At 36.9% G+C, this 60,948-nt stretch overlaps 2 protein-coding genes across 2 annotated transcripts; both read left to right on the top strand.

Moving 5' to 3' along the window:
• The first annotated feature begins 2,304 nt into the window (after window positions 1-2,304).
• Window positions 2,305-19,317, top strand: LOC139740195 (mitochondrial pyruvate carrier 1-like). The gene is made up of 6 exons (XM_071650780.1): window positions 2,305-2,482; window positions 4,173-4,176; window positions 15,202-15,217; window positions 16,679-16,759; window positions 18,684-18,819; window positions 19,296-19,317. Exons 1-6 carry the CDS (start codon window positions 2,313-2,315, stop codon window positions 19,315-19,317), a joined length of 429 nt encoding a protein of 142 aa, XP_071506881.1. The 5' UTR covers window positions 2,305-2,312.
• A 7,664-nt stretch (window positions 19,318-26,981) lies between these two features.
• Window positions 26,982-47,832, top strand: LOC139740194 (NADPH oxidase 2-like). The gene is made up of 14 exons (XM_071650779.1): window positions 26,982-27,038; window positions 36,140-36,235; window positions 36,662-36,781; window positions 37,554-37,808; window positions 39,419-39,537; window positions 40,288-40,368; window positions 41,344-41,467; window positions 42,575-42,667; window positions 43,364-43,498; window positions 44,517-44,635; window positions 45,126-45,245; window positions 45,777-45,969; window positions 46,362-46,486; window positions 47,412-47,832. The coding sequence occupies exons 1-14, from the start codon at window positions 26,991-26,993 to the stop codon at window positions 47,536-47,538; spliced, it is 1,755 nt and encodes a 584-aa protein (XP_071506880.1). The 5' UTR covers window positions 26,982-26,990; the 3' UTR covers window positions 47,539-47,832.
• The last annotated feature ends 13,116 nt before the right edge of the window (window positions 47,833-60,948 follow it).

The following is a 60,948-nucleotide window of genomic DNA, read 5'->3' as shown; positions in this document are numbered from 1 at the left end:
AATTTACATTCCTAGCTGAAGTTATGGCTGGAAAATTGACAGGTGACATTGAGCACTCTTTCCTTAAATTTGCAAAAACAATTAGTGGGGTGGGTAGACAAACAAGAAAAAAATCATGCCTCCAATGCCTTTCAGGATGGAGATATAAAAATAAAGAGTTTGATAGCAAAATGATTAAACTCCATTCTTGTCAAATTGAGATACAATTGTAGTGTATTTGCAATTAAACATACTAAAAAAGCAAAGAAAATAATGGGAAAATGCAGGATTTTTTGATCATAACTTCTATATATACACTCAACCTTGCATACCTTGAATCTGCTGGGACTTAAAGAAAATGGTTTGACTTATACAAACTTGGAGGTATGCGTACACAAGTTTTAAGAAGAGGAAATACGTAAGGAAAAAATGGGATGTTATTTTGCCTTGGAGTGAAGCGATATTTGGCTAATTTGACTTTGAGGTATCGGAGGTTCACTGCACTTTGATTCAACAAAGATTTATCATTGGAATGGTCTTATTTTGCTCTATCTTATGATGGACTTACTTTGAAATTTTCAGGTCTGGCACTTAAACATTTTTGTGATCAAATTCATCAAAATATTGTGCAATCTGTATATAATTTGGATGTATTTGATGACTGATTCAGTGTTCATGCTGATCATGGCATGATTGATATAGGAAAGAACCTAGATGAGTATCTAAATTTATCATAGAACTTTGCCACATTGTTCTATGTGATATAAGGTTGTTTTACATCAAATAATTCTGATTCTTTTGTTTGTGCTAAATTATAGTATCAGAGTTTTCCAAGCATACATACAAAGTTCTGAAATAAGTAGGCCTACAGTATTATTGAAAACAGTATTTATACATGCAACATCAAAGAACATGATATTCAACACACTGAATGTGTGCAACCGTCATGTCATCAAAAAGATGAGATCAGAACCAAAAATTTATTACAACTAAAAAAGGAATTAATCTCTGATTATATCCTCTGTGAAACTATGTCTGATGATAGAAGTGCTTTGATCTTAGATTTTTGTTGAATTGTGTATTGTTTTGATTCGGAAAAGCTGCATGTACAGTGAAAGTGAAAAAGAACAAAATTTGTAAAAGCCAAATACTAATAATTATGCCCAAAGCATCATGTGGACCTTGTTTTGTTGCTGGTATATATATGAATGAAAGCTTGATTAAATCTTTATTTGATTTATCATGGACATGCTGTATATGTTTGACTTGTTTTTAGTATATACACACATGATAAAAGCACATGAGAATGTGTATTTCCATAACATGTTTGGAGTCAAGAGTAAAATGTTATTTACAAAAGATTAGTGGAATAGTCTTTTGTGGTGAATACATGTACTGTATCGATTTATTTTCTGCAGTATCTGCCCATTGGATTTGGAATCATATGGGTTTATACAGGTGACTCCTGTTATAAATAAAGTGATTGAGACCAGCAGTTTTCTTTCATGATATCAAAATTCAATTAAATCTGAACAGTTTAGTACATAAAGATAATAGATGATAATTTCGGGACCTGAATTTTTGCTTCATTGTATTGAGAATTTAGTTACAACTGTGCATTTGTTTTGTTTGTTTTTTTGTTTGTTTTTGACGGGAGTGCACTGTATGGGTACTGATGATAGAGAGTGGAGATACAATGTATAACGCAGACATAGGAATCAAACAAGTACATGAAGTGTCGCGCCAAGCCACATGAGTAAGTTATATATATACAATATATTTACAGTATTATGTGTTTGTGTATATATTATGTGCGACCTAATAATGATATATTATTGCGACATAACACCAATGTAGCAGTATTCATGATGAAACAAATTTTGATTCATATAATTATATATATATATATATACTGTATATATATAGGTACACAACATTATGTTTTCATATGTGAAAATCACAGAGTTGTGTACAAAAGTGCAATAATTTATCTCACGCTTTTTCCTCAAACACCCGATATAAAGGATGACATAGTTACATAATTGTGAATGTATGATGTAATTGTATAAAAAGTAACAAATTACCCTTACGTTCATACACACCGATTATTTAGTGCTTTGAGTAAATAACCATGATTTAAAAAAAAAAAAAAAAAAAAAAAAAAAAAAAAAAAAAAAAAAAAAAAAAAAAAAACCAAGAAGAAAGAAATCGTATGAATGCATAATCACCTTCGTGGGTACCAGCGGTACCAGCAGCAGACATACATGTATGGATTGTAGACGTTGATGGCGCTGAACTGCTTGGTTCTCACCGCTGGAAGTCCGCGACCGACCATGGCATCCCACGTACTTCGTCGTTCTTTTAACAGTTTTGCCAATAGAAATGTAAGGGATAATTTGCAACGTAATCTTCAGATGAGGATACGGCGTCAAGCAGCAACAGAAAGCAAAGCAGCTGTTGAGGAAAAGAAAATTGAGTTGACATGGGGACAGTATTTTATGAGGTATGAATTTCATACGTTATTATTAGGTGTGGTCCGATACCTTCACTTTTGTGTCGGGTAGAAGTAAGTGACAGATAACAGATGGTGCACATGCACATGCACGAAAGTAGGGCCTAAGTAATAGAAAATAGAGCCCCTACTGCCCTAGATGTGTTATTGTAGAACCTACTGTTAATTCATAAGTTTTTTGATTGTTTGTTTGTTTTTGTTTTTGTTTTTTTTTTTGTCCTCTAAGATCAGTCTAATTCATATTCTCTACAAAATAAAGATGTCAAGCCAAGGGCGAGGCCCTTCCAAATAAATTTGTTAGATAATATTTAATAAAAGTTTAATCAATTTACTAAATTAATGCTATAATAGAATAGATTCTAGTTCTAGTCGATAATATAATAGATGTCTATTATACAGTCTAGACCTTTACGCTCTAGTAGTCTAGATCTAGTCTGTCTAATTATTATGTATGTTGTCGGATGTCCCCATACATTTTGGCACTGATGGCTAGCTAGACTATTATAGTAAAGATTTAATAGTATTCAGTAGTAAAATTTAGTAAAAATGACTGATATATTGACACTTGGATTACGTAAAGTGTTCTTCTTTTACTTCTGCCAACACGGCACACAAATGTTCCTCTTTCGTGGTAATATAATGCCATTCCCAACGCCTCATTGATCCTCACACCTCATAATTGATCTACACTTTGTACAATTTATTGCCAATATTGGTCTAGATTCTACCCAGGGTCTAGATCTAGTACTATACCCCTTAACACAATGTCATATCACTGGTATGTTGAAGCATTGTAACAAATAAAATCTGATTTTAAGTTTCAACTTTCACAGACCCACTTTACCCAATATTGCTTCACCAGTGACCTTGTCAGATTTTGGTTAGTAAACTCCAATGTCCAGACACCAAAGGATTTAACTCAGTAGGGTTTTAATGATTCAGAATTAATTTACCCCATATTTGAAGTGGATGCAGTAATTTTATATTAAATAGTTTATTCAACAGTGCAGTGGAGTTTGAAGAAAATTGCACAATCTGTCCAAAAGTAATGAATTGATAAAGTTTTGGTAAAATCAATATGCTGTCATTCACAACCACAACAATTTGTAACATCACAGGTGGAGCAACGGTATGTAAAAGTAAACTCAACTAGGGTCTAAATAAAATTTCAACATAATTATCTTCATTTTCATCATAAATGTATATGAGCACTTTATTTACAATACCTCTGTCATGTCAGAAGTCAGGGGGAATAATTTTATTACCCTTACTACATACATTGTAGGTTCTCCTGGTTTAGCCCACGACACATCCTTCACTTCTGAAGATGGTGTAGGCATGTTAGTAACAAGTGGAAGGAATAAATACTTTTCATACAAAAAAATTGTTTAATTCTGTATGTACTTATGTATTTCTTTATGTTGTTTACCAATTTCAGTTTTCTCCTAAGAAAAATTTTCTTCAGACCATCCAATTTCCAGTGATCTACTTTTCTGATTTTTCTGTTTCTTGATTAAATCTACATTATATCAGAATAGACTTTCCCCATTAATTAAATCACTGACAAAAAGCAATAGTATTGATTTCTCAATGAATGCAAAATAAGGTTTCTAATAATACAATCATTTCCTGTTTTTCTTTTCCTTCTCCCTACTCATTGTGGATGACTCAACTTTTTCAGCACGGTGAGTGTCAACATTTCATGGTTTCACACTGCTGTAAAAGTGGATATTTTCGCGAGAGCAATTTTTCGCGCTCGTCCGAGTAAAATTGATTTTGCATGTGGTGATAAGCACAATCAGGGTGTGCAATTATGGTTTTCTCACTTTAAACTGTTGTAACTTTTAAAATAATGCACCAACTGACTTCAAAATTCACATGCAGCATGTTTAGACATCAGTTATCACATGTGATTTTTCTCTCATTTACTGTTAATTACTGAAGGTTAATTTCCAAAAAGTCTCAAAAAGCCCATGTAATGCAAAAAAAAACCCAACTGTTTTATGACTTACATAAAATCAAGATTTGAGGTCTGAATTTTAAGACTTCCCCTATGTGTTTGGTATCAAATTAATGGATTTTTTTCCTAGCATTCCTTAAATGCAATCAGAAACAGTTGGCCTTTTTGCTGGAGAAAGTTCTGAGATCTAAAGTATTTTCATGGTAGGAGTGTAATGCTGGCTGATTTACATGACCTTCTGACCTTTTAACCCATGCTTTGCAGCTGTACATGGAGAAACAACTTTCTACTTTTTCTAAAAGTACTGAAGACATACTACAATTTCGTGTGCTGTTTGCCAATAAAAGTTCAGCCGGTTTTGAATTTTGAGCCATCTTCAAATGCTGAGAAAAATAGTGTGCAGCCATTTTTTAGTATTTTCAGTGAGGTACATCATATCCTTATTTGACAACATGAAAGAATCTGTTCCTTTTATTCAATGTCCTTTGCATTTTAGTCATGGATTATTCATATGTAGTAGTCTATTGTGTGAAAATTTTAGCAAGTTTGAACAATGAGAACTTATATTTTTATATGTACAGATGTACTTATAAATTGCTGAAGAAAAAAAAAAAGACTGATCCGGGCCCACTCTCTACTGCGTCAAGGTCATATGATGAGTGTGTAGTGTTCTTATTTCAATGCTTATCATCACTCTCTAAATGTGTCATTTGTAAAAACACATTATTTGGGCTAAATATCCAATTTTTCTATTGTCACAGCTTGGATATCAACTCAAGTCAACATAAATCTCATATAATTACTCCATCTATGTTTACACATATGAGAATGGATCCAAACATTATGCGCATCTCTAAGGTCAATCTTTGAATATGAATTTTTGATGAAAAATATCATATCTTCCCACATACCAGCTCTAATTTTGTGAAACTTTGTAATAATGGCTGACGTATGTCTGTTATCTACTCTGAAAGTTTCACCTCTGAACTCTTTGCCAAAAGCGAAATATTATCAAGTATATGAAAGTGGTTGTAAATGAATTCAAAGTTATGCCTACAAAATCGAGCGTTCATTTTGATTACTTTGACAAAGAAGATGGCATTAGTTTGTATTTTATGATATGTCATGGTTATGTACTAGTGATGAATGAAAGAGGTAGTTATCAGGAGTATATAAAAGGAATTTCATAGGAAAAAAAAATCTCCTTTTTTCAATGAATTTTTGCAATATATATATATCAGTGATTCTAATGTAATTTGACACCCCTAATTAAAATGCAAATTTATGCACATATAAATTCACAATTTTCACTCTTTTTGTACATGAAATTAGAATTTGTATACTCGGGTATAAAAAGCAGCAAAAAAAGCATTTTCACCAAGATTTTTCATTTTTCCCATGTTAAACGCATTTGCATACCCTGATTGTGCTATTGACCATGTCTTTAATTCCGTGGGATCAGTACATTAATTATTGGAACATGTGGCATGCAAAAATATTTGCTGGGTTTTATTTTCGCATTAGCTTCTGGTTGCACAAAATGCATGAAAATTTCCACACCACAAAAATTTCTACTTTTATAGTATTATTGTGCAGATACAGCTGTAGATACAGAGTATGATTGGATGATGCCACAATATAGCCCATTCCACATGGTGCATGATATTTGTTGAGTAAACCCATTTCAAGGAAAAATATACCACCAAGGTTAGATTTTAAACATTTTCCACATCTATTACCATTCAGTATTTTTCTTGGCTGTCCTGCGGATGTCGTCTTTCATCTGATTCTGACACTTTTCACATGCTGAAATCACTTCTAAAGAGAGAGCTAAGAAAGTAAACAGTGTAAACTCTTTCAAGATATTTCCCTTAGGGTCTGTATTCATATGTGGACAGTTCTAGTGCAATATCCTAACTACAGTGTAAGTCATGGATGATCTTTCCTAGGTCTGTCCTACCATGTCCTCACAATGTGAGATTGAACACAAAAAGTGAATGGTCATGAGTGATGGTACAACATTTTGCATGAGGCGAATAATGAGGTGCTCTATTTAAGTCAGCATTACCTCGTGGAATAGAATGCTGCTTCTTTAGCATAAAACTAAATCTTGTTCCTTTGCACTTTAAAGGGTGTGTACAGTTCTGGTCGAGGTGAGGATTTAGCTTTTAAAATTTTGCGAGATATTCAGAAACCACTCTATGAGATGTCAAAGAGCATGCAATTCTAAGGGGTATCAAAAGTTTATTTGATGAAAATCGGTTTGGAAATGGCTGAGATATCCAAAAACAAGGTGAAATAAAGAGATCCTAATAAAGTTGTGGCCTGTAGTCTTTTATTAATATTATCTCTTTCTTGTATATCTCGGCCATTTGAAAACCAATTTTCATCAAATAAACGTTAAATCCTTCTTAAGATTACATGCTCTTTCATAATTATTTCATAAGAGGTTTCTCATTATCTCAATTAGGAATGTGAAAAACATGAATCCCCGCCTCAACCAGTACTGTATAGCCCCTTTAAGTGTTTTACAAACCTGATTTATTTGGCAAATTTTTAATATGTTTTGCATGCAATGTGCCTTGTTGTGGTATCAAGTACACTCTGTCTTGCAAGGTAAATTGATGACATGCATGTACATTAAAACAAGATGAAACATTTGGTGAGATGGCTTTTTTTATTTTAATTGCTGAGAGAAGCAAATTTTGCAAGATCTATTTGTGTGCACTCTATATGCTGACAACGTTGGAATGATTTTTCTTAAATAATTTTATGAAGAAATTACCAGTAGGAGGGGATATCAAGAAAGGTTTCAGTATTACTGCCCTAATTGGTCCATATTGCTCACAATGAACTGTTGCAATGCAAGAACTGCTTAAGTTTGAAATAGTCAGTGGATTACACGGAATTTTGGTATTGGGGGTGTATGGCTATTCATTCTACAGTGTAGGTTTAGATAGCCAGGGTAGCTTTGGGTGATGCTGCCCTCTATGTTTCAAACTTTAAAAGCTGCTTTGATATCACATCCCTTGTGGCTGTTATAGTCTGTAAATAATTTTTCATACACACACAAGTTCAAAATAGAAAAAAAAAGATGCTGTGTATTTTATTAATGTCTAAGTAGACCTACTTATTTCACTCTAAATTCTGACATGGGAAGGGGGTGGGGGAGGGAGGGGTTCCTGCTCAATGAGATTATGGTTTTACACTGAAAATTTCCATGCAATAGCAATTTTCTTAACCTTTCTGTGCTAGTGAGTTTAATATGCACAAATTTCACACAAACCTATGGACAGGGAATCAATATGGCACACAGGGCATCACCCAATGCTGAAACAAATGTAGTCGCCCAAAACTGAAAAGAAAGCTTGTGCAGCCTCCACATAAGATTAAAGATGCAGGGATTTTAATACCTTCATCAACTACACCACATTAGTTCTTAACAGCCTTGTATGATTTATTTTTTATATTTTTTTCCCCTCCAGATTTACTCGTGTCTATGGTAAAAAAGAAAGAAAGAAAAAATATGTGATTGTGCTCAGGCTGGTCCAAGCTTTTTTTGTTCTTTTTTTGTTGTTGTTGTGATACACGTACCGAGCATGCTATGCTTTCTACCAGATCCCAGTCAAATTTAATGGGGGTATATTATCCCAAAATCTAGAGGCCTAAATTGTTTTTAATAGTTTAATTATTTTTTGACAGTTCCTTCCGTGTTCAGTCATTCATAGGCAAAAAATGTGAAGTCTAGAGTGAAATTTAGAAGGTCCACACACATGTGTGCCTAACCAGCCATTTATTTTAACCCGTTGAGGACGGTTTGATTTTGCTGCAACACGCATTTCCCATAGACGCCTGCCCGAGTATACTCGGGACTCGTCCACAACGGGTTAATAGACCCTGTACAATAGAACGTATAAATCATTCTAAGGGTGGGAAAAGACACCTCTAAAGATTGGTTTGGGTATGCTGCCCTAATTGATCCATCATAGACAGTGTCAGAGGTCACTTTTAGCAGATGAACAATTGCAATAATGCTAATGTATCTAGTAATTTGTACATGGATACTGTACTGTTTGTAGAGGTGTGTGTTTGGTCACTTTAGGTCGAATATAGTTTTGTTTGGTATACTGCCCTCATGTGTTGTAACTTTTTGATGGGCTACAGACAGAGTCACATTCTTTGTTTGTACTGTACTATCCACTTGTCTTGCAAGATTTCAGTACAATTTTCCATGTAGGTGTACCATGGGAAGTCTGTCTACATGTAGCTTGCCATTGTTTTTGGTATTAGGGTCTTCATTGTTCTGTCTTTCCAGACTAGTAATGCTCAGATGTTTCATCACTCCATTAATAAACTGAATTTCATATTTTGTAGCTGGTTTCTCATTATCTGACGAAAAAAAAAAAGAGTTAAAATCTGAAGCATCCTCTCATCAAAATGATACATTCTCTTTAGTATTTCATGGTGAAAGAATTCAGATTCAATATTAAAGAGTATGAATGTATTGTGTGGCAGCAAACATTTCAAGTTTTGGTTAAACTTGTAGATAAATGAATAGATCAAGATTGTGGTATTATGGATCACTGAATGAATAGTTAGGATTTGGCTTCATGTGAGGTGAAAAAAGAAGAAGAAAGAATTATCCCACTCACCACTGGCTGTTAACATGTACGAATTTCACCCTTAAAGAGGAAATCCACCCCAAAAATGAATAAACTTCAAAAGAAAGAGAAAAATGTTTCATACTGAACAATACAAAAATGGCAAAAATTGGATAAGAAATAAGGAAGATATGACATTTCAAAATTTCACACTTTCACATGGGGGGGGGGGGCACATAAGCCCCCTTACATTTATAAAGGCACCCCTCCCACCTTTACAGAATTCCTGGATCCGCCACTGACCATCATGACTTGCATGTGTATGCAAGGTACATGTGAGTTTAAAAACATTATGTCGATAGTTAGTTTTCATAAGTTCCCTGTGAGTATCACAAATTATATTGACACCTCTCAATTTACTCTTTCTATTTTTGTTGTCATATCCTGTTTCCTTGTCTCAGTGCTGAATGTGATTATATGTGGTATAAAATCCAACCAACTTTCGTAATATTCATTTGAAACATGATGACACGGCAATCGTCATGAAAGCTATAAAAGTGCATAAATTTGTTGATATTTTCATTTTCATTGTAGAACTTATGAAAACTAACTGCCACGCACTGCATTCATACTCTTTAATATTGCTCCCTTAGGGTGGAAAGGAATATATTGATAATGACTAAATGAGGTAAATGTGTTTACAAATGTAGATTGGAGGCCATTATAAGCCATAGTTTGGTTGTGATTAATTTGATGAAGAAGTGGTAATGAGTTATTAAAGCTGATATTTGTGACAGTCTAACATTAACCAACCTATTACTTTGTGCTTCTGATTTCCTTGAAAACATCAATTTCATTACATGTCTTTTTCAAAGTCATAAAAGCAAATTAGTTTTGTGCAATGTTTCTAATATCACGTGTATCCATCTCTAATATTGTTAAAAGAACAGGAACAGCGCAGTGTTTTCAAAAGTGTGGGGGCCCACTTCCGGGTTTCATGAGCTAACAAAGTGATGACACCTTATGTATTCCTTTGTATGGTGCACAAAAAGTGTGGGGGCCCGAGCCCCCACGCCCCCCATGGCTGCGCCGGCCCTGAAGAATACAATTATCGTGTACTTACGAAGTGAAGTATGCATGTACATGTCCTCAAATTTGCACCAGAAAAACAACTCTATTTGGAAAGATTGATATGTATTTGTTATTGTAATTTAACACTAAAAAGCACCTGGAGGGAAACCTAAACAGAAATTTTCAATGAAACATTCAAGGAGAATCTGCTTCAGCCATGATGTGAAAGTTGCGCTTGGAACTTGCAGTATGATACTTAAAAGAATAAAATAAGGCTGTCGTGCCAGTTGATGTGAGTGGATGAAGTCACGCTAATCATGTGCGCATCCTTCAGATTATTGTGACAGCATTTGTGTGTGTAATTGATACACTTTGTGCATTATTGGTACTATGCATTTGCAGAACTTTGTCCAAGAAGTTGAATCCACCGATTGCCATCCTGTGTTAGTGTGTAGACCAGCCACATGCTCTGTGCACAGGGCGTGTTCCAACTACATGTATTCTTGCATGAACATACAAACAATGTAGGCTGTACTATTCAGCATAATCAGTGTCCAAGGGTAGCATTCTTTTCTCTATACGTTCTTTCCTTCCCTTTTTTTTCTTAAATTGTTTTTGAACATGATGTTACTCTTATAGATTGCGGTCACCACGTATATGAAACATCTCTAGTCCTACAGCCATGCATGGCTGGTGAAGCTCAAACATAGCGGCTGTATATTTGTTCAGTCCTATGCATGACTGACCCATCATGCATGTTAATACACTTGCATTTAGTAGCAAAACTTGTAATTAAAGTCTTATGTGATGTGACACCAATAGTTATTCAGGTTAAACGGAGTTCATATCTTTTGGAGGACTAATTGTAACATTTCCTCATAGATATTGCTCATTCTGTGTTCAGCTGTAAAATCATGTTTTACCACATTTCTCATGCCAGGTGTGAACCTTCGTAGAGTTGTTGATATTCAATCAAATTGATGAAACAAGACTCCACTTTTGTCTTTTGACAGTAAAGTTTGCATTGATTTCTCTTTTAATTAGTAACCGATAATATCACAAACAGTTTAATAGCCAAGTAGATCCTGAAGAGAGTTTGCATATTATACAGAAGTTTGTTTAGTGTGGATGTGGCAATAGGGACATCCTACTGGTATGGCATCATAGAACACCTTATGATGTAAAAGATCTGTTTCATTTGAGACAGAAAGTTACAATTTGTGTTCGTGGTTAGATATGACACTGACAGATGTGTCATACAAAGCAGTGTGTTTTCATTTGTGTTGCTTTACACAAACTTCACTTTATTTGTTTCAAACTCTACCTGATATCATGACAGCATAAATATTTGTAAAATGAAATTTGCCAATATCACCAGTAAATCTTGAGTTGTATTCATGAATGACCATGATATTTTGACAGTGACCATTGGAATGTTTTAGAGTAAATCCAGACTATACTTGCATCTCATGATGACGTAACACTGTCTTTCAGATTAAGGTCATTAGTGCCAACTTACCTATTGTAAAGGCAGAACCAATGTGACCTCAATACTTCATCCCAACTCCACAACTTGCAGTGATTGTTCTGGCAAAGTTTGTCTCTGGACAAAAGAAATCTTAAGTAGGTCTTTAACACCCCCCCCCCCCCCCCCCCACCCAGCAGCCATCCCCTTTGTGTAGAATCAGTGAACAATCCCTGAGGAACAGCCTCCTTGAGGCCCAAATCAAGTTCTGCACTTCCTTGTAAGAATACAATGAGTAACCACGTAATCCAGAAGCCTTTCAGTCAGACATGACAGGCTTTACAAAGCTCCCCTTTCATTTCCTGGTCCCATGTCACTGTGACTGGATGAGCTGACGTCACCAAGGGGCATTTATGCAACCAATGTGTTACTGTGCCCTTGCATTTCTTTTGAATCCTGAAATCCAGTCGAACTGAACTTTTAGCATGAATTTCCTCCTTGATTTTGTAGTGGTGCCACTTTGTAAATGTTTTGGAAGTCATTTTTTTTGGAACATCAAGATAGATTTTTTACATTGGAGGATCAGTCTTTTTTTTTTGTAGAATCTTAACACTTTAAACTACAAGTACAGCTACCATGGCAACAGCTAAGTAGCAAAACCAGTCAACATTACGTACTTTGTCTGTTGCTATGGTAACTGTAAAGACTATTGCTCTCACTGTTGTCTCTGAGTTGGCCTTGGAGACCAATCCTCGCTCTGCCATCCTGTCATTGTTTTCTTCTTTTTTTTTTCTTTTAGCTTTGCACCTCATAGTAAGGGGAAGCGAGTGATGAACTGCATAAACCCCAACTATCAATATAACCACATGCTGCCAAGCCTTTCAGATTTTTCAGGAGGCTCCCTGAAATATATTCCATATCCTAACAAGAGAATATAAAACACTTTGATTCTGGAAGTATTTTCTCCTGTTAACCCGTTGAGGACAAGTCCCGAGTACACCCGGACAAGTGTCCATGGGAAATAAGCATGTTGTAGCAAAGTCGGTCCATCCTCAATGGGTTAAGATGTCACCTTGACTGCTCTCTGCGACTCCCTGATATTAAACTTTGAAATATATGCACTCCTGATGTAATGATTTGATGCTAGTCTTTCTCTCTAAGATCATGTAGTAATGAAAATTGTGCCTTTGATTTTGTAAGGAAAATGTGTGCCTTTTTTTCTTACATGTACTGCAAAAAAAAAAAAAAAAAACCCACACAAAACAGTATAAATAGTGGTTAGTTAAAATGAATCAAAGTAAAGAGAGTATTAGCTCAATTTTGTGCTTGCAGTGGTATCCCATACACACTGCCTGGTGTTTATAAGAGCTTGTTTTTAATACCAGTTAAATTTTTAATGTGATTTTCTCATTTGTAGATAGCATGGGCATGATTTTGAGGTTCAAAGGCAACGTGTGAATGCCCTAGTTGGGCATACCATAGTCTGACTGTATGCTTGTTATCTTTGGTTATTTTAGTTTTCTATATAGATCAAAAGATATTGCTGTCATGACAGGGGATGTACTGTTTTCTAAGTGTTTGATGTTCAGTTGTTTTTTAATTACAAATCACAAAGAGCAAATTCTTACTGAGCATGCAAAGAAGTCACGGTATGTTAGAAGACTGACAATAATTCTCCCCAAGAGAGATTAGTTCGAAGAGACAGACTCATTGCATTGTCTCCTAAGCTTTCTGTCTGTAGAGATCCCTGACTTGCCACAGAAATGCAGCTGTTGAATTGTGAAAAGTGGCTTTTGTCTACAACAGGGGACTGGGATGGAAGTACTCAGAGAGTGGTTGGGGTGATTAAAGTGGTCTGGAGCCAAGACTATCCACAAGCAAGTCTTGTTTCATAATAATAAAGGGAATTGTGACTGAAGAAGTGTTGTGGAATGAGGAAGTAAATGACTGGCACTTTACTGAGGTAAGGAGCAAAGAGAGTACCAGGCCTTGTGTTGGAAGTCACACAGCTTGAATCTCTAAAGGCAAAGGCCTTCCTGAGTGGGTGGTTGGGAACGAGCCAAGGCTCATTTCATTTGAAAGTTAAAAATCTGTTCACTTTTATAGGATACTTATCATGACAAATTCCACACAATAGGCCTATTTTAAGTCATATAACACCAACCTGCAGAGGACTGGCTGATTTTGCTACAACACACATTTCCCATATACACTTGCCCGAGTATACTTGGGACTCATCCTTAATGGGTTAATTAAGAATACATGCTGAGCATTTACTTCATGAAAACTTAAGTAAATTCAGGATTAACACCAATATATTGGTTGAAATTTGTAATCTAATTGATGATATCAGAAAATTGTAGCCTGTCTGCCACATTTCCTATACCATGCACAATGTGACATATTTCAGTTACATCTTTCAGCTTCAGACAGTGCTGTGTTGACATGGACTAATATTTTCATAAAAGTTCAACTTGAAGTGGGATGAGTGCATTGCAAACACCCTGGATGTTTGCTGCTTAGTTCAGGGGCAGAGCTCCTTTACATATTTGTACAGTTTGGTGGAGGGGTGGGGACTTTCCCGTCTAAATATTGCAATATTATCAAACTGACAAAAACTTGTGAAGGTTAAATAAGAGAAGGATGGGAGTGGAGGGACCAAAGTCTGCAAAATATTGCACAGATTTTGCTCAGTGAGGATTTAGATCTAAAAACCTCAATACACACATTTTTGGAAATATTAACCAATATGTTGCTTTCGATGCCCCTCTTTAAATAATAATTCGCAAACATATCAGTGGCAGAAGTCTATGGTTTACTCCTCAACAGATTGTTTGGAGTCACCGAGTATTTTATATTCTCTTGGCAGGATATGTTTGTATGTTATAATATGGGCTTTAGAATCTCTGCAATCTGATTGGTCAATTGTCATGCATTGATTTTTACTGATCCATGAGCCATGCATCGGGTAAAATCCCAACGCATGGCTCAAGTCTTTTATAGTGTTGTAGGTGCACCGGATGCATGATGGGGAAAACGGTTGTATTTCATAAATTTGCGAGCCCATTTTATAATACAAATGATGCACTGGCCAATTTCATGGATCAGTGAGAATTGGATGCTCTTGTTTCACTTTGGAACAGTCTAAAACAGTTCCAAAGTTAAACTTGTGCATCCAATTCTCACTGATCCACTCTGTCCTGTGCATCATTTGTATGTTGATATATTATCAGAGAGCCTCCTCCTCAAGAATCAGGAGGACTTGGCATCATGGTTGCTGTTTTTAACTCTTTATAATGTGCCGTGGTGAAAACCACCTAGTCTTGCTTTGGGAAAAACATTTTATTTTTAAATCTGTGTAACTGTTATTGATTTTTGTTACCTTGGGTATACATAATGAACAATGCTGTAGAGAAAAGTAAAGGGAAAGTGTAGTCTTTTTACAGTGTGAATTGAATATATTATATGAAATCATCACATTAGCATTCATTGCAACTTTGACTTTACAGAATGATAGACAGATACATGTCAAGAATTCAAAAAAAAAAAGAAGAGAAAAAAGTCAGTTTACAAGGTTTTTAATGCCTCTTTCTGTTCTTTCCCATGTATACAGCATTTCTGGGGCCCAGGTAAGTTCTTGAGAGTTCCTTTTACAACTTGTACTTGAAATTAAAAAAAACAAACAAATAGAATAATGGGGATACGTTTTGTAGCTTCCACTTTCATCCTTTGTGGATATGTTCCCCTACACACACTTCAAAGTGAGTTCTTTTCAGCCATGTCAGTTGATATGTACACTTTACTGTATGTATGCCCTATCATATCAAGCATTTACCAGTTTTTCATGTTTTGACTTTGACTTAAAAAAGAAAAGTTCTTTGCCTGATAATTTTTCATTCTGCCATTTTGCTAAGATATTCGTATAAGATTATAAAGGAAACAGATATGATTGAGAACATCTACCTTGATTTATTGTGGCAGAAAATATTTGTCCTGAAGTGCCATTAGTGTAACCCATTTCCTCATTCAAGGCGTTCTGTTGCAATATGGCTGAAAATAAAACAGGAATTTTAAATGGAAAAAAAAGAATGTCATCTGTCATTTCTAACCGTAGCAAGAATATTAGTACAAATCATGACTATGAACAGTGTGAGAACACTAAGTGGAGCCGTGAGCAAACATTGAGGGTATTTCCCTGAGACACCCCCTACAAGGTGGCAGACCCAAGCTACAAGTGTAATGTCTTGTGTATGGCAGCTGACATAGTCAAAAGCAAAGTTAACTTCAATTTTCTTTTACAACTTTTTGTCTCGCACAACGATGTAGCTTACAGGCAGTGGTGCTTACTCTCTGCGCACTTTGTAATCATACAATACATTTCATGTTGTGAAACGCTTGATAATTCATACAAATTCATGTTAACTGACACAATAAAAAAGTTCAAGTTAACTAATTCAATAGAGTAAACGAAACCGGCGTACAGATAATGTCATCACCCAACAACTGTGCCATTAGTATGTACCTGTAGTGGACTCCCGTTATAACGAAGTCCTTGGGACCGGCAGTTTTCTTTCGTTATATATAACCGAACAAATAAACAAGAGAAGTAAATAGAGTGGATGACATTGCAGCCCAAATTTTTACTTCGTTATAACCGGAATTTCGTTACAACCGTGTTCGTTATAATGGGAGTGCACTGTACTAAGAGCTGCCCAATGCAGACATACTAACTCTCTATCCTGTACACTGTCTTTGCTGCAAAATTATTCCAAGCCTAGAATAATGTTTTGTGAAAAACACATTTATTTTTACTCTCCATGAATTCATGGTGCAACAAGAAGGTTTATAGAAAAAAAAATGTATAGAAACAAAAGGGTACCTTTTGATGACACCATATCATTCATCTTGGACTGTACCCATATCACTGTTGTTATGGAAGAAATAACACACTAAATTCCATAACTTTTTCATAATTATGTTGAAAGAATGTTTAATGGTCATTTTTTATGTGTTTGTACAATCTATTCAATGTGAAGATTGAGTGGAGTTTCTTGATTTTGACAATCATTTTTTTTTTGTGATAATTTTAGTTGCAAACTGGGGAATTCCACTGGCTGCTCTGTCCGACATGAAAAGAGATCCAGAGATCATTAGTCCTCGAATGACTGCCGGTGAGTTAAATGGCTACCCCCCCCCCCCCCCCCCCCCGCCCTGGGTCATCCCACGAGACCGACACCCACGCGTCATACAGCCCACGAGTTCGACATTGAAAACAGGTCCATGAGTCATACAGCTCACGAGTCGTACAGCCCATGAGTTCGACACTAAGCAAATAGAGCCCATGAGTTCGACACTAGGTAAAAACAGCCCACGTGTTTGACAGATACAACACAGGGCTTAATGTGTCAGTCTCATGGGCCTTAATATTAGCTTGGTGTCAATCTAATAGGCTGTAAGGCTGTATGACTCGTGAGCTGTATGACTCATGGGCGGCATGACTTGTGGATGTCAGTCTCGTGACATGCACCCCCCCCCCCCCCAAAAAAAAAAAAAAAACTCTCTGTCTCGGAGGCGTGGCAAAGGTGATCTAGTTATGAATGGTTCCGTAGGTAGAGTGTGTTATTCTCCTGTAAAGAATTATTTCTAACAGGTTTTGCCTTTAAGAGATACTTCCTTCATTTTGTTTGTGTCATAGATGGCTGAGCAATATACTGTTTATTCAAGGGATGTTAAAACTGTGATTTTGAATATTTAGGCAGGGGCTGCCGTGGGCTTTTATTCTTTCCCAAGGAGCTTGATGCCATGCTTGGCTCAGCTGGAATATTTCCGTCATCAAAAATATACATTTCTTTGTCTTCCCGCAGTGTAGCAAATCGTGTCTCCCTGACTTCCGTACAAGACCAAAAAAAGCATGTAAGCAAAAAAAAAAAAAAAAAAAAAAAAAACTTGCCGTCTCAGGCACATTGAAGTCTGATAAAGTAGCATTACATGAAACAAAAAAACCAGCATTAGTGCTTTAAAACAGTTCTAAAATGTGAGTTCCGGATAGAAACAACCACTGTAAGAATTTGATTCTGTATAAACACTGATAAGTATTCTTAAATACGCAAAATGTGAACAATGGTTATAATTAAAGAATGCTTCCAGAGTAAACAGTCTACAGTTATGGCTTATTGAGAAAAATACTGATATCTCCCTATATTTTAGGCTTTATCAGGAAAATTGTGTATGGTAGGATGTTTTGTGATACAACAGATCTACACATATGCATCAACAGTGATATCTTGAATGTTTTTAAAATCATTTCTCCCAAAGGTAAACTGAACCTTTAACTTTACTCACACAGAGCTTTGCAAAGTTCATACTTGACTGACTCAAACTTTGCTAGATATTTATTGTTCAATGATTTATCAAACATAAAGAAGGAAACCAATGATGCTGTGTGCATACAATGATCTACAAAAGGGATGGAACAGAATTGACTTTGTAAAATTTTACATCTTGCTACAACAAGCAGTTTGATTTTATGTACAAGTATACAGGTTGGTACCTGGCATGGAAAGAATCCTAACTTTTAGGTAGCATTTGTGCATGATCATGCATGTCTTTTGAGCAAACATGCATGAATGCCATAGTCACATCAAGTAAATTGTGGTATGGGAAGGTTTCTGAAATGGAGATCAGACAAAGGGAGCAAATGATTTATCGAGAATTTTTGGCAATACACTGTACTTTCATTGTTGTGATTTATGCACAGTGTTGTTTGTGTTTTTAACCATTGGAATGAATTTCTAGGTCAGTCTCAGCTGAGATGTTTTTCAGTGAATCTTTTCACAATTACTGTGAGACTGAAGTATGAATTCCAAAGCTTGATTCATTGCCCTTACCTTATCTTCTTCAATTTGGAGGTAAATGCTTCTATTATGCCTCTAGATGTCTTTGTGTTTGCCAACAATGCTGTCTGCTATTACTTTATCTTGCCTAAAGTTGAGATTTATGCAAGTGTAATTTCTTCGGGATTAAAAGAAAAAGAAAGAGATTTTGCCTTGTGTTGTTAATCCTTCATCACTTTTTGTTTCTCTGTGTTTTGTTCAGCACTCTGTGTGTACTCTGCTCTCTTCATGCGTTTTGCCTACATGGTTCAACCAAGGAACTGGCTGCTGTTTGCCTGTCACTTCACCAACGAGGGCGCTCAGATTACACAGCTCTGTCGTTACATCAAACACTCCAGGTAGTAATGACAGTAGAGTTGCCATAGATCCATTGCTTTCCATTTCCTGTACAGGATGATACATACCATACAGTCATCCTTGCCTAAGTCGACTCTATGTGGACTGAAGAAATAGCTTCGACTTAAAGAAAATTTGACTTATGAGGGATTAAAATCAATAGAATATAATTATAGAGAAGAGGACTTAAATAGTCCTTCGACTTAGGCTATTATTCAACTCATGCAAGGTTGACTTGGGCAAGACAATTTTTTTCAGTCACATGCATCCTTAATCTCTGAGAAGCCGATATAGAATTGATGTGCCCAATAATTCAGCAATGTTTTGAGTTGTTAGAAATGTCTGTTGGTGTTAATTTTTTATTGTTGCAACAGTTTTAAAATTGAAGATAATTATCGACTTATTGTTTTGAATAGGTAAAGAAGTTTTAATACATTAATTTATTTTATATATGTGTCTTTCATTATCTCCTTTTCAGAAGCAAGAAAGAAAGCAAATGAAGGTTGAAATTCTTTGGAACTCTGGCATCAACGGGATATTTTAAGCACAAATAAGGGTTTCTATATAATCATGAACCTGGCAGCTGTCCATGGAAATATATATATTTTGAGTATTATGGCAATTCATTGTATGGGATAGCATGGAGTATGCATGGTAAAGTATTATGGAGGAATGAATGTCATGGCATGTAAGAGTCAGTGCTGACGTTTTGTCTAACTTGAGTCATAATCTACGGTGCTTCAGGAGAATATTGCTCATGGTACTCACCGCTGACCAAGATAGATTGGCCATCGCAACTGTGTAGAAATATTTTTGTGGTTGACAAGGTTAATGAAATTTGTAATTAATTGATGAATGCAATAATGAGAAATTGTTGAGGATCTTCATCTTGCATTTGCATTATACACACTGAACTTTAGTATCGAATCTGCTAATAAAAATTGAAGTGCTACCGCAACTGTACTTGAACTCGTACCTCCTACATGTTCTTTCTCATTATAAATGTGAAAGTAAACTTCAATAAACGTGTTGGATATCAAAGCTGTATGTGATAATATTGGAGGGTGTATTTTGTACTGATAGTAAAGGTGGTTTGTATTTTCCCTGATGTATTCGGTAAAATGAAGAATGTGCCATGTCGATCAAATACAACTCACATCATATCTTGATGTTAGATGCTGTCATCATTTAAAAACGATTGTGATATAAAAGGATTCTTTGTGATGAAGAATATCAACAAGGCTTCCAGAATGATGAAACAATCACACTGATTTCCCATGAATCATGAATGGGGATGGTAATTTTATCTGGTAAATTAGACCGCACTTCGCTGAAGCAAGCATATATTCAGATGTATAATGGAGTGTTTTGCTCAGCAAACATCTATTTATGTGACAATGTGTGCCATTTTTTCAACATGGTACATGTATATACTTTGCATTATTATGGCTGATAGACTAAAAAAAGAATCATCGTTTGCTTTGTATTCTACTTTTTGTTTGTATGACTTGTCTCTAAACATATAAATCCTGTGATTTGCTTGTTTTGTTTTGGTTTGTTTCCTTTTCCTTTTGGCCGAATCAAAACTAATTGTGTCTGTGAGTAGCCATGTAAGACAGAAGCAATTGAAATATTTGTGTTTGATTGACAGAATTTATGTCTCTCTCACCAAAATATTATTAGGTATAATGAAAGCATATTGTTCAGCACTATCTCTGAAGAAATACTGTGTAATTCACATACTAGTATCTTCAGAAGGCAATTCCACTATGATATAAGCTATGACTTCCTAAGGGGTTATGCAGGGGAATCTTGTTATAATATGGATCTAAAAACCATGACAATTATCTTGTTATATCAGGGTCCTCACTATATCAGGGTACAAGAAAAAAAAAGAGTTGGAATCGATCTCCAAAATCACTAAACCTCCTTGTAACAAGGTTCCACTAAACTCCCCCCCCCCCCCCCACCTCTTATCATTAGTGTGAGAAAGTATGGTATATCTTACATTGAATTAAATTGCTCAAGGCTTATGCAGTAGAAATGATTATATAGAGTATGATAGCTCTTAATAATATTATGTAAATTTGTTTTTGTGTTTCGATACATATCTGTTTAACTTTGTCCAGATCGTACTTGGCTAAACTTATTATTACGGCTACAGAGCTGACAAGTCTCTTCGATTCTGTAATAGGTTCCCTGACAATTAACCCATTAAAGACTAGTCCAAGTATTCTTGGGCAGGTGTCTATGAGAAATGTGTGTTATAGCAAAATCAGCCCATCCTCAATGGGTTAAGATATAAATACCTGAATAAAAGAAAGTCCATTAGAGAGAATTCCTTACAAAGTAACCCAATCTTAATATTTCAAATTTGCTGTTATTGGAGGCTATTGTATAAAATTGAAATATAAAACACTCATTTCAATCATTATCTATATTTGCATTACTATGAAAGGGGTCTCCAAAGATTTTATTTTCAGGTGTATTCATGTATCTCCTCATCTCCTAGTATCCTGATTAGAGAATATTAGTCTCCTTGATTTAGATTTTTTTTTTCTACTAAAGATACAGGTGTTTCCATAGTTTCACCCCATTAATTGTGATGTTTGAATATTGATAGTCCTGCAACTATGCTGTATAGTGAGGAATCCGTATACAATGTCAGAGGTGCACGAGTTTGTCCTTGAATATTTTATTGCATTCATTTTCTGGATTATCTAAAAAGAGGAAAGGTGGGAATTGTCATGACTGCACAATGCATTGCTTTCTACTGTTTGCTTTATGACAAGTGTATAACACATTACAGAGCTTTCACCTCTGTTAACCACTTCAGTATATTCTCCATCCATTCACGGTGTGACTCATGCTGTGAAAAATGTTGAGGGTAAATCAAAATTTTGATAGATAAGTGAAATACACTTTATGAACCTTTCACTACTCCCTTTTCTTGATGTTTCATGATTTTTCTTGGTCCTGAAGATAGAATCAAATGGTAGAAAGTGACTGAGAAACGAATTCAAAAGGCTGAGTAAGAGATGTGTATTCAAAGAAAGAGAGACTGAGGTATATGCACACAAGTATACTGACAAGTTGATTTTGTAATTTTTATGTGTGTGTGTGTGTGTGTGTGTGTGTGTGTGTGTGTGTGTGTGTGTAGTGTGCATATGGTAGAGTTATGCATGCATATTGCTACTAAAAAGGTAAAGTTAATGGCAGAAACTCCTAAATAGAACAAATATACAGAGAAAGAGAGGGAGATATAGAGTGATGGGAAAGTTCTTTGTATCTCTAATGATAGCATCCAAATTACAAATTATTTGTACAAACTTCTGTTCTGCTTCTTCTGTCTGATGTCACTTGCCATAAAGCCATAATTGCATTACATATTTCTCATCTATTCAATGATGATGATAATAATAATAAATAATAATAACAACAATGATAAAATTTTATTATTATTATTAGTAGTAGTAGTAGTAGTACTATTATTATCATTATTCTTGTTGTTATTGATATTATTGTTATTATTATTATTATTATTATTATCATTATTATTATCATTATCATTTATCTATTTATTTGTTTATTCATTCATTCTTTGATAAGTTTGCCAGTTATCAAAAGGAATAGAAAATCCTACATGTATTGCAGGTTGACCAGTCAAGTTGGATTCCCATAACCAGTAGTCTATTCATTGTGGCTTCTGCACGTGTCTTCTAATGGGAAAACTTTGCTCCCTGTCTAGTTTCGAAGAGACCTTTATTGTTTTGTTTGCATGATTTTTTTTTAAAGTAAGTTACTTGAAACACGGCACAGAACTCATTAGAGCCTTAGCCTTTTGTCAAGGTCCTCTCGCTGCATGATGGCTATAATGGGCTCTCGACATCATACAGTGAGAGGGCCTTGACAAAAGGCTACTCAGTATTATAGCATGTATTATACAACACCTCAGAATGATGTCGAATTGTGATTGGCCAAGAACATGTCACATGACATTCAATAGAAAATACCTATCAAACTCATTGAGAGTGACAGCCATACAATAGGCCCCTGGCATGGGCCTATAGCACGACTCGAAGGTACTATAGCACGGCTTCGCAGGGGGCTACTATTGCATGGCCGCTCACAGAGTTCTGTGTATATGTGGCTCACACCCGTTGCAAAGCGCAAGCAATTAAACTTGTACATTGTACGTGCTGGCCGGCTGCGCTGCGCTGCCGGTAAGTCTCACAGACCACCGTTAACGTGTACGCGCAGCTACTTAACTACCTAGCTAGTTGCATGTATTGCGGCCTTTATACATACTGCTGTGTTTTTACTTTTGACTCTGATCTGCTACGTACGTGGACCACAGTGATCCCAAAATCAAGACTTCATTTCAAGTTGAGAAACCGTAATTTGATTATTTTTCTGTGTTTTTATACAAAATCATTTTCGGAAATAGACAAAGTCTAGACCTACTACTAGATCTATCGACATCTCAGATCGGCCTAACAGTTTCAGGCCTAACTCGATCTAACGTTAAAGTAGAATGGGTATCAGACCCTGCGGAGTTTGTGATTCCTGTGACTGTGTGGTCGAATCATGACGACTGTTTGAAAGCAGTACACAGGGTGGTTTACAATTCTCTGCCTAATTGTTACATTTATTTTTGGGCCTTCCTGAGTTGGCGGTCACTAATTTAGTACTGTGATTGTGGACAAGGTGTTGTATAAAACGAATAATTTATGATTTTGTTCGTGCATTGGGGCACGTAATACCGCACTCGGCGCGAGATTCGCCACTGGTCTATTCAACGCGGCGCTACGCGCCTTGTTGAATAGACCAGTGGCTTATCTCGCGCCTCGTGCGATATTCGTGCCCTATGCACTCACAACTCATAAATTATTCGTATACTAGTACTTGCCTGCATACTGATTTTCATTTCATTCAAAATCTCTCATTTCTGTGTTCTGCTCTAACACACCAATGCATATGTAAACAATGACAAAGCAATATTTAATGTCCTAGACATTTTTTTTTTTGATTGATTTTTCCCTTCTTGATTACTTTTTCCGCAGGACCAATGTTTGTGAGAGGGTGTCGTGGGGTAGGGTAGATGTTTTACAATGTATTGTATTACTATGCGAGAGATAATGATAAGTATAAAGTTATCAGCCACATGAGCAAATGTGTTTTGTTGATTACTGGAAGGACTACGTGACTTCCCACATTTACAGGACCGCATCCGGAGCCTAAAACAGGAGCCGGATGCATATCAGGGTGTAATGTGTACCCTCTTTTGCCTTGTAATGTCCGTTGACAGGGTTATAAACGTTGTACTAGTATTTGAGCGATACTTGGACAGTTGTATGTCACGTACTTAATAGCGAGCAACACCAAGTACCCTTGACAGAGAGGCGTCTAACCCGTTACCAGTTGTCGGTAGCTATTACACTGTGATCTGCATTCTTTTTATCATACCCTCATAACGTTCAAAATTCAATCCATTCTGACAACACTAAGGAAAGTATAGAAACAGTGATATACGTACCTCAATCTGACGATTGTTTTACCTGATTTAGAGGAAAGTTCATTGCGGGAAAGAAATGTCTCTTCCTTAATTGGCACAGCTGTTCTCCGATTTCACTATGCACTTGGTGTAGAAAGCTCTGAACGCGTAAACGAGAAAAGATGACCGAAATTGGCAGGCTCTTAGATCAAAGAAAAAAAAAGTATATATATATATATATATATATATATATATCCTCAAAACAAAACAACAACAAAACAAAGTAAAGAAAACTGTCTAGCACAGGTAACGATTATAAACAAACCATAATAAAAGAAATCAAACTATAATAATGAACTGAAAGAGAAAAAAAAAATGTAGGCCCTACTAGAAATCATTTGATATGATGTCTCAGTTTTGACATAGTACGATTCTCCGTGGTGTAACAAACCAAGGCTCTGTTTTATCAAAAGATATAATCGGTTTTAAATTTCCTAAACACACAGCCTGCCATAGACATGATTGAAATCAACTATATACTAATAGTCAATTATGACTCTTCATAAAACAAGGCCGAAATATCGTAGCAAGAAAAAATAAAAGGGGACTGTAGGAGCCTTAATTCCCTAAATCGTTTTCAGTCATGTAGTAGGCCTATTTGATGTCCAGATTACTGATGACATTCATTTCGGCTCAGTATTCCCCTCACCCTTTTCTTCTTCTTCTTCTTCTTCTTCTTCTTCTTCTTCTTCTTCTTCTTCTTCTTCTTCTGTCCTTTCAGCTTGGTCCCCATTCACAAGTTTAGCATGTCATGCTTTGGTTCCTTTTCCTTTCCTTATTACCTGTGGGATCTGAGTGATATAAGCCTTTATTGGTTGACAGGGATTTCCGGACAGAAAGGGTATTTTCTTTTTGAAGCGCAACAGTGAATCTTTTATCGAAGCCTAGAAAAAAAAACCTAGGGAAGTTAAAGGGTATTTTTCTCTCTGTTTTTTCAAGCTCAACAGTGAAACTTTTAATAGAATCGGATAAAATACGGAAGTTATGAAACCATGAAGTTTCCGTGAAATTTGTTGCCAAATGGTTTTCCAGCAGAATATATGAATATGCAAATGAGTTAGCTAATGACGTCATCACCTCACAACAATCGTGTGGGGAAAAAACTGACGCCAATTCCATTTTTTTTTTTTTTTGCTATATGAATTGGTTAATTGCGAGTCATTTCTGGCTGAATAACTTCAAAGTAGTGATCAGTCAGAAATATTGAAATCTAAGACTTGGGTATTATTGTGTTTGAACAGCAACAACAACAAATACATGTATATCATGATGATCAATGTCAAATATTCTGTGTACAAACTAAAGAACCGGTTGTGAGGTGATGACTTCCTCAAATCTCCGCATCCACTCAACCTTTATACATATTGACTATTGTGATGATGATGATGATGATGATGATTATCACCATAATAATAATAATAATAATAATAATAATAATAATAATAATAATAATAATCATATTAATAATAATAACAACAATTATTATTATTATTATTATTATTATTATTATTATTATTATTATTATTATTATTATTATCATCATCATCATCATCATCATTATCATCAGCGTTGTCATTGTTATAAGAATGTAGAGGCAGTGTTAGAGATTTACAACAGTATAATAGTACATAAAGTCGTAGGCGTGGTATGACTCGCTTCATTGTCTACCTTCGTTTTTAAGCTGGCTTTTTACGCTACTGTCACATTTAAATTTCTCACTGTTTCTATTCATATCGTGCATAGAAGTCAATAATGTTTTTTACGTTTCGGACATTAAATTTACTCTTCGTAACTTATGTCCTTCATCTGCAGCTAAAGTAAAAACTCAGGGTCTTTCTCCTTTCCCTGAGCAGGAGCGACGGCTCTTTGAATAAAGAAATCATTAGTGTAACTCATTTCCAGCCATCCGCACTGTGTCACGACCTAGTATAGTGAAACTCATAGTATCATTGAGGTACATTGTACTTATTCTACTGTGATGGTTGTGTACTGCTGTAATGTGCTAGTAATTGTTCGTGGACTCTTCCATTATCTATATCGGGCTTATGCTTTGGATAACACTGATGAGCAATTGGGTATGACGTAATGTGACTGTTTCCCTTCGTCCGTGTTGTTGTTCCATTAACATTAATCACGTCATCCGACCATAAGAGGTCTCAGTCGAGGACAATCGCCTCCATTATTTTTTGTTGTCTTTGTTATATCATCATAATCGCAAAAAGTGTCGCCGACCAGGCTTAAATGGACTCATCCGTTTTGATCATCCCTCAGAACAACAACAAAAGTATTCTCGTGCACATTATGCACTAAAGCACTCGCGTACGTAGATTTACCGGCACTGCCTGACCGTATGCGTGTCCGTGTCGCACAGGGTGGAACGTACCCCTTTTGTCGGTAAGCTCGGCTGAGGGATTGTAATGCGGAAATAACAACCAGAGAGCCGGGCCTGGACCCTCAAACATTGTTTGACTGAGTGAGAGATTGTAAAGAAAGTACATTGGACTCTGTAAAGCGGGGTGAGTACTGTCTTCAAGTTGTTAGACAGTCGGACATTCTAAGCTGTGGATGTATCACATCTAACTTTTCCCCGCCTCGTCAGGATCCCGAGAGAGTATCAGCATGGGGGATAAATTCTTTGTCAACGAGGGTCTCAAATACCTCTTTCTGGTAAGTACACTGAACGTGTTAGTATATGCCTAACATACCTCCTTCTTTTGCGTGATTTCATTTTGGTATACGAGAGACTTTCTCGGGCATTACGGCTTTAAACGGATTTATTCAACTGTGTTTAGTATTCCCCTCAAGTAGAGCGTAGTTAAACTGTTATGTAATACGGTGTTGCATCTCGAAAATAATGAAATATAGTGAAATAGACGAGATGCTATCATTGTTTTTCAAACATCATTTTTTACTTGGCCCTCGAGCTAATTAGCCACAAACCCTTTCTTACATTCATACAATCTAACACAACCTTACGAGGAGTTTGCTTCAAAAAGGCGCCGTATCCATTGAAATGATTGATTTAGCGTCTTTTGGAAGCAAGCTCTTCATATACACGCATGATTGTACGTGTAGGACGTAGGCTATCTACTTCGGCTCAATGGAATATCAGACCCAATGATGGTAGCATGCACTCACCTCCAAAATAATGGACTCGAGGTCAAGAGATAGAAAGAAAAAACCGCTTTGATGGTCAATCTTTGCATTCAGAGAATAGACGATTGATGAACCGTACGTTCTACTTTACACATTGTAAAGTAGAGCAATACCAAGCATTTAGTAGTGCTTACTCGTTGTCATAGTGTCAGGTAGTAAAGTGTAAGAAAATGAATAGGAGCCCCCCCCCCCCCCCCCTTAAGGGGGATCTCTTGACAGTGTTCACTTTCACCACGCTTTGAAAATTTAAGTAATAATCACAAATCACTTTAACAGGAATGATGATGCATAATTATTCAGTATATCATTAATTTTATATAAGTCCCTTTTAAATAATAGTGCAGCGACAATAACTGAAGGTACAATTTACTATATTTGCAGATGAAACAAAACCCCCAGTTTTGTTGCTTCTAAATAATTCTAAAATGTGAATTGGGGATAAAGACAACCAGTGTAAAAAATTGAATCGGTATAATCAATGTTAAGTACTGTTAAATATACAAAATGTGAACAATAGTTATGACAAAAGATGTTTCTAGACAAAACCGCCTACAGTTATGGTTTAGTGGGAAAATAGTGATATCTCCTTATATTTTAAGCTTTATAACGATTTTTGTTTTAGATGGTAGGATGATTTTGTGATACAGCTGACCTACACAATTATGCATCAAACAAATCTCGAGCATTTTTAAACAACTGCTCCCACTGGTAAAAAGTACCTTTATAAGTTTGTCACGCCTGGTCATAATGCTGGTTGTGACAACAGACGCTGGACAGTAAGCCATTTTCGAATGCGTCGCACTCAGTACGTGTTTGTTGGATGTACAAGGGCTAGAAATTCCCCGTAAAAACTTCTTTTAGATCATTAATAATTCATGAATCATCCAAAGTAGACAAGACATGAATATGTGAATGCACTTCCTCTTGCTTTCAATTGTGCGCAAAGAAGGGTGAAGTATGAAATAATGGGCAATAACAACAGCACGTAGAACAGGAAGAAGACATAGGCAGATATTCAGACCATTCAACCTCAAATCCAGTCGACACTTTATTTAACTTATTACGTGATAAAATTCTGGTCTCGATGCGACCTGCATAGAAATGCAGATAGTGTAACTGCTTTGGTCCCATGGCAAACGGTTTGAAATGGAGCAGAATTCTTTTCGGGGAACCTAGCAGCCTATGACAATATTATGACATATTATATTCGCGGAATTTACATTACTTTTATAGATGATGTTCTGGCACATTCATAGATGAGGATAATTTTAAAACGATTGTTAGTGTGTAACTTCTTTAGACAGCGTGTTCGGAAAGTTTTATCAACGGAATGTAGGATATTCTCAAAGAAAGGCTGGATGATACACTAGTATACACCAAAATAATCCCTATCAATTAACCTTGCACTGTTATGGGCTTCCTTTCCTTGTCTCTTCCTGTTTATCCTTCTTTCTCGTTTGTCACAATCCGTCAATCTGTCTATCCATTTCATGTCTGCGTGCAAGAGTGATATACTGTTTGTAATAATTATATGTCTATGCGCGTTACTGATATTCATACATTATACGTGCATGTATCTATATATCTATATCTATCTATCTGTCTGTCTATCTATCTATCAATCTATCTATCTATCTATCTATCTGTCTATCTACCTTTTGAATTGTCTATATCTCTGCCTGTCTGTATGTGTGTCTGTGTTGTTTGTCTGTCTCCCCTCCTCTTCCAGCAACTATTTCGCACTCGGTTGCTTTTATAAACGATACAGCCAAACACAGGTTCAATAAAATTTACACTTTATCCAATCAAAATCATTGCGCTGTGTGTCTCTCATGTTCATTCAGTAGAAAAACAGCTTTGTGTGTTATTATCATTCTGCCACGCAAAGTAATTTTGCAGAAAAGAAAGAAAAGAAATTCTGAAGCTAGGGTTGAACGATAGTAATTTGACCTCTCTGTTACACAGCGTACATTCTTTCGGTCAGGTAAACCATGGACCTACAACGAAACCATGGGTAAACAGCAACGTGGCGCACAAAGGAAACGACACAATTCAATGTATATTCATCTAGGCCTATCTATCTATCTAGTTGTCTGTCTGTCTGTCTATTTATTTATCTATCTATCTATCTATCTGTCTGTCTGTCTGTCTATCTACGTGTATATACTTATGTGACATCCTGATAATTAAGTATGTTTACATATCTGCCCGTGTGTGGACCTGTCTTTTCCCTATCTATCGTTCCATCTATCATTTTATGTATATACCACACGGATAAAGGGATTATGATGATCATATCTATAGCTATATCGGCATTGATCGAATGGAAAATTCTGCTATTACTTAACTCAGGTATCTCTATACAATGTAGGTTACCAAGTTTATCAAGACTTGGTTGGTGTATAACCTGACGTCCTATCGTAGGACCTAGATTATGACGGTCAAGATGGCTCTCCAATGCACCACACGACCCATGGAGTGCACTATAAGTTGGACCCGATCTCTGAGACTGAATTTCATTTGTTTCGGGGCATAGTTGCTTTGCCAAGAAGACTCAAATGGTGTAGTGTATATTGCCATAGCCCATGGGTGTTTAAAGTGTCGAACGCGCTCTCTTCCGATCACCCTCTCTGCTCTGATGGAGAACTATTGGTGTTGTTCGGTGTATATCCAGTGAGAGATACTTGTCGTTAATGGCTTTCATACCGGAAGCCTTTCTTCGCCCCATACAGGGCATGGTATATAAAGGTGTGAATATAATGCACTGTATTCACTGCTCTCTCACTCTTCGTATAGCGCTCATCAAGCCAGGAAGTTTTTGTGTGTGCAATTGTCATGTGAAGGAATGTAAGAAAAAATCACGTTAACAATCTGATGCTTTGACCTGGAAAATACTCATCAATGGCACGTACCCTCGCAATTAAAATTATGTATGTATGTATATATATATATATATATATATATATATATATATCCGGAAAATGGAGCAGAAAGTCTGTAGGTCCATTTGTACACAAGAATGGGTAGGCATAATGATCTAACTGCTGTATCACCATTTTACACAAACTTTGACCCACTAAGACACACACACTCCCACATAAAATTAATGAATCTGTTCTCTTGATTCTAAAAGTTCGTCTTTCATAACACTAAAGAATTCATCGAAAAACAATGAGCTATACTTTTTTTTCCAGGCATGCGGTTTGTAGAGCTTTCGTAACAAACATCATGGAGCTAGTATTCGCCATGTCGGTATGGTTCGATGGAGCTCTTTCAGGAAAATTAGTGTACTGCATCAACGAACTTGAATGAATTTCAAAGCTACACAAAATTATCTTGAGTAGATCAAGCCTCTGTTGTAGGTTCAACACTCTGTGCAAATTTGATTTGTCTGCGAAAATTTGTCAAAACTAAAACACATCAATATTTTGATCATGGATAGTAAATCTTTGTTTACATATCACTGTGATTGCATAATAGAGTTTCCTATTTTAGTTGACATTATTTTAGTTGCGTATGAATTGGGAGTGTCCCTTGGTTACAAAAGAGAGCTATTATAGCGTTGAGGATCTCTCATTTAAACGTGTAAAATTTATAATCATTTTAACTAGAGATGTTGAGGTGTTCTAGTGTAGTGAGTAGAGGAATGCCAGCGATCCGCCTGTTGTGAAACCATGCTCCGTCTAAACATTGGAGAGGAAGCAATGGTGATTATTTTGAAACAGGAGAGCGAGGAATCAGGGATAAGCATCATCAATCATCCAGTCTCAGAACTATTGAGTTTGACGAGTTGGTGGTATGCTGTCTAAATGTATTTACAGTGTACGATGAAACATGGATTGTTTATCTTAGTTGGTGATGTATGTACAATTCCAATATTCATCTCATGGATCAAAGAAATTGTGTACAATTAGCATCGATTTACATTGAATATCATCGAGAATCATTATAAAAATGGTCACAGCTAAGTCTTAGTCTAATATGCTCTCACATTGCGATAAAAATCCAATACAAAAATAGACCATAGTTGATGATCTAAAAAATAGATTAACCGACTTACTTGCTTACAGTTTTAAACGTTTTGTTTTGTCTTGTTTTTTTTTTTGTTTTGTTTTTTTTTTTGCTCAGCACGTTGTATAGGTTTTCCAAACTATTCATGAACGAATCTCATAATTGATATGCTCCGTTTCGGTCTCTTGCGTTTTCTCTTATCCTCAATCAATCTAAAATAAGAAACTATACAACTAATACTTTATTTTCTTATTTTACGAAGTAGGTTGTCAACATGGTTATATCCATTATACAATATCACACAGAAGTTAATATTTTGTCTTGTGTTATCAAGAGGAGTCTATGAAATGACAACACCTGGCGCTCTTGTGTATGGACACTGAACAAAAACTGAGATAAAGACCTACTTTAATATCATACTTAAATACATCATATAAGCCATGAATTATCAACAAGTGTTTTTTATGTCCGAAAAAAGAATTGTTAACCATCATTTGAATTAATACCTTCCAACCCCCCCCCCCCAAAAAAAAAGTGAAAAAAAAAAAACACTATAACGACACAAACAGAAAGTGTACAAACTGTGATCCATGTATTTCCTGCTTAGTTATTTCCTTCTTAATAACAGGCACTAATGTAACATCCATCCATTACTGGCTGTAACGGGAAATAACATGCTTCATTAGCGGAGTTTGTGGTAAGCTCCCGGAAACTCATTCTTTCGCTTACGTGCCATTGATTTTGACATGGGGATTATCCGATTTATATAAGGATGATTGTGTTAATGGGGATGAAATACCTGGAACATGAATTGGAACCGAACTTGACCGCGTAGGAAGGTGATAGGGGTGATCAAAACGTAGCAGCCTACCACAATAGAGATATCAACAGACAGGAATGACTCAGCAACACAACAGACCGATGCAAAGTCTGGATTGCTTTACTGCTGTGTTGGGCAACAGGAACTAATTATTTCCTCTTTACCGTAGCGCTCCATCACCCCTCCCCTTATATAGTCTTTATACCCCAACCATAAACATGCAAACAGAATAGAAAGGGAGCAAGCCAATTAACCTACGTGATTGCTGACAAATAAGCAATAAGAAACAACCAACAGAAGAACGACTTTTACAAGTCAACAAAAAGACACAAGGGTTTATGAAGCAGCATCAAATCCGCAAGTCATCCTTGCATTTTGTACAAATGGTATGTGGAGACCGGCTCTGATTATAACGTTAGATGTGACATTAAACATAATGCTGTAGTGGCAAATGGCAATGGTAATGTATACTGATATCGTTTCAGCCTTATCTTTGATATCATTTTGTCTATAATCTGTAGGGGGACTACATTTAACAAGCAGTGCTTCTAAGTAGTCCCCTCCACATTTGTATATGGTGTTATTCTATCTCAGAATATCACTATATTTTGTATATACAATACATGTAACATACTCTGTATAGTTTTGATATAATGTCCACTATGTGTTATACCCTGTATATTCTATCATATAATGTCCACATGTGGAATATGAATAAATTTCATTTCATTTCATTTCATTTCAAATGATTTCTGTTTCATTTTCAAGCGACTTGTGAAGTCCCTATTAATAGTTTTTGATGGATGGATTCTGTCTAATGTGACGGATGTAATGTCATAAACAGGAAAGACTACCAGGTGCTTGATTTGCCAAATCATCGTGACCCCACGGTGACCTCGACAGCAATGACTTCCGTCTTTGCGTCCCTATCCTGGTGATGCGGAAGTGGCTCGGAAAGTTTGTCTTTTTAATAATCAGTCATTTGTCATAGTAACTTATCATCAGCCCATCGAGATATTATTTCATCTTTCCCTTTCCGGGCTGCTGTGGCTTTACCAAGAATTGTTTTGCAAATATTTTTATGTCCAATGATTGGTTCTATATTTTGCGGACTGGTCTTCATTCTGAAGTATTTGTGACTAATGAAGGCCAAAAATGTCAGTTTGATTGTCTGACATCGAATTGGAGGCCTGACATCAAAGGACAATGATTGACATCATTCCTGTGTGTCCTATTTCTTGCCTGATCCTCACCTTTGAAGGAGGAAAGTGACATGGGAAAATGAATGTTATGTTAATATCAGGTTTTGCTTCTCAGGGAAGAGGGACTAAACTGAAATGAAGAGAGAAGGAGATGATTATTGAAGGAGTAGAAAAAGAAAACTGAAGAAGGGAAACGATAAAGTGCGTAGACTATAAAGTAAGGATACATGATAAAGAAAGATAAGAGATGCTAAAGAAGGAAAAATCTACGATGGTGTATTGAAGTTCCAAAAACGTTTTTACTCAAAGATTAGCTTTTGATGTGAAGAATTACTGTAAAAAGATCTTTTCTCGCCCTTGAAGAAACACTTTCAGTAAATTGATTTTGAATTTATCGTGGACTATCACACAGAAGATCCTAAATAAAATTACTGCCATCCTTTGACAGGGTCTTTTTTCCTACACCTACAGTATTCCTCCTAACCTAAATATCAAAACAAAGGTATGATTATATCTGACAACTTTCCAGTGATTGCGGTGTATAAAGTCCTCCTTAAAACCAATGTTTAGACGGATGATTTACACTGAGGAGGCTACGATCAGGAGTGGACATATCACATATAATATTGTAGTATGAAATCCGTGTTACCATTTTTGAAAGTGTGCTACCAGGAAAATTTGCCCGATTTGGAGTGTATTGTGACAAGACTGGGATACAAATTTAAAGTTCCTGAAACGCAGAGAATAGCGCCTTCTACTATAGTGATTAGAGGACTTTCAGTAGAAAGCAAGGAATCTCTGGTCATTGACGTTGTGTGTGAGTTTCTCGAACATGCACTACGAAAATATTATTGAAACGTGACCTGCACTGTTTAGAAATCGCGACGACAGTAGCCTATAATAGATTGAAATGAGACTAAGTGATAGTAACATCTCCAGGAATAATGGTATCAAAACATTAAGTACAATGGCCAGCTCGCCCTCACACCATGACAAAGAGCTCTGTCTGTCGTGTTGACGTGAAGTTCTGTCCTGATGTCCATGGTTGACTACTGGAGCAAATCACACACATAGGAATATTGTACATAATATATATATGACAAGGTAAAAGGGTCGAGCGGCTGATTTGGGCTATGATACACATGGTGTGATATTGTCTATATACATAACATGCAGACCAGACCCCCTAGAGTGAGTCAACAATTATCTCTTGAAGTGTAGTAGTAATTTCATTGTGCCGCCCCCACGCCCGAAAACAACATTGTCCTTTCATAGGGAAGTACCCCGACAGTAGAAACACCGACACGGAGAGCATGATTGCATACACATGTCTCATCAGAGTTATAGGAGAATGGGTAGACCAATATGTAGTGTAATTTACTGTATGAGGAAACTAGTTCACTTATACATTAGCATACAACTACTAGTTTTGACTCCTTATTTCACGGGAGAGGGATTCTCATACAATCAATATGTGATAACTTATAAGTTTTATTTTTATTATGCTGTGGATATCAAAGCAAAAACCCTCAAAACAACAACAACAACAACAACAACAACAACAACAACAACAACAACAACAACAATAATAACTACCACCACCAACAACAACAACAACAACGACATCAATCAGAGCAAGACATAGGTCTAGACGCTTTTGTTACAATATTGAGCAAAAAAAAAAGAGCAAAAACATCGAATCTGTCACATAATTCTGATTTATTTCCGTGATTTGCTGAAGCAAAGTCAAAGCAATAATCCATTACATATCAAATCGCCCTGGAGACTACCAGAAGCAGCAACTATAGGATTAGTTTGGCACTGCATACAATTTATTATTCTTTTCTTTTTCTTACAGATATCGAGTTTATCATTAATGGTTGTCAAAAATAATGGTCGTGTAAAACTTTGCTACACAGCAGCCTTCTTTTACAATGGAAAGCAATCCAATTGTTTTCTACCGCGAAATGGCATTTGTCACGTTTTTCCGCAGAAACAAACATCGACAAAGACGATTTCTGTCTGACAAAATACCATCTCTCAAAACCATCGTTTCTGTTTCGTTTCGTTTTGTTTTATTTGAAATGTTTGTTTTGTTTTGTTTTTTGTTGGGAGGGTACAGTTTGATTGTTGTGATTTTCCACATTCGTTATTTAGTTTTCTTGCGAATAGAACGTAGGCAATTATTTTCTACATGTCAACATTGCTTGTTTTGATCCCTCCCAAAGTACCCCCTTTCCCTCAAGAATGGTGTAAGAGGACGAATTGGTATAAATGTATAATGATGCATGCTCAGATGTATTCTTTGGTTATCTTTTACATAAAAATATCATTTGAATGATTTAATGTTTGTTGAAAGTGGAGTAAAATAGAAATAGAATATACAGCTCATTGAAACTAAAAATTAAGCATCAGTATCTTGCATCGAAAGTATAAAACGGAATCATATTTTGCTAATGACAGTGTAATTATGGATACCACAGGATATTGACTCCATGATACGGATCGTACGAACAAATAAGTTCTGTGTTGTATTATCTCTTTAATTGATTCTAGTTTTCCACAATATTGTTTTCTAGCTACTATGGCTTGGAGCAAACGTGGCCTACTGGGTGGTCACCTTCCTGGTCTACGAGCAGGGCCCACAGTACTTCTATGTCAGACGTATCACTGGGGTAAGACCGTCGAGTGTCACTCGATCACAAACTCAAGTGTGGAGGAGGAAGTTATGTAACTTTTACTCCACAAATATTACTCTTTTGTGTGTGAAACTGTCGTGCAATGTAGCATTGGGGATTGTTTATACTCTACGTGATGACATAGCAAATTGATTGAAGAAGAATAAATGTGCCCCTGAGAAAGCGCTGATCAATGACATCCACTTCCATGAATATGTTATGAGATATCATCGAAAGTGTACTGTATTAACGAATAGAATAAGCTCTATGTAGTATACGTAATGACGCATAAAGTATATGCCATGTTTAATCTATAGTAACCCTGTAAGAACTATTTCTTTACGTTCAATTTAGCGTATAGTGAACACAAAGGGATGGTACATAATCACATGTTAACAAACTGTTGTGTTTGTGTTCACACAGGTGGGTTTGTCCATAGCCAAAGCCAGTGGAGCGGCTCTCAATCTGAACAGTATGTTAATCCTACTACCAGTCTGCAGAAACCTCATCTCTTTCTTCCGTGGATCGTGCGCCACCAACACGGTAGGATCTCAACAGAGGGCGGTAGACTTGCCGCTGCTTTCTGTCAAATAATGTCTGACTTTTAAGTAACTCATTGATAAACTGCGTATTTGGATTCTTTGCTGTTATGTTTGAATAAGTAAATGAACAAATAATGATTCACCAAACAGTGTGGTGGAGCAACATTATCACATCACTTCAAGGAAATCTGTGGAGTGGCTGTTAGATACGCTATTAAGTAAATGAATTTGTTGATGAGTTTGAAAATGATAGAACCACCCCTGCGCATAGGAGAGATATAGGATACTTCGGCACAATTTACTACGTATCACTGAAGAAATGCATTAGATAATCATTGTTTCCCCTCATGATTTTTTAGATCGAGCAACACCCACGATCTACCAACCCAAGTGGACTATTAATCATAGGCCAGTCGGTTTGAAGTAGACCTTGATCAATGTACCTTCATGAGCTGCTTCTTTCTAAAGAGTAACTGGATAATAATGTGTAATGTTGAGAGGACAATTTTGCGCTGAAAATAAACATTCTTCGTCGAGATAATAGTAATTTAAAAAAAAAACCATTTTTTCTTCTTTATTTTACGGATTACGAACATTAGCAAGAAGATAGAGAGACACGTCCCGTCTTTAAGAAGAAATAATGTGTAGTAGTTAACAAATAAACTTGCGAAACACGAAAAGAGAACTTGTAGATTGCATAATATTAATTGATATCCAAAGACTTTTACTAAAGTATTGTGTTATTGTATGTTTGCTAATCTTGATTAACTCAGCTTTGTCGGCGAAGCGTACGACGTCAGCTGGACAAGAACTTAACCTTCCATAAGACCGTTGCCTACATGATCGTCATCTGGACCATCGTACACGTGGTCGCCCACGCCTTCAACTTTCGAAACCTCTTTAACCACCAGCGATGTGTGATGACAGGCAATCAAGAAATGTGTGATCAGTACGGCTTCGACAACATCGACCGCAAGTTCACCTTCTTCCCCAACGATAACTGGCTGAATCCACTACGTGAAGTGCCGGTATATATTACTGATTATTTTTCTGTACCCATTAGAAACCATGGGATCTTCAAAATGAATTCCTAGTGTGTTGTCACAATACCAAGAAAAAAAAATTACAGAATAGACACAGTGTACAATAAAGTGGAAAAAAAAAGATAGCCTGAAGTGGGACATATCTATGCCAAACGATTGTTACCGCTATCAATATTGTTACCACCATTTTGTTCTAAGTCTTTAGGATGTACTTAAGGTGCCTATATGCCACGTCAAGGAAAGAATATAATTGTGATCAAGATAATTGTGAGGGGATGCGACGAAATGAGGGACACAACGAAGAAAAAAACAGCTACAGGGAGAAAGAGAGGGAAAGACAGAGAGGAGAGATAGATAGATAGATAGATAGATGGATGGATGGATGGATAGATAGATAGATATATAGATAGATAGGTAGATAGACTTAAGATAGACAAAAGATAGATGGTCATTGGATAGATAGATAGATGGATAGATATATAGATAGATAGATGGATAGATATATAGATAGATAGATGGATAGATAGATGGATTGATAGAAAGATGGATATATAGATAGATCGATCGATAGATGGATGGATAGAAATGGATAGATGGATTTATAGATAGATAGATGGGTAGATAGATAGATGAATAGATAGATGGATAGATAGATGGATAGATGGATAGATAGATAGATAGATAGATGGATGGATAGATAGATGGATGGATTGGTAGATAGATAGATTTTAGATAGACAAAAGATAGATGGATAGAGAGATAGATAAATAGATAAATAAATGGATAGATAAATTGATAGATAGATAGAAAGATAGATAGATGGATAGATAGATAGATAGATAGATGGCTATATAGATAGATGGATGGATAGATAGATGGATAGATAGATAGATATGGATGGATAGATTGATAGATGGATAGATCGATAGATAGATTTATAGATAGATAGATAGATGGATAGATAGATAGATGGATAGATAGATGGATGGATAGATAGATAGATAGATGGATAGATGGACAAATGGATAGATAGACAGAAATATGGATGGATAGATAGATAGATAGATGGATTGATAGATAATTAGATAGATGGATTGATAGATAGATAGATGGATGGATGGATAAATAGATGGATTTATAGATAGATAGATGGATAGATAGATAGATAGATAGATGGATATATAGATAGATAGATGGATAGATAGATAGATATATGGATAGATAGATAGATAGAGAGAGAAAGAAAGGGGGAGTAGGAGATAGATAGGGAGAAAGAAAACACAAAAGAAAGGTAGAGGGAGAGTAAGGGAAGAGATTTAAATCATGCAATCGATTCTTACCAGACGTTTACAATCATTTGTACCACTGTACCAGTAACAACAAGATATTGAACTTCCCAGTGATTGTATAATGATATGGGCTTATTTACCATGTTGCTTCTTCAGTGACCGTACACTTCTCCCAAAGAATTTGGTCCTTGATGGCTTGATACAGTGGGATACTCGATCCTTCTACAACTTTGTCGATATCATATAGGTAATACACTTTGTTCAAGGATTAAAATTTGACTTGTCATTGTACTTTGCCCCGTTCAGGCTCTACCAGGCGGACTGAGTCTGATCGTGCAGGGTTTGATTCCTATCGCAGGGTGGACGGGCGCCGTACTCACCATCGCCCTCATTGTCATGTTCTCATCCGCTACGGAATTCATCAGGTAAGAAACGATGTCGATCATCCAAACTAGCTGACTGTCATTACTGTGGTCGTGATCTGAGTGAGGATGGGAAAGAAGCCTCACAATGATTGATGAAGGAAGAAATGGTGCCAACGTCGATGTTGATGATGATGATATTAAAATTTGCAAAGGCAATGTTACCACCAATGATGATGTTAATTGATGTTGTCGTTGATGATGTCGATGGTGAGGTCATGATGATGTCACTGACGATATGATATTGATATTCTTGATGATGTCATAGATTATATGGCAATGTTATTAGTGATGTCACTGATGATGTCAGTGACGATGTCGATGATGTTGGTGATGAAGTCGATGATGGATACATGTTTGTCCATCAATTATGCCTTGGATTTCGACAGAATGGTGCAAACGATAAGTATGATTCTATGACAATTTTAGAAATGGTGATAAGATTTGCATGAATAGTTTGACGGCAGTTGACTCAGTAGGTTTGCCATGAACACAATGATTTTTAAGACAGTTTATCTCTGACTAGTTGACTCAACCTCTACGAATATATTCTGTGGACTACTTTGCATTATCGGTGAGATTCTAATTGATGACAGGGAGAGCAGTCTGTTATTTCATCTGAAGAATATGAACAAGAATAGACGTTAACTGCTATCACCTCTGACTGCTGCTTGTGGTCTGTGATACCGATTTCATCCTGTCATTTGCCATGATGGTTAACCCACCTTGTTATTATTGTATCATTTTTGACAGGCGTTCTTACTTCGAGACGTTCTGGATTACTCACCATCTCTTCATTGTTTACTACGCTATGATTCTTGGCCACGGTGCTGGGTAAGTGCACGGAGACAGGACACCTGTGCAACCAGGATTTCCAGGGAAAGGAAGGATGGAGGAAGGGTGGGGTCAAAGTTCACGCGTCATTAATGGACACGTCGTTTTCGGTTTTCCCCGCATACCACTGAACCACACGTGGACTTCCAACTAAAGAAAAGACCATGAACGTGTTGTGTTGTTCTTCCTTATTGCACTAAAACGGGTCTTTAATCTTGACTATAATTATGCAAATAATTATTATGTACTCATATCAGTTTAGTGACTGCAGAAGTTTCTGTATAATGTGTTCTGGCGAATGTATGATTTATAAGCAAATGTTCCGTTGTCAAGTATTTCAAACAAAGGGTAAATATGATCGGATGATTGATCAACCCCGATTTCTTTTGTTCGGCGCGGTTAATATTATACTGCTCTGCTTACTTTAATTACTCTATCTTATTTCATTCCATTTCATTTATGTCATTTCAAACAACACAAAACGTTTACACAAATCACTAAAACATTGATTGTGACAAAAGTGAATGCTGTAAATGATTATACCAAACCAAAATCATCTGTAATGGAGGGGACTGCTGAAAAGCTGGGCCTGTAGTTTGCACTCTCCTCATGAACAATATCTAATTACTGAACTACTAAAACTCAGCCAGATTGCCAAGAGAAGAAAAGAAATGAAAAACAAAAAGAAACACACCGGAGTCACAAACACTCACACAAACAAACAAACAAACAAGCAAACACAAGGCAGCCCACCTGTATTTTTACTTTCATTTCATTTAAAAGGAATGAAAAGAAATGAAATGAAATGAAATGAAATGAAATGAAAATTGTAATTAGATGATAAACAGCTTTGTAGACAAACGTGACCCAAAATATATCAATCATGTCAGAGAGATGATCCCAAACGGATGTTACGCCACTAAGAGAGGTATTAACAATCTGACGTCAATTCTCATATCCTCCTGTCTTGCACAGCGGCATCATCCGATCACAAACCAACCTTGACGGTCACAATATCGATGCCTGCATCACCAAGCCAGATCTCTGGGGCGTCTTCGCCGAGTGCGACTTCCCGGTCTTCAAAGACGGGGCGGCCGCGGTAAGATTCCTTACCTTATCACATACCATTGCCTCCGTACGCCTCTAAAAATAAGAGGTCATCCCACGTGTTCGACACCCATGAGTCATACGGCCCACGAGATAGACACCAAGTAAAACAGGAACCCTAACAATGCCTAGGACAAGACACTACAAAAGAGGCCTACAATATTGTATGAGCTCGACACAAGGCAAATGATAATAATAATGATAATAATAATGATAATAATAATAATGATAATAATAATAATAATAATAATAATAATAATAATAAAAACCCTTGAGCTCGACACTCCGCATATTAAGTCCAGTGATGTAATTTCGGTCTTTTGGGCCTATTTTTTATTTTCCTAGAGTCGAGCTCATGTGCCTATGTTACTTGACGTCGAGCTCGTGGGCCTTGTTCACGTAGTGTGTAGCTCGTGAGCTGTGTGACTCGTGGATGTCGACCTCGTGACAGGCTTCCAAAATAGATGTTGCTATGCAGTGCGCGTGAATGATAAAGCATCACCGATGAATGCAGTCACATATACAATTAACTCTTTTCTGCATGTGCCAGGGACTTTTAGCTATGTGTATAACATTATGGGATTTCTGTGTCAATTGGCACTCAAAACACGCAAAGGGTTAAGTATGTACATACGTTCTTATCTAAAGATGAATTAAGAATTGAATTGAATTGAATTGAAATGAACTGATTTTCTGTGGGCTTGATATAAATAAATACAGTTATTAATGTCTTAATAGGAAGGTTTTTCAGAGCCCTCTTAAAAGAGTCAAATGAAAATAGTCTTTTAATTGTAAAGAGAAGTGAATCCCAGAGTGTGAGAGTGTCCCAACAAGTAACACACTCACTTGATAAACAGGAACTTAAGCAGAGTTAGACTTATTCAAGACTTGCTAAGCGTCTAGACCTTAGAAGACAGCTTCAAACAGATAGACCGACAGACAAGAGAACACATGCAACACACATACACACATACACACATGCAAATACAATGGATTTTTGAGAACGTTACGACAAATATTAACGTAGAAAATATTTCACTTTTATTTTCGGTATGTGCTGCCAAGTTACCTTCATGTTGTTTTGTTCTCCTTGTGTCAGAGCTACAAGTGGGTGCTTGGTCCTATGATCCTCTACATCATCGAGAGAAGTATCAGAGTATGGAGGAGCTGTCAGCAAGTCACCCTTACAAAGGTGCGGTGCCTTCTTCCCGCGCATTATAGCCTTATGTATTCACGTGACACAAGAGTGAGGTACCTTCTTCCCATGCATTATAGTCTGATGTATTCATGTGACACGAGAGTGAGGTACCTTCTCCTCGTAGTCGTGTGTAGGGCCTATTCATTGTGACAATCATGAAAGTGAGGTACCTTGATGTGGGAGACGATCATGATAATGAAGTGACTTCTCCTGGTAGTCCTAATGTAATCAGATAACTATGATAAAATAAGGTACCTGCTCTTGGTCCTGATGTAGGCTACATAACCAAACATAACAAACTGAAAGCAAGATGCCTTTTGTTAGTCTAAAATGTAATCAGATATCAAGTAAACAAGTTGTACTCACGAGAGGAAGGTATACAACCTCCTAGTAGTCATGATGTTATCAGTTGACAATAATAGAAGTAAAGTATCTTATTATGGTAGAAATCGGGTGATAATCATGACAATGAGATGCTTTTCCGGGTAATCTTGATGTAGTCACATGACAATCATGATAGTGAGGTTCATTCACCTGGTAGTCTCGGTGTCCCTCCGGTTAGTTAGAATGTGTGTCTTTGCGTCTTTTTCTTGTCAACGAAATAACATAATGTGATATTTGAACACGATGTCTGACTTATGACATTGAATATAATTTAAAATTCTGGTTTGTAACTAACATTATTTACAGGTGGTGAAACATCCGTCCAAGGTGATCGAACTTCAGATGAAGAAGAAAGGATTCAAGATGGAGGCAGGACAGTACATCTTCCTCAAGTGTCCCTCAGTCTCACACGTCCAGTGGCATCCCTTCACACTCACTTCCGTAAGAGAATAGTTTTTTAAGCGATAGCAATAATGGTGATAATGATGATGTTAATACTAGTAATAATGATGATAATAATTTATATATATATATATATATATATATATATATTCATATCATATAATAATAATAATAATAAATAATAATAATTATTATGTCTCCGTTATCCAAGGACGCCTGTTCAGTATTACCACTCCTGCTATACCAGAGTCGAGAGGGACGTAGTGGGTAAAAACATCTTGTTCAAAGGGACGTAAGCACTGGGCGGGAATCGAACTCGGGTCTTCCGATTGGGAGTTGGGAGTCTTATTTACTATAATGACAAAAGCGCCTCCACATATTTAATTATCTATATTAGCTAATAATCAGATGTTGATACAAAATGTATTTTGTTGAAAGATACTTAGCTCTAAGCACCGGCACATTTACTCCCATGGTGCGGTAATCCTCCTATAGCCATGATTCAATTTATGGCATTCATCTCTGATCCTTCATCATCTACTCCAGATATTAACATAGCCACACCATTTCCATCTAGAAGTGAAAATGAAATGGGAAGCGTTGTTTTGTCTTGAAATTTTGATACATTTTAATGTAAAAACATCTCTACGGTATCATCGCAACAAGAAGAGAAAGTGAGTGAACGAACCAGAGCAGAGTAAAACCAAACAAAATCTCTCCAACAGAAGCACACACGAACACACTCACTGAAACCACATATATATATATATATATATATATATATATATATACGTGTATATATATCAATAATGTGCAACGAGTGTCAACCTTTTAATCGTAAAATATGATAAACTGAAGAACAGGAATTCGTTATTGTCAAATGTATATTTTCTTGTACAGCACAACTGTGTAATAGTGTAGCAGTTCCACCTTCTACAGGGAACTCGGTAAAGATTGCAATATGCTTGTTTTTTTAGGGGGAGGGGGTGGAGGGCACCAAAAAGGAAGGCATATTTTGCTAATTGTAAGATTAATCTGACATTGTTGGTCGCAATAGGCTCCTGAGGAGGATCATTTCAGCGTGCACATTCGTGTGGTCGGGGACTGGACTTCCGGCCTGGCCAAGGCCATGGGAGCTGATAGACCAGAACAGCAGGACCAGGACTCACTACCAAGGTAGGCTAGTACTTAGCTTTCACTCAGACAGCAGTGACAAGTGTTGTGTTCACCGGCCTTCGGTTTAAAAGGTGTAACATGTGTGTCTAATCACTAGAGATTACAGAATAATTCCTGATATTTTATATTATGACATTATGCCATTATGATAAGTGGGAGATATTGAATAGAAATATTTGCGGGCCCAAGCTAATTGAAAAATTAGCTCAAAGACAAGTATGAATGTGACATAACAAAGTAATCCAGCATTTCTATTTTTTTAAAATACTTTTTAACAACATTATAATGAGCACGCAGTTTACTTCGCACCGTGTTTTTTTTTCGTCCTGTCCAAAAATGACTGTAAAACGCTTGTGATGTTCAGTAAAGTTTATTTACTCTTTGAGTGAATTGTCAACTGTATTAAGATGTTATCGTACTGATTGCGATAATTAAATCGATGGGCTGTTGAGTGCTCAAAGCGTATGAAATATATCATTTAACTTCACAGGGTTGCTGTTGATGGGCCGTTTGGAACAGCCAGTATTGATATCTTCAAATACCAAGCTGCGATCTGTGTTGGTGCTGGCATCGGAGTTACGCCCTTCGCTTCTATTCTCAAGTCAATCTGGTAGGTCAAGTTTTCATGACAGGTGTTCAGTGGAAATTTTGACCGTTGCCATCAGTGATCTGGAATTATACACATCGTTGTGGTATTGTTAAAAAAGGTTTAGGAAGCTTGACAGGGATCCTGTATGGATTCGTTTCTGCAAAACTCATTAATCCTAAAACATGGTGTCCCTTTTTGTCGAATTGTGTAAATTAAGGATAACGAAAAATGCTATAGGGTAATGATAATAATATGAATTTCCGGAGGAAGATGTCTCTTTTAAGGCTCTCTCTCTCTCCAAAAAAAAAAAAAAAAAAAAAAAAGAAGAAGAAGAAGAAAAAAAAAAAACACCAGCAACGACAAAAACTCATTTGGGTGTTGTACTATGGTGTTTACCAGCATTTTAAAAATGAATTAGGTGTACTTCGGCGAAGGCTGTTTGGCAATAAAACCATGTTCATTTTGGAAATTTCTTTGTATTCCCTTTATTTTTAGAAAAATTGATAGTCGTGTTGAAATGTTTGTTTCATTAATTTTGTTACATGTGCGCAGGCTGAAGAGCGTTAATAACAGCGCCTCCCTGAAGCTGAAAAAAGTATATTTCTTCTGGATCTGTCCCGACACAAACGCCTTCGAGTGGTTCTCGACTCTCCTAGACTCCATTGACACACATTTCACAGAGATGGGCCAACCAGACTTCCTCAAGTACTTCATCTATCTCTCGAGGGGATGGAGTAACACACAGGTAAATTAGACTCAAAATATTCCGTTTTGCTTCATCCGTTTTTTTTTCTTCTTTTAAATTTCACTTCATTCTTCTTTGATTTCCATTTCCAGTGATTTCATCGTTTGTGCTGTACTGAAATTATTTCTGCCTCTCTTCTGCTCTTGTCATCTTTTTCTCTTCATTCTAAATGTTGAATTTCCTGCTCATTTCCTGCTCTCGAATCACGTACGTTACTGTGTCATGTGAAAGTTTATGCAATGACACCAGAGGAGTTAACGAAAATCATATCGATTGCATTAAGTTGTCACAATTTCATAATATAATGATATTTCATCCTACGATCTCCTGTTTATTGTGGGTGTGCTGTTGTTGTTCATGTGTGTCCTGTCCACATTGTCTTCTTCTTGCAGGCCAAGAACATCTACCTCCAGGAGGAACAAGAGATAGACGCCATCACCGGCCTGAGGCAGAAAACTCACTACGGCCGACCCAAGTGGGACTCCAACTTCAAGATGGTCGCAGCTGAAAACCCAGGGTAAAAATATTATTGTTACTACTAAAACATGGACCTGTTAAAGGCATTTACCACTTGCAGACGAAACACAACCCCCAGCTTTAGTGCTTCAAAACAGTTCTGAAATATGAGTAAGGGATATAGTAACAGCCAGTGTAAAAAGTTAATTAGTATAATCAATGTTAAGTATTGTTGAATATATAAAAAAAATGTGACCAGTAGTTATAATAAAATTGTATCTAGACTAAATCGTCTGCAGTGAGAAAAATAGTGATATCTCTTCGTAGTTTAGGCTTTATTACATAATTTTATATGACCTTTATCTATTTTAACTGACCTACACATATGCATCAAAATGTGATAACTCGAATTTTTGAAGTCACTGTTCCCAATGGTAATTAGAACCTTTAAAGCCAGAGGTGTGGGTGTTGTGGGATGAGGGTGAAGAGACAACCTTGGACCCTCCTCCGGTCTCACCCCTCCACGTGATTGTTTTGCCGTGTTTTGCCAAGTTTGGTGTGTTACTTTAGACGATTATTTGAGCTTTAAGTTTGTTTTAATTAACTGAAATGTTTTGGCAGCAGGAGATTAAAAGCAAAATACGGAAATTAGCCATAAATATTTTAGTCTTTGTAATGTTTGCTCTGAAAGTAATTTGTTTCTAAAATGATAACATCAAGACAGGAAATTCTGATGAGCTATCGTATTTCAGCTGGCATATAATGATCTTTTGTATATCCAGTCTCATTTGGCCCATCTCAGGTTTTCCTCATGACATTGTTACCAAAAATGTATACATACAAACAGAAACGAAAACAAGCAAAAACAAAAAGAACAATAAAATAAAACATAACAAAACTTAACATGCTTCCCTTGACAGTACATGAGCGATATATTCAGCTGTCTTTCATTCATAATTTCTCTCTTTTCTCTACTTGTAAAACAGCACAAGTGTCGGTGTATTTTTCTGCGGACCGAAGGCCCTTTCATCAGTGCTACATGAAAATTCGAACAAGTTCACCAGCATCACACCGGACGGGGCCAAATTCTTTTACAACAAGGAGAACTTCTAGAAAGACCCGGCCTCGAAGGAAAGTCTTTCTAACTAGGCGACCATTCGCAAACCCTGTGGTCATAAAGTGGAAGTTTTTTGTTGTTGTTGTTGTAATGTTTTGGACTCGAAATCAGCCATGCTACCACCATGCTATTTAGCACAACTCCACTTTAAGTGGTAAAATTACAGACATTCGTTAACACAATCTGCTGAAGTGACGTAGTTAATCCCATTTCATTTTCATCCATTGAAGAGTGTACCAGATTGCTTCTTAAATTCCACCTGCAAGCTAGGTACCCACGAAACGATGTAGATCACAATCCTACAAACCAGCATATCTCAACGAGTATTGGTTAGTATCTCTTGCCTAATATATTTCACGTACTATGAGAAGTTTATTTGCCATTTTCAGAAGTGAAATACGATTTTAATAGTCTTAGTAATGCAAGTCAAAGTGATTTTCATCGCTGAAGGTTCATAGCTTTTGTACAAAGACCGGATGAACATATCATACAGGAACCAATGTTTATTTCAAAAAGAATATATGTAATGTATTTGATCACCGGAAGAACACTTTCAAAATTTCAATTTTGTAGGCTATTTGAAATTTCAGAGGTTAATCTAAGTTATGCTTTTAGTCTTGCACAAAAACTTGAGATACGATGTGATAGTCGGTTCCTAGAGATTTTGGTATCGATTGTGTCGTCACAACTCTGTGAAGGATTGGCACAAACTATAGATATTACTTCTATCAACCGTTCGTGTACAAGTTTGTGTACAAACACAGTTATCTTTTTATTTGTTTTGGGTATATACTGGAACATATCGCTACTTCGGTATGTAAGCTTGAATTATTGTTGTAGGTGCATATTTCAGAAATATTTATCATGTTTTCGTCCACGTGTGGGTCGGCGACTTAGGAGATGAATATGTATTGTCTAGAGCAACGCCATACTAGTAAACGTACAGTAAATACGCTTACGCCACTATAGCTGTAAAAATCGTTCATGCATACAAAAACTAAACATTTATATATTTTATATCGTGTCGGGTATGATTGATAAATGAATACATGCACATGTATTTTTATGAGGGTACTATAGATAAAGCATTGAGTACTATATTATGCGATTATGTCCAGATCTTGTAATTATTGGTGTAAAACATAATGAAGAAGAAAAAGTAAATCGTACTAGCGAAGTGTGAATGTTTTGCTGTATATTTAAAAGAAACACGATATAAAATTTTTTCGTCACACATGTTTTCTTGAATAATCATACCTATAGAAGCAGTCGTCTGGGCTCAAATTCGTGATGTCATTTATTGTGTCCTGTGTTAAAGCGTGAATCACATCTACCACACAATGCAGACATTCATACCATTATTCTCAAGAAACCAAGTTGTTATAACCTAACAAACTCCCAAAGACCAAGAGTAAATCTGACATTGCCGGGAATATTAAAAATGTCAAAATTTTTGCATTTGGCAATCAATATAAAAGGGTAACATTCTGTATTGCGCGCTGTAGCTATTTGGATGAGTGCTGATCGTCGAACCGACCACATGTATTTGAAGATGCTATGGCTACAGGCATTTAAATTTACAGAGCGACTAAACGATCACACTTTTGTAATTTCTAAGAGATTAATCTTGTGTCATACCCACCTTGGCAAGATGAAGTCTTCATAACAATGAAACAAGAACATTTACAATCCATCTATGCCACGTATGCAAGAGCAGATATTTTCATCACGATGCATCGCGATGGTCCTGTTGATATCACCATGATTGTTCTGATTCTACAAGAAAAAAATAGACCGGCAAAAAGTGCTGCATTTTGCATCCAAATGAAGTTTATAAACTTAGCGGCCCGAATTCACGAAGGTGGTACAAATGAAACCATGGTTTAAACCATGAACAAAAACCTTGGAGCGCCAAGAGTCGCATGGAATATTTCGTTACGAAATCAGTCATTTCGTCGATGAAGTGATTATTTTGTAACGAAATGACAACATTTTGTAACTAAATGAACATTTCGTCCACGAAATGATAATTTCGTTAACGAGGCGGTCAATTTGTCGACGAAATGACCAATTTCGTAACGAAATATTCCGTGCTACACTTGGCGCTCCATGGTTTTTGTCCATGGTTTAAACTTTGGTTTCATTTGTATCACCTTCGTGAATTCGGGCCGCTGAGTCTGGCTGACCGCTGTGCGTTCCTCTCCCCTTGCTTTGCATAGTGTAGAGCTGATTGTATACACCGTTTGTGACGTCACCCGCACTGTATAACAGCCTCAATGAGTAAAAGGACCTGGCTGACTTCTGAAGTAAAAGCTGTACCAATCTTTTCGCAATTTCGTTCTCAGATTCATTGACCTGTTTTCTCGTTCCTTTTCTTTATTTATTACAAAACGAAAAGAAAAGGAAATACAAACGAAGAAACGTGTAATTTCTCTTTGGAGTAAATTTTCCATTTTCCCCCTCAGTTGATATGTTAAACGTTCTAGACTGTCATACGTGTTAGAATAAACAGAAGATGACAGAGTAAGTGGTTTTTGTACAGGAAAGCAGTTATGAGCAAATCAAATGCCACAAGGACAGAAAAGTAGATGCAACACTTTTTGGACGATACCAAGTTGGTTCTAAAGATGGAGTCGCAGCAGTCTTAGTCCCTCTGATCCCACCTTTTCGAAGCCGCCACTCTAAATATATGTATATAAAAAATAAAGTAGGCCTATGAACCAAACAGGATCTGCCTTACAGAGAGGAAGACAATATTGATTCATGCGTCATCACATAATGCTGGTAATTACTTCGCCATTCCTACTCTTAAAATATGGACAGTGGATATATACTGTTAAAAACACGGTTTGCGCGAACAGAAATTACGCAAAGATTGGTGAAAATCAACTTTACTCGACTGTGACAAGCCTTGCCTCTTATCTGACATTAATTTACGAAGAACTTAATTATTCCAAATAATTTCCATTTGTCAGAAGGAATCGGAAAAGGGATTACATCTCCTTTTCAGGGAGGGAAAATTGCCAACATATTCACAACTTACAACTCAGATTTACATGTCTACACATATTTCTAGACGGAATTGACTTTCCTTTTGATACGCTTTGTCATTAAGTGAAGTTTCTTTCAGTTTATATAATAATAAACAAGCAAAATGTAACCGATACGATAGCGTTCAAAGAAATCTTCCAATTGCTCAGAAAGATGGCGGCATCGAGCCCCGATCATCAAAGACAGGAATGTGCATAAACGCAAGGTATGACAAGGTATGACAAGGGCATTATTGTTACTCAATAATCAATCGTGCTTTGAACAAAGATGAAATCATCTTCGATGAAAAACTGCCTTTCCTCACGCTTTGAATAAACTTCTTTCAAAATGCCATGTGATACTTTTGGAAGAGTTAACATTGTGCATAAACGCAAAGAAGTAATTGTACGCAATCTGTTATGAAGTATACTCTTCTGGCCAAATGCCTGAGTGTACATGATTTACCTGTGGTGTTTCCTAAACCGCAGACCTAATGGGTGTAATAGACAACACAACCCCCTTTTTCATTTCTTTGCTTGGGATACAAATAAAACAGACACACTAAGGTCATTTGCTCTCCTTGAAATACCAAAAATGGAGATCCTATGAGCAGTAGCCGAAATGAGTAATTGGCAAAGTTGCTTGTCATTGCAAAGCAATGATTACTTCTGTTTAACCATGTCGAGATTTCAAATTACAATGGATATTTTAATGGACTCACAATATTGTGGTATGCTGATGAGTTGTAGGTGGCCAAAACAGCAAGAAGGGCATAACGCAACCCAAACTATAAGATGATAACAACAACACTGACAATAATGATAATTGATTGCTAAACAAATGTTTCTGTCACAAGCGGCGAACGTTTCCTAATACTCATGCATAACATAATCGTTGAAACCGGAACGTATAATTAAGCACCCTGTCCACCCATTTATATACAAGGATGAAGTGCGTATCCATCGTTCTTGTTTCTTTTTCAATGATTCAGTATTTTAATGTCTGTTTGATTTCCTTATTAGATAGAGACGTTAATCCCAGTACGTGTAACTCAGTTACAGTAACTCACTTTGGAGAAGAAGAAGAAGAAGAAGAAGAAGAAGTAGAAGAAGAAGAACATCAAATCTGGATGGTTCTGTAATAGATGACTGCCAAATTGCGGCATCGGAACCCAGGGACCGGGCACCTCCTGGACCCCAAATCCTCGACTTACTTTGAACTAAATATTTGAAATCTGATATTGGACAGTGTTGGAGGCAGGTTTTACAGGAAACTCTATGTCAATGTGAATATCACTTTCATGTAATGAGCAAAAGAAAGTAATGAAAATGCGTATAGGAAGCCACTAGAGACAACATTTACTGCAAACGAAGAAAAGGATAAAAATCAAGTCTCTCTTAAGTGTTTCGCGTAACGTCGAGAGCGAAAAATCATGCAAAATCAGACTAACAAAATTTCATTGGACATGATTCAGTCATTGTGGTTGTCATGGTTTCTGCACGTTAAAACGCTTGCGTAAACAATGACAACGACAACGTTGCTGATATCGACCAAAACATTAGGTTTCATCTTTTTTTGTTGGTGGTTGAGAAGCCTTCAAAGTAAACACAGCAGTGGCACATGGCTCCTTTTACCAGACAGGCGCCATTTATTTCGATTGAAATATTTTCATGCATTAAAAAATCAAAACAGTAACTCAAATTTGACCGGGGAAAGTTATGCTATGCTATGATAAGTCCAATTCTGCTGGAAGTACTTTTTTTTAAGTGCTCTGTGCATCATGAGGAGTTGTGTGACAGTTATTTAATATTTTCCAACATTTAATCATAGTGATCATCATCATCACCACCTCCACCACCACCACCATCATCATCATCATCATCATCATCATCATCATCATCTTCATCATCGTCATCATCATATCAGAATACCCCCTCTTGTGGTATGACTACCTTATCGCACCGGATAATGGTATATCGAGTATGAACCCACACCAATGTCTGAACAAAATAGGACTGGTTCGAACTATTTCTGGATCATCGACATGGAGACGAAACCAGCAAGCCGTGTGAATCGTGATCAGTTCGAGGCGAGGTCAACGGAAAGTGATCGAAATCTGTACAAAGTTTTCTACTCTTGGGCCCACAGAACCGGAGGTTCCTTCGACCACAACATTTACGAGATACCTCGATGTAGACTCACCATCACAAACTATTTCTAAAGGGTGACCTCATCATTATGAAGAATATACCTTTGGTAATATAGAAGGAATATGTAGATACATATGAATATTGATATTCAAGCATGCATCGAAATGTAAGAAATATGATATGTAAACATGTTTGTCCCCGTGATTAAGTGGGCAGTTACTGTATGAAATCGAGTCTCTTTCATGAAATGGTTGTAGAACATTTTCTTGCATCCGTGCGACTACATTATGGTTTTCGTCTTGGTTTACTCAGTATTGCCTTGTTTGTGCATTGTCAACCATTTATATATCTATCCTTGATATATCTGTGTTTTTCCGTATGAAAATGAATTGATATAATACAAAACATCAAACACTTTTTGTTGAGACCTATCAAGCTCAAATGTGCATGTTTGCTTGGGGAAGGATTTAGAGACCATAGTTGATAGTTTGATCCCACTAAATAAAACATTTGCCTATTTTGTTAATAGCTTTTGTCAAAAAGTTGCTGTACTGTACGTCTGAAGTAATAAATAAAAAAAAGTGTCAGATAGGCATCCATAAAGTATGAAAGAAGCGAACTTGAAACGTTGCATTATTCACACAATAGCGTGACATCAAGGCCAAATAATAACACACTAATTCAAGAAATCGAGGTTGTCGATAAAACACACAAAATGGCATGACAGTAATGAGCTTAGCCGTATACAATGCCAATGTAGAAACGTTTTCTTATTTCACTTAGGAATAACAACATAACAAATGCGCTATTTCAACATTTTGAGTGGAAGTGCCTCTGGCAGATAATCCACGGCAATTTATTCTTCTTGTCGGAGGAAGGCCCGGATATCCTGAAGCTTGTGTCATTGGTGGTAAATAGACATGACTCATGGGAATATTTTCCGGTGACTGGGTGCCAAAGGCTACCAGGGAGCATTGGAAAAAGAGCCGCTCCCCTAAATTGGTCGTCAAGTTTTGATAGGTCGTTTATTAGGGAGAGTGTCCAATGGTATCAAGCCGTACATTTCACTTCAGGAAATCAAGACGCTGATAGTGGAGAGAACAGAAAACAAGCAACAACTAAAAAAGAAAACCCACTATGTAAACACAACCACTGTAATGGCATTGTGTGGTCAAAAGCAGGAATTTGAAACAAAAACAAAACAAAACAAAACAAAACAAAATAAATCAAAACAAAACAAAACAAAGACGCCAACTAAGATGCCTCGCAGACCCTTGAGGTCAGAATATAAGTGCTCTCCCGAACCATTTGATAATGAAAACTATCAAATTGCGTCATAAATCTAGTAATGGATTATAGTTTGCAATCTTAACAAGCCAGTGATGACTCTTCAATCATTTTCTCCACTTTCACTGATCAATTCAGTTGCCGCCACGAAAATGAACCATGTGGTCATGTTTTTGTCCTCTTTCCTATAAAAAGGGAAATCAGAACTGGTTTACGTACGGCTTCATTATTGTAATTACTGATGATTTCTGTATAGTATGTAATTGTCACTGATTCACCTTTGCCCGTTTTACGTGTCAGATGAAGGCAACATATGAGATCACCAAAACTACGATAATTTATTCAGGGATGATGTCATATCGTCAGTATTTTTTCTCTCTTTTGAGCGTTGAAACCAAAGTGTGTGAAGTGTGTGCATCATCATATTATGTGTGTATGCAATGAAGTGTGGTTCCATATTGAGTGGCGAATCAATGCTTCTCTCCAATAGGGGCGGGGGATCAAGAAGGGTATTTTGGGAATTTAGAGAATTACAAATACAATTTACGCTTTCTGAAGATGAATGGGATGCTGAAACATTTAGTTTGGAGCATTAACTTATGAGCGAAATGAGACGACATTCCTTGTAAGAGCGGTAAACAGGCATTATCTGTTCCATTTTACGGCTGTAAATAGCATTGCTTTTTTAATGTCATTGTTGATACATGTAGATGGTTTGAATATCTTTTAAAATAAGCGTATTTATTTTTTTCTTCTTCGTATCAATATTCATAATCTATGCAGATTATAGCAAATGATTATTGTTGATCGTTTTGACAGTTGTCATGATGGTCATGTTAGCTTTCTTATCAATCATACATTGAACCCACAGCCAGACGGAATCTCTATACCCTGCTCTACCCCGATGTTTCCGCTCTGCACCCTTTGCTCAGCAACCACTTCCTCTTGCACTAAAATCGTTTCAGCTCAACCATGTCAGGGGCTGACAATCCTTTTGTTTTCATTTCGCTTTCTACTCGGAATTCAGACTTATCGAGGATCATGTTTACTCGTCTCTCATTGTTCAGCCTGAGTCAGCCTCTTTTGTAAGGAAATCAGTAACTTCGTCTTTCCTAATAAGATGTGGATTTTACTCAAAAAGACTGGAAGTGTTTCTTGTAAGTTCAATCGTGGTCATACATATTGGACTGTTGGCAAAAATTGCCACATTATGCTCGACTGAACGGACAAACAGGTTAGCATCTCAATTTGGAAACGGTGGAAGTGAGTTGAGATTGAAAGATGATAGGCGGCCTGCCCACACCTCGAGCGATGCGGGGGATTGTGTGTTGGCTTTGTCTGCTGCAAGGAGCGGTGGCAAACTGGAAGCCGTACACGGTGGTGGAGAAAGGCCCCCGTGACGCCACGGTGGTTGCCGGAGACACGGCCCGATTCTCATGCGACCTGAACCTCGCTTCTCGGTACGACGTCATCTGGTGGCTCTTCGAGTCCAGTGGCTGCTTCCTCTATATATCTCGAAACGATTTACTACGGAGAACTTGTGGTATCAACATGAACCACTACAGCGTCGAGATCGACCGTATGCATCACGTCTACACCATCGTCATCGACAATGTCTCCGAAGAAGACGCTGGTAACTACATCTGCAAAAACGAGACCAATATATTGGCTTCGGCGAGGCTGACGGTGCTTCCAAGAGGTACAAACCCCACACCGATTACATCAGAAGATTGCTCAGAAAATATCTGCTGTGAGTTGTCTTACTACCCCACGGGCACCGCTCCCTCAGACGAGATGGAAGCTCAGGCAACGTGTAGGTGGCCTGATAAGTACAACAGCATTGATACACACGTTCACTTGTACTGTGACGGAAGGGAGTTGCGTGGAACCAACAAAGTTTTATTGTCAGATCGCGCCGTAGGAAAACTGGAACCCTCGGATCGGGCAGGTTGTACCAATTTCACCTGTAACCTTGAGATTTTGGGTAAGAGGGGTGTGATGGAATCATGTTCGATCCGCTCCGAAACTGACAAACCGCTTGCCATCGTCAAGGTGGAGCCGGAGATTAATTTCGTCGAAGAAGGCTTCAATGCCATCTTTTTCTGCCATGTAAACAACGTAAAACCCACAAGCGGAGAATTCACCTGGTATATCGTACATACGCATTACGCGAGTGTGAATGCGATCTCTAGCAAACCGATAGCAAGCACTACGGGATACTATGGCAAACTTGAACTATCTACAGTCATGTTAGATGATGACTTTGTTACGGTTGAGTGCTTCTTCGAGCCTAATTACGGCGCCAACTATTCAACAAAAAGCAACCCCGCTGTTCTTCGTGTCTTGCGACGATCCTCTACCCAGATTTCTTGCTACACAGACCACACATCATCTTTGTTAGAATGCAAAGACCAACCCAACGAAGGGACAGAAGAAGATGACTTTGTATTGTGGCCTTTATCGACCAAAGAATGGATTCTATGTGGTATTATTCTCGGACTGCTTCTTACCGTCATCTTTTTGTTTTGTCACATTGTGTATAAAAAGGATGACAAATCGAATCGTCGTACCTTGGAAGACCGCACTCCTCAGAACGACGAAAATAGCGAGCACTTACAGCAGGCTACAGGCAACAGGCGCTACGAGTACCTAGCAGAACGACATTACGACGCGCCTTACTCTCTTTTGCGTAACATACGCAACTTTCCGCGTCTGCTGCGCAGTCGCGTCATACAGAGGAGGTACTTCAGGAATGGGCGTAACGTGAACAATACTCGGTCGCGCAATGCACATACAGACAACAGCTCAAATATCACTTATGGGAGCACAGGCCATGGACTAGTCCAGACGGTGCGTCTTCGTGATCGACCCCCAAGTCGATCTCCAGTCAATGACAACGACAGCGCTGATGTGAGAAATAGCTCTGACTACGATGTCCTCGACGCAAGTACAATGAATGATGTCTTCTCCTCTCAACCCTCCTCGCCCACAAGTGTCCAGGATTTGAGGACGAATCAAGCGGCATCATCCACTACGGATGTCTCCCGAAAGTCGTCATCGTCCATGTCGTCCCTGCCGTCACTTCCACCTCGCAGCGAGCTACCTTCGACAACCAAGAGACCTAGAGTAGCTCTCCGGCCTCTTTCTCCAAAGCCAGTGTTGCCGACACCCCTTCGGCTTCCGAGCATCTCAGACGAGAGTAATGCTGGTCCTTCGCATACCAGTTCCTCCAACGAACCCGATTACGTGAATACCAATGACGGCTATGCATCCCCAACTTCCTCACCCACTGATCGTAGACCTCAGCAACAGGTTGGGACTGACGGCTACTTGCAGCCAAATCAAAACAGAACGCATTATCATAATATATGTTGAGCTCTATTGCCTGGCTCGCCATAGTGCAAACTATTATATAATCACTTGCCATATACGGTCAAGTACGTTCACTTGTAACTTATGTGTGACTATAAATAGTATCTACGTTGAATTTGTAATTGGTGCTTTTCATCAAAGTTGATATAAAGTTACATGAGTCATGGATTAAGCTTATCTTAATGTTTGTTAGTATTTGGTGTACCATGTCGTTTATTGTGTGCCGTGCTCCACGATCGGACCAGTTGCAAGTAGCGATGTTGCCATACATCCATACGACTCATTTTGATAATTACATTGAAATTCAACAGCAGACATCCATAAGGAGATAGACGCAGTAGTCACTGGAATGCTACCTGATGGTAAAAAAAAAGTGTATTTGACCACAGATTTTTACAGAACTCAAGTATTAATGGCATCCAAAATTACATCTATCAACATCATTAAAATTAGATAGTGGTATTATGATTTCGTTGTACTCGACGTTGAAACCTCATACGTCTGATTTTGCTCTAATTCATGTCTTTGAAAAAAAAAAATCAACCTACACAATTTTGTACTCATATAATGAAATTGGGTGTTGCATGATAGCGCATGCTGCTGATAATTTTGAAAAGCCTGAGATAATACTCCATGAGGTCATTATATTTTGTCCGTCTTACAATGGAGATATCCCAGGTTCAAGGCAGTGAGAACTAAGGCCAAATACTCCAGAGATTGTTGTGTAGAGGTGTAATATTCCCCGAAGCGCAGAGTGATAAGGGAAACGATGAAAACAACAACAACAACAACAACAACAACAACAACAACAACAACAACAACAACAACTCCCAGCAGCCCAAGGGGCTGTCCAGTGTTATCATGGTTAAAGTACGATTATATATGAGGAAAATATTTGTTATATTGCATACTTTACATAAATACACATCATTTCATTCTAACCCAGTCAGCAGTCATGCAAATTCTGAAGTTTCATGTATTTACAGTATGTCCCCCACAAAAAAATTACAATCAGATTTTCGTATTGATAACACCCAATATGATTAAACTATCTAAATGCTACTTCAGAGTCTTAAGATATAACATCTTTAATAGCTCTATTTTGCAGGAAACCCCATTCAATTTAGTTAAGCGGTCACAGAGAAATGTGGATTATTGTAAAGCGTGTCATGAGTCTGATTCTTCCAAGTTTAGCAACTTTGATGCTCTTGTGTGTGAATACAATAGACAGAACTTGGAGGGAAGAGAATTCTGACATCCTCTACAAAACTCCTCATTTCTCTTTGACCACTGAAGCAAATTGAACTGGATTTTCTCTAAGATGTGGGCAACAAGTTATAGTTTCATTCCCTGAATTTGTATTTAGGTTGATTCATTATTCTTAAAGATATCATTGCGGAGGGTCCCGTTGTGATTTTTTTTTTTATTGGGACATACGGTACTGTAACCTGACCGAACTTCTCTCCTCGAATTATACCGATTTCGATCCTTGCTGCGTTAGTCATGTGATAGCATTTTGACCAATCAACGACCGTTATTTATTTAGAACAATATTTTGATAATGTGTGTTACTATGTTATTCCCTCTGGTCAGATGAAAAATCACACTACATTTTCTCTCGAAGATTGACATCAGTGGCCAGTGGTGCATCCCACAAAATACACTCCGAAAAAAATGATAAGAAAGAATGATATCTACGTCGTATCGTATGGTTCATCCAGAAAAATGGCAGTACCACCGTGTATAACACATTGACAGTGTGGTATTAGACTGTTAAATTGTGCTGTCCAAAAGAAGAGGATTTCAGGCTATTAATTGTTGAAACTGATTAAGATGAATTTTAAATCTCAATGTGATTGTCATTAGCTCAACCTATTATTCAAAAGACCAAATGAACACCTCTTGTTCTAATGAAGTGAATTCTAGCATTCTAATAACATGGTGACGAAGCCATTGAATATAGCAAAATTCAGGTGAATTGCCATCGTAAATTTCTTCGTTTTCTATTCACAGGTTTCGTATAAACTATTGAAAGACATAATTTCAAATCAAGTTGTGGAATTCCCTCTTACCCTACCATTGCCTTCTACTATTCTGTAAGCCATTGATTTGATTATTACGTCATCGCATCTTTGTATCTATCATACAGGTATCATTATGCATGTAGGAAACGCAAGGTGGTAAAATGCTTGTCGTGCTTACAAACATTTATTGAGGTTATTTGATAGGCAACGTAGTACTGGTGAGTGGTATACATCATATACGATCTAATCAATAACTTGAAAATAGTTCAAGGAATCATAAACTTGAATCGGCCTCTGTATCATGTGTGAACGGGTGGTTTGTTAATGTGTTGTATATACTGCGTACAAAGAAATAAGTGATAGCATGCTAGTGTGTGTTCATGTCGTGTTGGGGGTAAGGGAAGGTGTTATGTGAAAAACTGTTTTACAAATTGGTTTATGCATGAAACTTTGACATGTTTGAATTGATATTTATGTCTATGATGTAAGACTACGCTTTGCCAGTTTGTTACTTTTTTTTACAAATTAGAAGGTATTGAATACATACAACTTTTCTCCTGTTGTCTGTTGTTGCAATTGGTCTAGCGAAGTCGAAAACTTTAGAGCAATGTGCAAATTATGAAGATAATTGGTCACTATAAAGATATGTCATTTTCCAAGTTGACAAGAGTCAAAAGTAATTGACTTTTAAGATGATATTTAATTGGGTCGGAAACTACGGATGGCGACAGAGGCGACCCCAGTCTCCTTCAGCGAGATACATCCTTTTACAACCCACTCGAAGTAAAAAAAAAGTCACATATCACTGAAATGATTTTATTGATGAAAAAGTCATGATGAAAAGAGCTTATGCCCATCTAGACACAGAAATTTCTCTGTATGAATAGATAAAATGAATTTTGTGCAAACGATAGATGATAAATGAATGAAATAAAAGCCCAAGAATTGTAAGCTCTTTGGATTTTTGCTGAAATTTGCAAAACATGATCAGATTATACCAAGGTTTGTCTATGAACGTCCAAGGAATGAATAGGATGTATCGCAAATCACTGTTTTGAAAAGCAGGTGTGCTTTGTGGTATCACAGTAGCGTGACAAAGGGAGGAAGTGAATGTTTCCGGATAATTCACCTGCTATGAGACATCTCCCAGCTTCTAGTCTATGTTAAAGGCGTTATTGCATTGTTTGTATCTTTTTTCTTTGCACTCTTTTCTTTCAATGCAGTAATGCACATAAACTAGCACAAAAACAGAATTTCAAATAATATTATGTAACAATGATGACATTGTCAAATAGCCAAAATTTCTTCAAGAAAAACCCGGTATATTTGCGAATTATAATTTTTCTGTTTTCATAAATGTATTTATGTTATATATATACTCGTATATATAGGCCTGCATATACATACACACATATACATATACGTGTATATATATATATATATATATATATATATATATATATATATATATACATACATATAGGCCCAAACATTGTAGTTGCCCTCCCCTAATTGCTCCGCGTATTGGCAGTACTAGAAATAG

Source organism: Diadema antillarum, unplaced genomic scaffold (assembly GCF_040938485.1).
Source record: "Diadema antillarum isolate AM-2024a unplaced genomic scaffold, OU_Dant_1.0 seq00000839_RagTag, whole genome shotgun sequence".
Classification (NCBI taxonomy): domain Eukaryota; kingdom Metazoa; phylum Echinodermata; class Echinoidea; order Diadematoida; family Diadematidae; genus Diadema; species Diadema antillarum.
This window is presented reverse-complemented; position numbering and strand designations above follow the sequence as displayed.

What these genes read in the sequence shown, in the direction of transcription:
- LOC139740195 (XM_071650780.1), top strand. Translation starts at nt 2,313, where the DNA reads ATGGCATCCCACGTACTTCGTCGTTCTTTTAACAGTTTTGCCAATAGA. An exon ending in TAGTCCTCGAATGACTGCCG is followed by an intron (nt 16,760 to 18,683) that starts GTGAGTTAAATG and finishes TGTTTTGTTCAG; the next exon opens with CACTCTGTGTGTACTCTGCT. An exon ending in CGTTACATCAAACACTCCAG is followed by an intron (nt 18,820 to 19,295) that starts GTAGTAATGACA and finishes TCTCCTTTTCAG; the next exon opens with AAGCAAGAAAGAAAGCAAAT.
- LOC139740194 (XM_071650779.1), top strand. Translation starts at nt 26,991, where the DNA reads ATGGGGGATAAATTCTTTGTCAACGAGGGTCTCAAATACCTCTTTCTG. An exon ending in GTCTCAAATACCTCTTTCTG is followed by an intron (nt 27,039 to 36,139) that starts GTAAGTACACTG and finishes ATTGTTTTCTAG; the next exon opens with CTACTATGGCTTGGAGCAAA. An exon ending in TCAAAGACGGGGCGGCCGCG is followed by an intron (nt 41,468 to 42,574) that starts GTAAGATTCCTT and finishes TCCTTGTGTCAG; the next exon opens with AGCTACAAGTGGGTGCTTGG.